At 35.1% G+C, this 56,936-nt stretch overlaps 4 protein-coding genes across 4 annotated transcripts; 1 reads left to right on the top strand and 3 right to left on the bottom strand.

Annotated features, from left to right (window-relative positions):
• Positions 1–9,882: 9,882 nt before the first annotated feature.
• LOC132547144 (vacuolar protein sorting-associated protein 72 homolog) lies at positions 9,883–15,857 on the bottom strand. Its single transcript, XM_060210899.1, has 7 exons — positions 15,629–15,857; positions 14,337–14,447; positions 13,129–13,281; positions 12,510–12,612; positions 11,994–12,188; positions 11,647–11,794; positions 9,883–10,939 (listed from the first exon to the last, which is right to left on the bottom strand). Exons 2-7 carry the CDS (start codon positions 14,445–14,447, stop codon positions 10,663–10,665), a joined length of 987 nt encoding a protein of 328 aa, XP_060066882.1. The 5' UTR covers positions 15,629–15,857; the 3' UTR covers positions 9,883–10,662.
• A 3,689-nt stretch (positions 15,858–19,546) lies between these two features.
• On the bottom strand, positions 19,547–23,584 carry LOC132547150 (small ribosomal subunit protein uS10). The gene is made up of 4 exons (XM_060210905.1): positions 23,502–23,584; positions 21,851–21,944; positions 20,948–21,147; positions 19,547–19,672 (listed from the first exon to the last, which is right to left on the bottom strand). The coding sequence occupies exons 1-4, from the start codon at positions 23,502–23,504 to the stop codon at positions 19,616–19,618; spliced, it is 354 nt and encodes a 117-aa protein (XP_060066888.1). The 5' UTR covers positions 23,505–23,584; the 3' UTR covers positions 19,547–19,615.
• A 3,062-nt stretch (positions 23,585–26,646) lies between these two features.
• LOC132547142 (transmembrane 9 superfamily member 4-like) lies at positions 26,647–44,863 on the top strand. The gene is made up of 20 exons (XM_060210896.1): positions 26,647–26,763; positions 27,167–27,269; positions 27,779–27,822; positions 29,537–29,646; positions 30,396–30,498; positions 30,886–30,938; positions 31,613–31,654; positions 31,871–31,959; positions 32,167–32,319; positions 32,669–32,739; positions 36,013–36,145; positions 36,477–36,558; positions 37,251–37,326; positions 37,635–37,718; positions 38,034–38,129; positions 39,357–39,436; positions 39,760–39,823; positions 40,259–40,378; positions 40,950–41,039; positions 41,681–44,863. Exons 1-20 carry the CDS (start codon positions 26,677–26,679, stop codon positions 41,828–41,830), a joined length of 1,830 nt encoding a protein of 609 aa, XP_060066879.1. The 5' UTR covers positions 26,647–26,676; the 3' UTR covers positions 41,831–44,863.
• Positions 44,864–45,836: 973 nt separating this feature from the next.
• LOC132547158 (uncharacterized) lies at positions 45,837–46,791 on the bottom strand. Its single transcript, XM_060210913.1, has 2 exons — positions 46,533–46,791; positions 45,837–46,411 (listed from the first exon to the last, which is right to left on the bottom strand). Exons 1-2 carry the CDS (start codon positions 46,789–46,791, stop codon positions 45,837–45,839), a joined length of 834 nt encoding a protein of 277 aa, XP_060066896.1.
• Between the last annotated feature and the right edge of the window lie 10,145 nt (positions 46,792–56,936).

Below are 56,936 nucleotides of genomic sequence, written 5' to 3'. Positions count from 1 at the left end.
ATTATTGAATATTCTAATGCAAATATTTGTATCTATACACCCCAGTAACATCTGTCATTTTCGTAAAAGATGTTATCTCAAGCTATGTATGTTTGTATAATGGTTTACACTCACTGCCAATTTTATGCTTTGTTCATTAAAATTCTCATTCCGGCACAAATGTTGGCGAGCTAGCATACATATTGTAAAATATGCAAACGATTTTCAAGGAATCGCTGTAAATAATATCTAATGTGAAAAGAAGCTTGATTCAAAGCAGAACTGGTTCCGACAATGCACTTTTCTCTCATTAGTAAAAGGTTCGTTTATTTGTAGATCTGTACAATAGAATAAAATCGTTGCATTAACGCTAGATAGACATATATATTGTGTTGAGGAATGTCGATGATTCCCAGCTATTGTCATTCTATTTTACCTCCCGTGTGTAGATAAATTTTCTGAAGAGACCATACCTGTATTGAAAATCTTCATGTCCATTGAATATCTATAGCTTCGATGTAATATATACGAGATAATTTCAAGTTAACCATAACGAAATCTACAGCGGGGTAAAAAGGGCATATTCAACACGCGGAATACTTTCCTGTCCCATGATCATGGCGTTATTTGATATACTGAAAAATCGTATATTTTCACGGAGCTCAATTTTCGTGGGATTTCAAAAAAAATACTGTTTTATTGTTACTTGATTTTTTGGATAAACATACAGCTCAATAAAGTTACTTATACCTGTCATAACAGTGCGTGGACATATGAATCCTTGGATGAAGAGTACTCACAAAATCGTTGAAAATAAATCCTCACGTAAAGTAATGATTTTACAGTAAGTGAAGTAGCTTGCAACTGGTCTTGTTGTACATGTATATTTATATGCAAGCTTTGATTTAGGGATTAAACATTTGTAAAATTATAGCAATACCATCATGTATTATCTGAAGTATACTGTATATATAGTTCTGTAATTTTCTGTGATGGTGATACATCTTCAGTCCTTAACTTTTCTGTTTATAGTTAAGCATAGTATACAACTGTTAAATGGACAGTCACAAAGTATGCGACTTAATAATATATGACAAGAGTGACCTAGTACGAACAAAATCAATATGCCGCCAGTGTTTCAGACAATCTACATACACGGTGTCAGAAAAGTGTTGCTCAATGCGACCTTATATCTAACAAATGTCGATGAAACCGTCTAGCTATGTAAGTGCGTAATCAAATCATAATAATCATAATAATACGCAGTTTCACGTCGAACCAACGTTGTATAGGAATATCACAGATGGTTCTTTAGAATAAATCATTGAAATGGAAAATGGTGATAAAAACACACAATTTCTAAACTGATCATGTGCATCAATTTTCCCAACTTATCCCTCAGATCATCTCCACACAAGGTCTACGACCGCCATGACATTGGTAAACGAGGTACTTTCCCGGCAACTAACGATGTCATAGCTTTTACTAAGGTTTAATGAATGTAAACTAATACAAACGGGTTCATGACTAAAGGTGTTATTCCCTTGTGTGTCTATTTACACAAGCCTCAGGAATAACCATGTGGGCATCTACATTGTAGGTCCTAGATATGAAATAATCATCCATGCATGTTTAAGAGTTAAACAAGATTTACCTTGCTGTTTCTAACTGTGACAAACATATAAGATAAACATAAACATTCATGAGATTCCACCCGAAAGTTGTCTTTGTCTCGGAAGGAAATAAGATCACACATCTAAATATAATAAATAAAATCACAAATTGATTACACACTTGCAGGAGCATTACACTGGAGAGAGCATTCAACGATTCCTCCATTTAGTCCGGAGCCACATCTTATACATTCAAAATGTTAGATATCCACATATCTGATTGCGATACAATATGCCTCACTACTAATATTACACAAACAAAATCCAATTAAATTAAAGACAAACAGATAAAAACAACAGAAACAACAACAATGGAAAGTTTAATTTGGAATGGTACATACACTAGTAACTTGATTGCTAGTGTGATAAAAGTTATTGTCAATATCTGACAAAAACATGCTATACTTGCTTAAGTATTTAAAAATGTTGAAATTTCGTTTTTCAGACATATTGTTCTTCTAAACTTGAGGTATTACAAAAGCATGCTGTGCATTGTAGTAGACACGTCAGAATCGGCCAGTTGTCACGTTAACGATATGTGTTCTGACAAGATGTATTTTATGAGATAAGAAAGATATATGTCACTTAGATTATATTTCGCACTTAAACATACTTCTCTTGTTATTAACTTCACGTGCTGTGTAAAAGGTATATTAACCTAATAAGTAAAAACAACGTGAGGGTCAAGCAGGGGGTAATGGAAAATAGGCTAGGTGTCGCGCAGCAGGCCACTTATTCCACTAGCATTTGAGAAGGGAATACAGGAACAATGCCACTTACTGTTGCGGACACTTGTATAACAAGTCATAGATCAGCTGGCAGCACTTTCATTGTGTGGCTGTGAACAACTGAGACAGGTCATGACCTTAAATCTGCAAAGGCTATTATACACTATTAGCCTAATGTACTGCAAAGAGTTCATTAACCACGACGGCTTATTTCGCTTCTCTGTCGTAGCGTGTGAACAAAGAAACTGCAGTACATACACATGCATCCACATGAGAGCTTTGCCTAATCAGGGAGAAGCATCAGTGACTGTATACAAAACAAACTCGTACTAGAGCAAATGCAACGACCGAAGATGTAGTCTTGATGCTTATCGAAAACAAGGATAATTTGTTACACTAATCTCATAGCAGCTTGCAATAACAACAAGAAATGAAGAATTCTTAATGCAAACAGAAATTCTATGAAACGAGGGTAAACTATGAAACGAAATATTTACACGGAGGCCTTTGAAAAAGTACAAGTTCTTCGTAAGAGTAATCGCATTCACATAATTTGACACCATCAGCCATGTAAATCTTGGTAAATCCATGTAAGTAATGACACGATTTCAAATGAGAACAATAGAAAAAAGAACCAGATTCCTAACACCAATACCACCAAGTATGCTAACGACCACCGAACACATCTAACTTTATATCGAACAAGGAAAATGAATATTCACAATGAGACCATTCCAATGACCATAGACCTTCATTAGCCTCTCGAAAACCTACCATGTGTTTATTTTCCAGTTGTCCATTATATCTAAAAATGAATTGACATATTAAAACTGTTGGAAATGACAGGCAGAGGATGATATTATCAAGGATGCTATTAATAGAGATAAAGAGAGGGAAGAAGCAGTGGAAGGATGTAAATAAGGTATAATGAAGAGGTAGTTAAAAAATTATATTAGTAGGTAACGAGTTTTCATTTGTATGACTTGATATTAAGTAGCATGTTGAGAAACGGTGCTGAAAAGTGTGTAACTGAGTCTGAAATTAAATAAAAGAAATGTGAAAATAAGATGTATGAATGGATAAATAACGAGGAAATGAAGTGGAATAAAAAGAAAGTGAAAGACGCCGAGAATGTAAAATACAATAGCAATGTCTAGGCTTTGTATTCAGCGAAAATACAATGAAGAACTTTGAAAATGTGTATCTACGCAGTCCTTTGTACTTGTGCATCCAATCTTGTTGAACGTAATGAAATAACAAGCCGAGCGTTTATGAATGACGGTATTTTATAACTTACGTGCCCTATTGGGTACCTTATAGATGTTCCATCCGTCGAAAAGGGATATCCCATAGGCATGGTTTTACATGTTATTAATGAGTTCTACTCACGTGTCCACTGACAGAAAGGTATGTCAGCTGATTATCTGAGGAGCAGGGTTACCTCGGCTGACCTATGCTCAAGCATCCGTGTTACACAGATCAGATAACCATGAAAACTTACAGCCGGTTGTGTACGTTTGAACATGCAGTTCCAGATACTGTGATTGCTCATTTTAGACATTTCAGGTATAATGATAAAGTAGAAACTATAAAATTTCATTTAAGAGCTGAGTCTCAGTTACATAAACCCATCAACATTAATTTCGTATAGTTGTTAAAAATAGTTTGGTGCAGATCAATTGATAATAATGACGTTTGGTAATATAGGAAGAATCACTAATCACAAGTGAATAATACCTTTTGTTGCAAATTAAGAGTTAGATACAATAGAGTCAAAATAGGAATTAAATTGTATCATATTATTTCGACATAGTAGGTCTCGTAGGGCCTAAATTAAGAAATACAAATAAAAAATACAACACAAGCTCGTAGTTGGGTGCTGTATCTCAAGAGCGATTACTTAAAGTTGAAATTCTGAGTTTCACAGATATTGCAAAATGTATTTCATATATAATGATTTCGTGAGTAGAACCATATCAACCTTTTCCGAGTTTTCTACATATTCTACATATTTTTGCAAATTTATGTACACGGTAAATTTGCCCCAAAGAAAAGATATCAAACAAAGACTGGTGGTCAAAATTGTCTTTGTTATCAGGATATAATTGTATAAAGATCAAGGATTCTATTTCAATTATTTCTTAATCAGTACACATAGAGCTTCATGTCCAAATATTTTTAAATGAGATTAATGAAATACCGTCGTAAACTGTGAACAACACCAAGACAATTAAACAATTGCTCTCTGATTTATTTCTATAGAAAAGACCAATAACTAAGAGTGTTATTGGTATAAAAATAACTAATGACGTCAAGTAGTAAAACCCATTACAGTGCACGTTTCTAATGACGATACGGAATCACTTACAAGCGTTCTGTATTCTGCCAAGCTTTAATAATCTGACTAACCGGCCATATACAACGACCGGTCTGGAGACGGGGGACAACTAATGACACCAGCTATTGCAATAATCCCAGAGACCATAGATCAAAGTCCGCGACAGACCGTTACTAATACTCTAAATTCATTGATAAGATAGATGAATTAAAGAATAACATCATCAGCGCCGGGGTTTTGGAACGTTGGCGGTTTGTGTGTTCACGTACAGCTTTTATTGCATTTCAAAAGAAAGAGAATATTTTGTACGAATGTCTATGAATACACAATTCGATCACATCCGCTTTACAGACGGTCACAACGACCCAAATCCAATTTGAATGCTAATAACAACTTTATTAATGACAACGGCCATCTGATAGGCTATTCGCGTGTCTCTAGGGAGCAAGTGTGTCCGAGTCGATAACGCCGAATCCCGGTCTTAGAAGTTATCTCCCCTTGATATCGATAACCTTACGGAAATGTCATCGGGCCCCCTTGTCATATAGACCTTTTTTCCATGCAGATTCATCACAACACTAATGGCGAGTTGTGAGTCACGTTTAACGAGTTAAAATCGTTTAGCATTTCATTATTTTGAAATTATACAGTAAATTAGACACTAATGTGAAACAGGTTCTGTTCAGTTGTCAAATGATATCGTTATCAGGGGACAAATTTATATAGATAATGAAATGGATTTTAGAAATAAAATCTCATTAATTTGCATTTTATTCCATTGACATGTAATATTTCCTCAGTAAAATTAATGTTTGTTACCGAAACTATGCATAATTACTGAGTGAAACTTGAAGATTTGTTTCCGGGCCAGCTTTCAAGATACAGCAGGCAAATATTTAGATTTAAGTAAGAAAATATGAGCTTGTTACCCTACCCTCGCTTAAGATATTGCCGGTATCCATAGCTGTTTCGGAAGATTAAATAGAAAAGTTTGTGTTTGGCAAAATAAACAATATACCTAGTACATATTATATTGTTTCATTAGCGAGGTGGCAGCTATGAGAATATTAAAAACCAGACGATAAAGGCTAAAGTTTGGTAAGGGTAACCATTTCTTATAAATTAGTTCGTTATATTTGTACACTGAAAGCAAACTTGTCAAATCAATGTAGTTGCGTTTATGTGCAAACACCTTGATTACAGAGAAAGGAAGTTTTATTATGCCAGAAATTGATTTGTCGTTTTGATTAGATATTTGGTAGATTTTGAAATCCATGTCTAGAGTATTGTACTGTTTAAGGTTATGCCAGGTTTGGGCGGTTGAGGAATCTGTAGTTAGCGGAGAAATACCACCGACCTGCAGGTCTCAAACCCGCAACTCTGAAATAGAGGTCTGGTGATAAAGACGGTTAGACGCCTTAACCACTTGGCCATCACTGCTCTTTGTCAGTTGATCGTCCTGGACACAATCAACAGAGAAGTCCATGAGAGCCTATTAAACCTCAGCAGTGTCACGTGTCACACATCTTTCTGCACATTTGTATTCAACGTACTTGTCCTTCCAGTCATTAGATATGAATGGTTTTGTATATAATTTTGATTTCGATGTTGCTGTAGGAAGAGTCAAGGACCTTCCTGCATATCCCTCATCTTGTACCAGACATGTTGAAGTCTAAATAGAAGCACGGGTTAGATGCCGCTAACACATCACTGTTGTACATGTATCATTCATGTGTGGCAGCAATATCACTTGAATGTCATGTCTGGCGTACCATACATAATGTCGCGCTACTTTTACTTTTTAAATATTTTATCTCACTGATTTAATACAGTATTGATTTTCTGTAAGTGGCTATATGTTCATAAGACATAGCTACGTCAAGGGCATGACATAATTGTGTTTTTCTCTCTCATTTTTTATAAGCCCTCACAAGACGGTTAGTTAATGTACATGACGTGATATAGCAATAGTTCAGTGATTATATCAACAGTTTGATTGTGACACCTTAATCATCAAATTAGAGAGATCAATATTGTAGACAACTAAACAAGGTCCCTTCTATAAGACTGTTCCAAATACCAATAAGATTAATTTTTTCAAGCGTTACGTTCACTGTCCCTGTGAGAATATTTCCATCGAAACCGTAATACTTGTAACTCATTTCAAACCAGCGCTAGATAGTTGAATGAAAAGCAGAATAGTCATGATCATGTCAACCCAAACGTATTCCACTGTATTAGCCCTCCGTGCATGTCACCAATTACAAACACATCACGTGACTTCCGTAATTATTGCCAATACTTCAATTGGTACTGGGGGGAGGGGGAGGAAAGGGGGGGAGAGAAAAAAATTTGATTGAAACTATCGATTGCGTTTAGTGACTCATCCAGATGACCTCGTTCTTTAGATGAAAAAATACGATTCAGTTTAACAGAACAATAATTACTAGTTCTATTGTTTATATTGGAGAAAACTGACAATGACTGATTTCGTATCCTTGTTATTTGGTGAAACGATCTGAGGCAGAAATGATTTCAAGTGAAAACTTTTTTTTACGTCAGGGAGAAACGTAAGATTTTCATACCTATCGCTTCCTGAGCTAAAGAGCGAAGCGAGATAACTCTTATGACTCTATGTCAATGTTTCAATGTTTGTTTCTCGTAACTTTGTAGTAGTTATAGAGTCACATAAAAAAAATCTGTAATCTTTAAGACCACAATTAAAATATCCTTCTAGGGTAACATTTAACGTAAGGTCTACTTAGTCTAGTGTACTTCCTGTTTTATGATAATACGCAAAATAAATGCGTTTAGTTTCAATTTGGTGAGAATTAGATCATCAGCATGTAGTCATTTCCCCAGTAACTATCTTCCTGTTCAAATACTAGAATTCTTGGAACTTTCTAATATGGCTGCACAGCCATTACATTCAGAGGAATCATAGCCTGTTTGATTTGTATAAAACCAAACAAACGTACATAACACAAATTCCGTGAATTATACTTCCTTGTTGTAACTTTCCATGAGAATTCATTCGCATCATTGTTGATACAATATAAAAACCGGACATTCTTAACCATCTTAATATCTAACAAGAGATCCCAGAGGGATGTAAATGTTCATGAACTGGTCTTCATTGAATGTACTCAATGATGGCACAAGATATTTTTATTAAGCACCTATTAGCAAATATCATTTGAAAAAGATCCCAAAGTATTATTAGATAGCAGTCAGTTACAGGTGGATAATGGACAATATGCTTGTGCTGTATTACTGTCGACATCCAAGATGGCTGCCTGTGGGCCACCTTGATTTCAAATCAGTCCAAAAAATGTACAATGCACAACTAGGGACCAAGGGAAACCAATATCTATGAAACATCAGAAGGATCCATCCAGTACTTCCTTAGATATAGCAGTAACAAGATTTTACTCTCAAAATCCAAGATGGCTGCCTGTCAGCCATCTTGATTTCGGATCAGTCAAAAAAAGGTATAATGCACAACTTGGAACCAAAGAGAACCTGCATATGAAATTTGAGAAAGATCCATCCAGTACTTTCCAAGAAATAGCAGTAACAAACTTTTACATTCAAAATCCAAGATGGCCACTTATCGGCCATCTTGAATTCGAATCAGTCCAAAAAAGGTACAATGCACAACTAGGGACCAAGGGGAAACTGCATATGAAATTTAAGATAGATCCATTCAGTACTTTCCAAGAAATAGCATCAACAAACTTTTAATTCCAAAATCCAAGATGGCTGCCTGTCGGCCATCTTGAATTCGAATCAGTCCAAAAAAGGTACAATGCACAACTAGGGACCAAGGGGAACCTGTATATAAAATTTGAGAAAGATCCATCCCGTACTTTCCAAGAAATAGCAGTAACAAACTTTTACTTCCAAAATCCAAGATGGCTGCCTGTCGGCCATCTTTAATTCGAATCAGTCCAAAAAAGGTACAATGCACAACTAGGGACAAAGGGGAAACTGCATATGAAATTTGAGAAAGATCCATTCAGTACTTTCTCAGAAATAGCGGTAACAAACTTTTACTTCCAAAATCTAAGATGGCCACCTCTCGGCCATCTTGAATTCGAATCAGTCCAAAAAAGGTACAATGCACAACTAGGGACCAAGGGGAACCTGCATATGAAATTTGAGAAAGATCCATCCCGTACTTTCCAAGAAATAGCAGTAACAAACTTTTACTTCCAAAATCCAAGATGGCTGCCTGTCGGCCATCTTGAATTCGAATCAGTCCAAAAAAGGTACAATGCACAACTAGGGACAAAGGGGAAACTGCATATGAAATTTGAGAAAGATCCATTCAGTACTTTCTCAGAAATAGCGGTAACAAACTTTTACTTCCAAAATCTAAGATGGCCACCTGTCGGCCATCTTGAATGCAAATCAGTTCAAAAAAGGTACAATGCACAACTAGGGACCAAGGGGAACCTGCATATGAAATTTGAGAAAGATCCATCCAGTACTTTTCCAGAAATAGCGGTAACAAGAATTGTTTACGGACGGACGGACGGACGGACCACAGACGGCAGGGCGATTTAAATACCCCACCATCTGATGATGGTGGGCTAAAAATAAGCTCGCTAGATTTGGATGTAGGCGATCCTTGTAGCAGCTGTTGACTAAAACACTGCACAATAACGGGAGGCCATGTCATCCTGAGCACTTAAGAGAATATAGGTTTGGCCTATGTAGCAACCTCAGTGAAGAGTGAGTTGTGTGGTTTGTTGTTAGTGAAGCTGTTTGTTGTTAGTGAAGCTAAGAAACGCCGACGGACTTATAAAGTCCCCCAAACCCCTTACCCCCTTCATTACCTCAATACACAAAATTAACTCGATTAGGCTATATCCATTTATAAGAGAATTCCAGTTTATGTTTTAGCTAATCTCTTTGTACGATCACCTATGGAAAATGTCTTAGACATGAATATAATATATGTTATGGTCAGTTCCATCCTCTATGTAATACACCTCAAGCCCATTCTCGGTCCCCCAGAATACTGTATTAAACACATGAAATAGACGGCAGTCCTGAAAAACAACTAGACACCATACATAGACAATATATTTATGTTACAAGATGGGGCATTTTGATCTAACTTTACACTCATTTTAGAACACGATAAAACTGAATAAAATTGAACAGGAGTAACCATTTTATTTTCAGCAATCAGTATCTCACAGTAGCATTAACAATCCACATCACTTATTCCTCTGTGCTTCCAAATCAAAAATTCACTCTGCCATATTCTCATACCTCACAGGTACTTTCATATTCTTGTTTTCCAAAACGTACATACAAATCTTAATCCAGACAAGCAATACCTCCCAGTAGTCCACTACTGACAAGATTATCATAATATCCATTCAAAAATATCCAGGGATCTAATTTTTGGGGTTTTTTTTGAAAATGGGAGAAACTTGTGAAAAAATATAGGTGATTTGAAAATAAAATAGTAAAGACAAAATCATGATTTCTATGAAAATGACATCCTCATTGATCAAAGTAAGGTCTGAAGAAGACAACAAGGTGGTTGTGGAACATAACCAGTGAGTAGATTTTTGAATGAGAGACGCTTTTTGGCAGTTCTTTAGCAGACATCTTTTATCTATTAAACATTTAGTAAAACTGCAAATATTTGACCTATTAAAAAAACGAAGAAAAGAAGCTGTAATTCTGTAACATAAAACCTAACAATTTCATTTATCTTACTGATGAAAATCAGATCTTATTCTTTTAATCAGAATTTCAGACAAATAAGAAAATAAATCTATGTAATGTTATCACTTTCACTTATAAAAAGGAAAAACAAAATTCAATGTACTCATATTCCTATAATATTTTCATTTCTCATTTTCAACACTAGTCATTCTCTCAAAACACAGACATGTAAACAAAAGATTCCATTCACAAAATGTCACTTCTTCTTATGACTCGATTCCTCTTGCTGGTGTGCGTAGGCCTCTCTGATACAACGAAAAGCTTTGAGGGAAGAATACGGTGTCTGTGTAATTGGGTCGAAGTACTTAGCTGGTTTTTTAGTCACAGGGCAATACTGCTTTACTGGCGGTTTATGTTTCTTCTGTGGAAAGTAGTCTTTGAAAATCCTTTCGTCTGTAAATGTTATAAATGTCCGCGAGCACTTTTCACCATTCACGAGATCATACTCCTCAACTTTCTTCTGGGGTTCAATACTGAAAGAAAATTTCCTTATGAAAAAATCACTCATATTCTCAATAATAATACATGACATGTTTGATGATTACGTACCAAAAGAAAGATGCATCAATAAAAATAGAAAAGAAGTTGGATCATCTACCCTTAATTGGAAGCCTGATTTGCATGGAAACCACAATCAATTCTGAACACATCATTAATTTAGGTATATCATTCACCTAGGTAAAGGATTACTTATCCTACATGTGGAGTTGTTAACTTAGTCCTGGATAGAATTATGTCAAATTCATACTGGATACAGAGTTAACTACCCTGAATATAGACTATTCTGTCATACTATGGCATCAGTTGCTCAAAGCTTGGTTAGAGCTAACCAGTGGTTGGAGAAAATTTACAAATATGAATTTTAAAAAGAATGGGAACATTCTTTATCATTTCACAGTTGTAGATTTGTAGAGACAGGTCAGATTGATATTTTTAGTGTCAGTTGTGCTTTGAAAGTCTTTTTTTTAACAGTGACAACAATTTGACTTTTTCACTAACCATTGTTTAACTCTAAGCTTTGAGGAACTTGGGCCTTTGAGAAGCTAGGGCCTGCAACTTATCAACTTAATCTATTCATGAACATTTTAAATCACAAATTTCAGCATTTAATCCCATATCAACATCACATCATTGATAATTTACAAACAGCAACCAAACAAAGTCCATCATCAATACTTACCTGTCAACATCCACGCTGATCTCCACATCACATGGCAACTCCTCGATCAGTGGCATGGTGAAGGACTGGTAACGGATCAGAGGACCACGATTTATCTGCTTAGAAACACGACTCTTCTTCTTTTCCATCTCCATGCGCTGGTAATTTTCTGTGAATAAATTGTTGTTAGATCACTATGAAAATACCATTCATCAATGTGTTTAACATAAGATCAACTGATTTCCAGCTTTCGTTTTGATATGCAATTAATTTTCAAAAATTGGGGAAGTGGGAGAGGGGAGGTCACTGTGTGTTTTTCATAGCTCATGATGCTCAAGAGAAATTAAATCTTTAACAATTTTCAATACCTAGAGACTTCAAGTTGAGTTCTTCAGTAATTTCTGCCTCAGCAAGTAGTTCCTCCTGGGTTAGCCTTCGCACCTCAGCAACCCTCTTCTGGGCTGCAATATCCTTCAACATTTTCTGCTTCATCTCGCGCACTTTTTCTCGTTCCTCCCGTGCACTTGATTTGATTGCTGTTGATTTTCGTAATGATTTTTTCTCTGACAAAAAAAATGATTTACAGTTCAAAATTAGCTTTCTGAAATTTTTATTTTTTCTCATTTTCACCTAAACTCTATATTCTATCTTTTACATCAATTTAAATGAATAATCTTTCCATATTTGAAAACCTTTTACAATGTACTTTTGAAATCGTCTTGCCTATTCTGCATGTACATTTCAATTTCAATGCAATATATAAAATCCTTTCCAACATTTAATGTATTTCGCAAGATCTATATCACCATTTGCAACAGTTCTATCAACTTTCATCAAATTTTCTCTCTTATAGTGAACAGTTCTAATACAGTCCAAACACCTACCAAGAGGTGTATGATAAATTTGTACTGATGATGTAGTCTTTTTCTTTTTCTCTTTCTTCTCTTTAGGTTTCTTCTCCTCAGGTTTAGGCTTTTTGATAGGTTCCTTAAAGATAAATATACAATGCTAGTTATACAGTTAAGTCAAATTAACAATGCCACAAAGAGAGGTTGAGATGTTAACATTTTGAATACTGCATAAGTGTAAATAATTAAATAACACACTAACCATTTAACTTTGAATGTTCATGAACTATTGAACTATTTCCATAGTCTTAATTTTCCTTTCAATAAGATTCAAATCTCAGTGATATTGAGTTGATGAAATGTTATGGTCATTTTTTGCTTGAGAATGCCAAATGAAAAGCAGAGAAACAGTAAGCATGAGGGTAAACTGTGAAATGTAAACTGCAAGCCATGAAAAGAAGTTATGACTTAATTTTCTTCTGAAACAGGAAGTCAGTGATAAAATAACTGAATCTTGTACACTTGACAAGATATTGAAAAAATCAGAGTTTGGAAATTTATTCAAAGTTACAGACAAAGTTACAGAATTCTGTAACAATTAGCCTGTAACCACGTCTGGCAGAAAGGTATCTTCATAACTTCAACTCTTATTGACCTTGTATGCTTTTGTTGACACTCCTTTACGTTTTTTAGGGGCATCATCATCATCCACATCACTTCGGACCTCATCATTTTCATCAATGCTGAAGTCAGAATCAATTTGATCTGATTCAGAGTCTTCAGAATTATAAACTTGATCACCCTCTTCCTGAAATAAAGAAGTCAATGTTATACATTAAACATAAGACTGCAGTTTGGATATCAAAATGGTATGCACATCCAGATGAAAAGCGTAGAGAAAAAATAAACAAAATCACATGATTACCTAGAAAGTAGTGTTATCCATTCTCAATTTCAACCAAATGCTTTTAAGGGCTATGCCAGACAAAACAGTAAGATCATGGAAAAATTCAGGGAAGGTGGGAAGACAAACTTTATCATAGCAAATAATTTTATATTGTTTCCAAAGGAGAAAAATCTTGAGTTAAACAATGTTTCTTAAAAATTCTTCTGAAAATCGCCTTCCAAAATTTTGGGTAGGCACAAAATTCCTGATAGGGTAGGGTTACCAAAAACATGCAATTTGGTTTATTGTTTGGTCTAATATTAAAGCCATGTCAAATATTTCTACTATCAATAGTAATGACACAGACCAATAAACTTGGTCTAAGTTTAAGATATAATGGCTTAAAACATAATTTAACTTACTATAATCCCAGTTAAAAACATTATACATGTACTTAAACTTGAATGATATTCTAAGTGTTTGTAAGTGCTGAAGACTGAAATAAAATTAGAAATCACAAACAAGTTGAATGAACAAATTCTATTACTTTAACTTGTACTTAGATACCAAATTTTAGATGTCAAATTAAATTTTCACTAAGATAAATTGCAATGATTGAAATAAACGTTACATGTCTGTGTAGTTTAAAGAAGTCAAAACTTCTTTTGCATACTGTTTGCTGGGTTTATCAACCCATGAAAAGCCAGTGCCTTTCTGAGACAGAGTCTCCCAGTAGTGTGTGTAACTGGTGTCTACCTCACTGAACCACTTACGACAAGACTTTAGTTACCATTCGAAGGAGTGTAGTAGTATAACTTCTTACAACTTCTGATTATTTCCAAAACTGTTTAAAAATGGAGGAAGCATACAAGGATGAAAACTGTAATGACAAAACATTACAACTAAGGTAAAGTGATCTTTCAGTGGGCTTATTATAGTTGGATTGTGCAGTTTTAGTAACTTAGTTAATATATCACCTCATCGAAGCCACCATAAGTTGTCTTATAGAAATCATCCTCTTCTTCAGCTTCCAACATGCGTCCCATTTTATTGCCAGCATTGGCACGCCTCTCCCTTGTGGCTGCCATCTAATCAACACCACAAAAGAAACATACTTTATTTGAAACATGAAATTAAAAAAAATTTAAACAATAACACAGCATCAATTGCAAATGACCAGGTTCATAAGACTGTAACATCATGATGTTTAACTGGCTCTGATTTTGGGTGCTGAAATTTTGAACAGATTAATCTTATGAATTATTTGTCATCTGCACATCACATAATAAGAAAAATATCTGCATTCCCTAGACATGTTTTCATAGCCATTGAAAATTGATTGAAAGGATAGCATTCAACCAAATATGGCAATTCAAAAAAGAAAGTCACATGTCACATGCATATGATTAAATACTAATGTGACTTGAAGCAACGAAGACCCTGTTTTAATAACAAAAAATTCTTCAGTCGTTAAAAACCAATGTAAATCTAAAACAGGACATGACATCCTGTGATTGCAGAAGAATCATGCACTCTGAACAACTCGTCCTCTCAACTGAAAGGATTAATAATAATAAATTTATTCAGGATAAATATGTACAGATTTGTATACAAAACATATAAATATAACATGTTATACATAATCAGGAATAAGTTGTTAGCTATAGCTTTAATGTATCAGCTAGTTATAATTATTAATAAAGACAAAAGTATATATATCCTAGGATTTCCCAAAAAAGTGTTAAAACGCTTATTTCCATTGGGGTCCTTAAAATGGATTTACAAATGTATTTCCCTCAATAATATACATAATAACTATCATGATTATCTTGCATTTTGTTTCGAAAGTGACGTTTCACTTGGGTTTTGAACTTAAGCTTGTTTGATATACTTTGATATACTAAGTTTGCAGCCTTTTCATGGAAAACATTAAACATATGATTCAGTCTGATTTGACTATAATTCATGTCTAACATGTTTGTACACAAAAAATCACTTCATCTTATACTGTGCCTATTTTGAACATTCAAAATAAATCTTATTACTTTGTTTTGTGCTACCTGTAATTTATATTTTAGTTTTTTTGACAACCCTTCATACCAACCAGCACAAGCATAGTTGGAATGACAAAGAATCAATACCGAGCAAAGAGTTTTTCTCGTCCTATACGATAGACATTTCTCATTTTCGTAGACACATTCAAGTCGCTGATGTACTTTTTTTTGTATTTGGAAGGAAAATACAGAGATTAGTTTCAGTAAATGCTTACCTTATCTTTATATTTTACCGACGGACAAAACTGATATAAATGACTAAATAATGGCGCGACTTTATCGAATATCTGTCGGTGTTATACGCCCAAGGAGTTTTTCCAGAAGTGCACGCGTACTTTAAACAAATCCTTGGAATACAGTGCTACTAATTAGTGATAAAGCTTTCTTCTTCATTCAGATTTTGAGTCATTTTGTTGTCAACTGTAACATAACAGCACGGGCACAAGGATGGCCATTTCGCTTGATCAAAAATTACCTCCAAACACTAAAGAATTATATTAAGAAAATACGAGTTATCTCGCTTAGGTTATAGTTAGCTTCGTTTTATAGTCGCCCAGCGCTCGAGTTGGCTACTTGTGAAAACGTAATGTTTTAAGTATGCATCTATCATTCTCGCGTAAAGGTGTTCAGTCAGCCCAAAGTGTCATATGAAATCCCTTGTTCACTTTTCAATATCAATGACAGGACTGAAATGCTTTACCACCAGACAATGAAGAGATCAACAACCTTGGAGTCTGCTGTGGTTACATTTCAGTTAGCCTTGAGAAGTTTTATCCGCTTTTAACAAACATTAATCCATAAAGGTGGATCAAAATTTGGCCCCATTCCGATTTCATTTATTTTTTCGACATATTTACATACATTATAATAAACCCATACTGCATAAATTATTAGTCATTAATTGCTACTGACGTTATGGACCTCCTTGCATAACACCAGGTTGTGTGACGGGGTTTAACAAAATGACTGATAATCGCCATAGGTGAGTGTAATTTTTAAAAGAATTATGACAGTGTATAGTGTATAAGATAACTTGACACTAAATTTTTCATTATTATTATACATCAGATGAACGTTTTAACACTTTCAATAAGAACAAAAAACATGCAAAATTCATCAAACCGAAAAAAAAAAAGTTTTTTTTTTTATATTCAACATTATGTGGGCCTAATAGTTGCAATTACAATCTATAGTTTATATTTCTTTATAAACTTTCCACATATAGAAGATATGCTGTCTATAGAATCAATTTAATGTGTCTAAGCCGATAAAATACTTTTTAGCACGCCAAGCATCTCCAGCAATATACAAATTCCAAATATCATGAAGATTTCTTGTTACAATTCACCTACTCCGTACCCGTTGGAAATGAGTTCATATGTCGTAGTTGCAAAACTAGATTGAAAGATTTAACTCAAGGGTCCAGAGCTCAAATACTACATGTATATTTATCCTAGGATTACTAGCTACAGCAGATACTGAGTTCTGAGAATGTCAGTATATCGGAGAATATGGAAAAGCACTACCTCAAACTAAGACTATTGCAATCAATGTTTTGTAAACCCAGTAGTTACCACTCAAGATGATCATGTTGACTACGCTTACAAAGACTACATGTCAACCAACCAGCTACCACAATTCTCTGGTGAGAGTTTATTCCATGGAGGAAATTATCATAAAAATAACAATAAAGATTGTTTTATTCTCATAAACAGCAAAGTTTAGAATATACATAAAAACAAACTGTTGACAATACATGGTTGGCCAGGATGGTATTGTGAATTAATTACATGGAAAAGGGAGTCCTGGGTTATGCAACATGCCTCGGTGTGCCAGAATAAACACAATATTTTCCGTTTCCAGTAGAGTTCACCTGATGCTCTTGTTTACAGTGAACATACAATTGGTTATTTACTGAACCTCTCATTGACAATCGACTTGCAGACGATGGACATACAATTGGTTATTTACTGAACCTCTCATTGACAATCGACCTGAAGACGAAGGACATACCCGGGGGACATACAATTGGTGACTTACTGAACCTCTCATCGACTTGCAGACGAGGGACATACAATTGGTTATTTACTGGACCTCTCATTGACAATCGACCTGAAGACGGACATACAATTGGTGACTTACGGAAGCTCTCATTGACAATCCACCTGCAGACGAGGGACATACAAATGGATAATTACTGGACCTCTCATTGACAATCGACCTGCAGACGAGGGGATCATCTGAGCTTCATCTCAAACAGAGTTGGTTTGGTGATAAACGAATTCATTGAACAGAGTCATTTTCTATCTTCAGGTAACCCTACCAATGGTGGCAATGTGATTGTTGACCGGGTGACCTCATGATATACTTATTGCCAAAGGCGACCGCGATGATGAATCCCGACTTTTCTAGACGTAACAGGGTCAACTGGGTGAAACTCGACTCCTCGCCAATCGAGATCCGTGTACGTGATATTGATTGTCTAGCGACAGTAACATGTGGATTATATCAGCTAAAAGAAGCGTCATGGAACGGTGCAAAGTAAGACACTGGGTGGGGACTTGGAAGTGTGCTGGTCTATCAATATGCCGAGAACCTCATCCGTGGTCAAATTGAAGACAAAAATCACAGACAATACATAATATTTGGACAGCATTTGACAGAAATGACCGAGAAGAGATTACCTTTTGAAACATTTTAACGTGTGTTGGGATGCGTGTACCTGTTGCAAGTCAGCTGCCTACTAGCCAATGCGACACTCACATTCAATTAAGCAATCAAGAAAACATTCGAGTTGTTTTTACTCGAATCAAGCTGTATGTAAAGTTATTTTCGCAATTCAATGTATCAAGTGCTGCAATTGCACAAACACTATTTGACTTCACGGAAATGTCACAATAACTGAATCTACAAAAAGCTAAGCAAGACACTTAAGTCACTTCAATGATTTCATTGATCTTCATTACAAGATTTATATAAATCTGCTAAATCTTTTAAATTCAACCCTAAAACAGATTTTGAAATATTTTAACAAATTTCATGCACGAGACCTTGAACAAAGATCAAGGTTGACCAATGTTAACCAAACTAATATCCATTCACACGAACAGCCTACTTGACAAATATCAAGACCAAGGATTAAAGGAAAAATGGGAAGGAAACTGTGCTTTTCATTTGTTTGAAGCAATGATATAAAATAATTTACAAGGTGTTATTTTTTCATAAATTTCATGTTAGTTATTCAACTTTTATTTTATGCAGGTATGGAAACAAACTGGTTTTAGAACTATGTAAATAAGATGGCAGAAATTAAAATTTTCTCATTAGTAATGGAGTTTTTACATGCTTTTCTTCTTAAATCCTCAGCGAAAAGAAAAAAATCTTTCTTGAAATGGAGAAACATTTGGTTTCAGAATAATAGTTGGAATACAGTGCACGCAATAATGATACATTTCTAAGCAACTCATTTACTGCTCAAAGAAGGACTTGTATTACAGCATCTTTAAAACCCACACAGGTGTTAGTTAATGAGGCCCCATTTTCAGAGTGAATTATGAAATTCAGTCTTCCTGATTGAAGCATCTTGGTATCAACCATTGTGTGAAATTTATCTTTAAGCTAGACTTTGGCCTCCTTTCCTCTCAACTGTATGAAATTTGAGAATACCTCAAGATACAAGTTAAAATCAAAATGGCCACATGTCTGCTATTTAGTTTTCTTATCAGTCCGAAAATCAAAGAGGTAGAACTTGGGATCAAAAGTACCTTCATATGAAATTTAAGAAAGACACTTCCCTACTTCTCCAGAAACAGCTAAAACTCCTATAACATCATAATTCGATATGGCCACCTTGCAGCATTACCAGCACTTCTCCAGAAATAAAAACAAAATGCAGTCAAAATCCAAAAGAGTCTTCTACCTGACATCTTGTGTTTTGATCAATTCCAAAAGCAAAAGATCACAACTAAACAAGAGACCAGAAAGACCTGCTAATTGTTTAAGGTGGACTAAAGACAGACTGGAGGTTCAAATAGCCCTCCATCTGATGATGGTGGGCTAATAAGGGCAGGTAATCTCAAATATCAAAATATTATACCTTCATCTACAGTAAGGTAACAAATAACAAAACTGTCTTTTTATGTTTTTGACCATTTTATTGAGTATGTTTAAATGGTCATTGCTGTCTGTATATATTATCCCATCTATGCATCAGCAATGGTCACTTCCACCTCAACACCTGGCTCGATACTGATGGAGGTCTGAAATTGGTGGTTAAGGATAATAAAGACCTAAAGTAAACACTGGCTATTTCGTCAGAAACATGATTACACGATATAATTAGATGTCTTTTCAGCAGATAATCTTCATAATATGAGGTAAGAGAAATCAAAGTACAGTGGACCTTCTTTAAACCAACCATGCATGGTGCATGAACATTTAGCTATAGTAAGGTGGGGCTCAGTTTGTAAAAGTGAACCAAATTTCCAGAAGTGAACCAATTTTACCGGTCCAGACTTGCATAAAATTGAACCACTTCTGTTCTGTACATTACATTAATAAACACTTTTTATTCAGCATTTTTACTGCAAATGATCACATAAAGACAGAACAACTTTAAACAGTACCAAAGATTTCTGTAAAGTGAAAAAATTGATACTTGTATAAAATATGTGGTATTCGAAAAGAAATCTATGCACATTGCCCTGTGATCTCAAAATACGGCCTGACCTAGCCCCATTTGGATGATCTGCTAATCTGAAAATCTGAGAGCGTTTTCAATCAATACATTTGATGAATAGATGTTTTTGTTGATCAGTAAAGAAAGTATCTTATAAAACAACACTTCACTGATGTTTCTATTTTGTGTGTGTTAAAATGACATTCCATTACAATTTAAAATGCTAAACTACAGCTTTCTTATTGCATTAGTATTGATTGTACTCTGTCTGTAGGCATTCATAGCTTCGCTGAAACAATCAATGGATTTGTTCAATATATTTAAATTTTGCCATTGGAGATAACTCTATATTTCATTTGTTATAATCCTCCTGTTCAGGCAAGTATTGTGTATAAAGCCTACAAATGCAGGTAAATGCCAGGGTGTAAAACTTAAGCTGTCAACAGAGGTATTTGTTTTACAGTTCGCTGGTAGAACTCTGTAATTGCTTGCATAAGGCCTGTTCTTAAAAGTAATTTTCAGTATGCTTCAATTTCAGACACAAAATTGTTACAGTATTCAGAATTCAGACAGATCTGTATTCGGAGGTTTATTACTATAATAAAGATGATATTATATACATCACCATTCTGTCCACTTTCAAGAGGTGATTAGTTTTGAGAAGGATTGGTTTGGGGAAGTTGCATTGTATGAGAAATACTGACAACATTTGCAGCAAAAAACAAATCAAAGGGAGTGCAAAGTTTCAGAAAGAAAACTGATCATTATCTTAAATTTTTAAAAAAAGTCATTAAAATTCTAATTGTTGTTTTGTAAAAAAAAAAGACCAAGTGTTAATATTCTGAATTAAGGATACAATCTGCTTGACGATCTCAGATGGACTGTGGAGATCAATCAGACGTTTGTGGATACGCATCTGGTAACGATCCCAGGTTTTGGAACCCTCACCACATGGGGTTTTCCTGGTGGTGATTCGCAAGACCTTGGTGGGCATACGGACTGGCCCCTTGACCTTCAATTGTTTGTCCTTAGCTCCCTTGATAAGGTCAGCACAGACTGCAAACAAAAAACACATAATGCATCAAATGTTCTACTGACATGTCTGCCGTCTCCGGGAAAGTGGCACATTTGTCTGTCATCATCCTGCATTCTCGTATTTTAAGTAATTGTTTACAAGACTTAAAACGGTTCAGAACCTGCCACATATCAAACTAGTGAACAATTTTAATGCACTCACATTCTGTTTTATGAATTAAAATTCAACATAACAACTTGCAAAAATGGAGATAATGTTCTCCCATAATCGATTATTAGACTATCACTGATCGGCTGTAATTATATGATGATCAATTATAAAATTACAACTGATAACCAACACTATTTAACAATAGTTTATTCTGTTTCCAAGGCCGAGGTTTTTTTTTTAAGATCATAGAGAGTGTATCAACAGTTTGATAGATACATTTCTTTTTGTATATTGCATGAAATCAGCTAGTAGTACGAGAATTAGGCTTCAAATTTCTGCAAAACCAACAATCCCTTATTTTTTTCCATGCTTTTAAATTTAGCGTCTTTTGCACTGAAATATACACACACACACACTGTGTTTTGTCTGTCCACTTAAAATGTGTACATAAAGTCTAAATATAAATCCCCCGATAAATAAATATACCAGAATTGCTTTTAGTTGTTACAATTGTGAAAGGATTAAACAAAAGTAACACATGAAAACTGCTAATACCGAGTGCAACAATGTTACCTTTTTCCAGACTTTGGACATTCCTGCTGGTCAGTGTAATTCTGATCCTGTGAATTGGGGCTTCTTCAGCGGGAGCTTTAGAATCTTTAAGAGACTGGAAAAATTAAACCGAAAACATTTTAGCAACCTTAGAATAAAAAATTTTGCAATTCATACTGATGAATGTTTCCTGTTGGTCTTCATCATGTAGTGAAAAATCATATACTCTACTTATCACAGTTGTTCACATCTTTGTTACAATGCATATATTTTCTTCTCATCAAGAAAATCTAAGTGTTCAATTTAGTTCAATATTTGCCTTTTACCAAATGTTAAAGCAATCATTTTATTCTATGTGTTCCATCTAAAAATACTCTGGTTTTGATGGACAAAACAAGACTTCACGTCACACTAATGAGGTATATGGGACAACTTATTTAGTTTTGCATAATATGAAAAGCAACCAAATCTATATAGCTGCTATAGAACCAACTGATGTACAACTTCAATAGTCTGAGTGAGTGTGAAAATGTATACCAATGGCTACTAAGATGTTATATTGCGAGTCAAGTTTTGTCGTTCAAATGGAATGGATACTAGGAATGTGTCATCCTTGATACTCTTGGGGTTATCACTTTTGCTCTCTACACCCCTGGAACATGTCATGACAAAAAGTAATTTGATTGATCTAGAGCACTGACCAATCACAAGCTTACATGCTTCAACTTTGCCATGAAATGTTCCTAGAGTGCAGAGAGCAAAAGTGAGTTTAACAACTGAGTATTGAGGAAGAGAAGTTGTGAGGTTCCAAATCAACAACCTCTAGTTATCAAGTTTAAGTTAATGCGATAGACTTGTGTGCATTTTCTTCTATCAACTGAAAGGTTCTAGATGGCATGCCGATTTTTTTTTTTTTACAAACACCTGTAACCAGTTGCTTTTCTTCTGCAATATTACCAAAGCTTACAAGGAGATTTCAGATGATTATAATGTCATTCAGTATTTTCGAAAAAATACTGAAACCGCTATATTTTAGAACTGGTTTTGGGAGTTTAATATTTAGTCTATGTGACAGAGGTCATCTTTTTCATTTCAAAGCTACCAAAATGGAATGATCCTGGAACCCCTGACTTGACAGCCAATTGAGTTCTCCCGTGGCTACATATGCTCCATATTAATGGGAGACTCTTGCCAGTGTGAAACACTTCCCCTTCCAGAAACAAAATGTAATTCCCCTATCCTAATAGATCACTTTCCTGCCAGGGCTAGAACCTGGGACACCATACATGCTAATTGATCTGAGTTAGGGAGCTTTATCTAGTACTTTGTCATAATTACCAGTGTTAACAATATCACGCATCAGTGCGCTGCGTTTGAACTAAAAACTGTAGACCTTGCAGAGCGAATATTCTCTTTGCTAGAGTCGTTTTATGCCAAGTGCAAACTCGCGAGCATGCTTCTCATTTGTAATAATCCAAAGGGTGGCGACTATCACTAATTTAAGTTTTGTCTTGTTCATAACCTAAGACCTGAAGTCAGAACCGTACTTCCAGTGACCACGTGTTTATTTTTGAGTAAAGAATTTCTCAGATTCTGTAAAAGTTCCGAGCCTGATTTTAAATCAAACTGAACAACTGACAGACAATGTTTAGAAATTACTAAATTTATATACCATTTTGCCGACGTAATCAGAGGATTGACGATTTTAAAACTCTGAACAGCGGTGAGCAATATGTCTTATGATGGTTCCGGTATGAAAGAGACCGGAAACGGTGTGGAACATAGTTTCTAACTTTCTGGAGGGGTAGCAGGCTTTTCTTTTAATATAAACTTATTCGTATGTCATTATCTTATTATCCAAAATTTTATTGTACGGACTCCAAATAAGATACTAAAATAAAAATTATGATTTGACATCATGGGAAGAGAAATCGTGTAGAAAGGTACAAATTTCGTTACTTTGTTATTATCTCAATACACCTTCAATGGACTGCTCTAAAATAAATCACTTCCTCAACTTCAGCACCAAAAGTATTAAATAAAGTTTTTGGTTCATATCAATGATTATTTGTAAAGAAAAATGTCTAATATTTATTGAAAGCTATATGCCTTGCTAATTAATATTTTAGTAGCGTTTGATTTTATTTCAATGTCGCCGGTAGAACTTCCACGTTTGTATCAAGATGGCGACTATGGTGAGTGTCCACAGCAAAACTATCAGACCGAAATTATTTAATAGCTGAATCAATTTGTGCGCCAGCATCTGCAAATACATTGATTCAGATTACTTTACAGTCTTTTCAATTCCAAACATTTTTGTTTTTCTGGCAATTTATGAATTAGTTTACTGATATCATGTTTATAACGACTGAATTTGTACAGAATCGGACATGTCAGTCCGCCTTTGACAGCTTATGACAGAAGTTAACACAAATAAGATATCTTAGCCTATCGCTATCGATATCTCTGATTTCTCATTTTTGTTTTGGGGTAGTGGTTTACACTTTTCAGAAGATGAGCCCTTCCATTAAATTTTCAATATTTGAAATTGGTTTACACATTTATTATGTCTCCTTTTCTTGATTGTATCTGTGAAACATTATTGCAAACATATCGATATATATGGAGAATACATGGTCAGTGTCTTAAAATATAAGCTGTATTTTGGCGAGGGCGAAGAAAGACAGAAGTGGCAAGCCACGATACAGATTATATTTTAAGTCACTGACCATGTATTCTATCTATCCGGCAACATTGATTGAAAAATCAGGCTATTGAAACTTAACCTGTTTTGTTGTTCAGTTTGTGTTTACCTGACATTAACGTTACACTGAATTTTGCCTGATGACGGGCGCCAAAGTAATTGCTCTGCAAGGAAATAAAGTTTCAAACTTCACTGGATATAATAGCAATTTTATAAATTTTCATATATCAACAAGACAACATGTTCTTTACAACATGTAATATCACTTGTTCAAAAAAATAATTATATTTGTAAATGTAATGTTTAAATAAATTCAGAAAGTAATTCTGTCAAATTACCACATGTGATAAAATACAGCTGTTTTCTGTCACTGCCAAATACAGAAAAATATAGGTGGCGAGTGTATTCCGATAATGGCAGTGCCAGTTGGAAGATAAAATTACATAAGGGGTCATTGGCTCATGTTGAAGGGGAGAGGTTGTATTCATAAATATGGGGTAATGTTTTTTTACTTCGATAAAGCATATCACACTGATCACATCTTAAATATTCAATCAATATTAGCACATATTAAATCAGTGTGTATTATAAGGAGAAAAAATCTGAGCAGTACAATATAGATAAGACAAAATTTTGAGATTTCCAGTTCAATGTAATAACTGAAGTGAAGTACTAAACAACAATCTTAATCACAAGCATGTTATTAGTTTCAACTGACACTTGATTTTTTTAATAGACTATAGTTGGTAAATCTGGTTCTGCTTAATTTATGGAACATGTGATGAGATTAACCTAGACAAACTTTACTACCAGAAAAGGATAATGTTCCCCATCAAGAAAACATGGGGAAATTTTTACCAAATAAAAAAGATTTCCCCAGAAACAGAGATAATTAATGCAACATATTCTAGATTAGCCCATGATGTGTAGTGTGTTTGAAATACTGTAAGGGTAAATTACCAGACATAGAAAGAAATATATCATTTCTTGCTTTATCATATCAAAAGCTTTGGATATTATTCCCAGAAGAAATATATTTTTACAAGACATGTACATCAGGTCAGGTGATCATATAGTTTGGAATAAACTGAAGGTGTAACTAACCTTATAGTGGGAAGTTGGCAATCATCATTATATAGCAAATGAAATAAATAATATGTAGACAAAATCGGTACGTTTGCTTGAAAATGACAATTCAACAAGATATACCAGTAAGCAAAAATGTCATCTGTCAGGGATTTATGCCAGGTTTTTGTATGATGCAGTAATTATATAATGGGCTTATTTTCTGACCCCAAAAAATTGTTATTTCCCAAATTCAATCTTGATTATCAAAGTCTGTATCAACATGAAAAGATTGCAAGATTCTTTTAAAGATTTTAAAAGAGTGCAGTTGATATGTAATAATCTGGTTGTCCAAACTTTTGTGGAATGTTTAATTCAATTAGCACAAAACCACATAACATTGGAGACAATTACAGTATTTTGTAATTTTGTCAATTTAAAAAACGAGAAATGTCACATATGCAATTTTCCGTAATTGTAGTAAGTAAAACAATGTTTTTTTTCCAGTTTTAGTGCAGGGTCCTATTCCCAAAATATCTAGCAAATTTCATAATGCTGAAATTCCTGGCTGCAGTTGGTGTACTGACATCTTCAATTGATAAATAAAGTGTCATTCTCATGTTTTTGTTAAAGGTTAATTTAAAGTACACCCATTGTATCAATATATGGAAAGGGATGTTAAGATGTTCATGAAATGGACAATGATGTCAAACTAATAGGTGCACTTTTAATATGATAAAATCACACCATAGTTTCTTTTCAAATATGTTACATTTTTGAGAAAAAAAATCTTTAAAGTGCGAAATCACCTTGTCAAAAAAAAAGAAAAGAAATTGTGATATCGATGGAACTCTTAAGAGTTTCTGGAAATACTTAAATTTTTCATTGTGGAACCCATTGTTTTTCGCAATAAAATTGAAAAGGACTCATCAAAATAAATTGTGGATTGATCACTGGACTCTGTGGCTGAGGACCAACCAACATGATATGAAATTTTTTCTCCATTTAAAGAAATAAAGCACTTTTTTTGTTTCCATTTCAGAAAATGAAGCACTTGAGTAATTTTGCTCTACTATTGATGTTAGCTGTAGGAATTTGCAATGGTTTCTATGTCCCTGGTGTGGCTCCAGTGGAATTTGACTATTCTGAATTGGTTGAAGTCAAGGTAATGTATCTTTTACACTTAATACATTATCAAAGCATTAATTGATCCAAGCACATACTTGAAACATGAATTGATCATTATACAGAGAGATAGAAATTTAATGACCAATTTAAAAGTTTATAAAACAGATTGCTGGTGTGAAGATGTGTTTTCTGTAACAGAAGGCCAAAAAAGATGAATATAGAAGTAGATATTAAGATCCTCTGCATTACAAAGAAAAAAATAGCCATAAAATGATGGAAATTTGATAATTATTTTTTGAAAGTTTTGATTTCTCTTACTAGTAATCAAATAATTGACAATTCTCTGGTGTTCCAAAAAACACAAGAATTTTTAAAATTAAGTAATTCATTATAAGAATTGTGTCGAGATATATGTTGGTAATTCTTTGTATCTATAACAGGCTGTCAAAATGACCAGTGTGAAGACACAGCTGCCATATGAATACTACTCTCTACCATTTTGTGAGCCTAAAGAGGGTATAAAGTACAAGATAGAAAATCTAGGTAATTAAAGTAGGGCATTTCTTGTTTAAATTTTTTTTTCAGAAAAAATATGTCATAGAAGATATCTCAAATGGACAAATTGGATCATAAGTAATAGATTTTTAGTAAATTATTGAATATAAGATATATGAAGATAGAAGTTTTAAGATGTTAAGATAGAAATTGTAAGACGTGAAGAACTTTCTTAGATTTAACTTGAGAACCTTTGTACTGTCCGGGGCAGGGATCTGAACTTATATTATTTTAGTGTTTATGACGAATAGAACCTTAAATTTATTATTTCATTTGAGACACTGGACAAATTTCAACTGGAACTTTGTAAATGTCATTTGCAAATTTTCTTCTTAATGAAGACATATCATTAAGATTAAAGAAAGTATGAATTCTTAATTCTGGTTGTATAATAGAGTAAAACAGTATTCAACAGAAATAAACATTGTGCTCATGAAGGATGCATAATGGAATAACCTGTATAGAGCACTGTCTTAATTACTGAGTTTCATTTCCAGGTGAAGTGCTGAGAGGAGACAGGATTGTCAACACTCCATATGTGGTAAGGCTAGCATCAGGATAACACAAATTCATCAACATATAAACATTTGATGTAGAGGAGATGCAAATTCAACATCCTTGCAAGGATCTGTTTAAAAATTCACATATAAACTGGAAATGAATTTAAAATCCTTGTAATGACAATATCTATCATCTAACATATATGACGGAAAAGTTTCTTATCTGTATTAAACTTTAAGTTATCACTTTCTTTTATCTATTGTCTACATTTTGATGTCACAATGTAATCTGCATATGTATGATGTCCTAACCTCATCTAATCCTGTCATCAAAATGAACAGGTCATGCCACCTGATTTCATTAGCAAAATTGTTTACATGACTATATTCTCTGTATAAAAATAGTTAGGTAATCAAATGAAAATATTTATCTTCTGTTTATTTTTTATGCTTCCGCCATTTATGGCCGGGGGCATATAGCGTTGCCCATGTCCGTCCCGTCGCGTCCCGTCGCGTCCTGTCCCGTCCTGTCCCGTCCCAAATCAGTATATACCACCTAACAACTTCATTCGGAAGGCAATTTTCATGAAACTTCATATAAATATCAAGTATGGAAAGATCTCATGTGGTGTTGAATTTCTCGGCATTCTAAAAAGAAGATGGCCACCAGGGGGAGATAACTCAAAAAAGAGGAACATCATCTTATTTCTACATAATTTGGTACTTGTGGGTTTTAAGGCATAAGGAACTAATATACTCCCTCATTTTTTCCAGAGAACAAAATTCCAAATTCATTTATGTTAAATCAACTTGTTAATTTAAGTATGAAACTTAAGTTGCACATAGTTGCATACAAATTAACAAAATCATCTCTTTCGGACCTTTCACTATTATTTCACATGGGGGGGCGGGGGCATTCGTGTCTTACAGACATTTTCTAGTTTATGTATTTCATGAACTGTTTAAAGAACTTAATGAGTAGTCACTTCATTTAAGGCAACATGGATTGTTTAGGAAATCAGTTGATATATTAATAGGTAGTTATAGGCATAGATAAAAAAAAATCCTTTAGGTCAACAATGGTCAATGAAAAATGTTACTTTCTTGTCCGTCGAAAGGCTGCAATAATAGATGTAAACCCATTAGATAAATAATAATAAATGAATAGGAAATGTTACCCTGCATCATACATATCTTTTAGATATGAGTCATTCCTTCTGATTAATGATCATGATATTACTGTTAGATTTTCAGATTTATTGATATTAACTAACATACAGTGCTCCAGATAACTTTTTGACATGTGGGGTTTTCACTCCTACCTTTATAAATTGAGGGGTTTTTTCACCCCTGCCTTCATCAAGTGTATGGGTTTTTCCATATTAGGGTAACACTGAATTTGTAAACATTTTTGACAGCGCCATATTTGCTATGCGACTGGTTTATAATCACGGTCAAGAAAGCGCTTGTTACGAGTTTCGTTTACTTGATAAGTGTCTGTTTGACTTAGATTATTGAGTTTTCTAACTACGTAATATTGGAGCCGGACATTGACGCAGAGTTCGGATTTCGCACGGGTTAATGACGCAAATCTTATTTTTTTCCTAGCGTGAAATTAGAAATATTGTGCGTGAAAACGCATTCACGCAGGCTATCTGGAGCGCTGAACATACTGTCTCTCATTAAAGATCAGTACTGCATTGGATATGTTAGAAATTTGTTATGGTAATTGATACTATTTTCTATCATTGTTAGGTAAATATGGCAAACAATAAGGATTGTACTCAGCTATGCTCTGTCAAACTGAAAAAGGAACAGTCCAAGAAGCTTGTGGAGAGGATCAGGCACTCCTACTACGTTCACTTGTGAGTTGCATATATAATTGTATTTGTTTGGTAATTTGGGAGATTGAGTATTTGCTGGGATTATCTCTGCAACCAAGGTCCTTTTGGGGGCAGGGTATCCCATCCTCCATACTCATGGTGTTACGCTCACTATCATTCTCTGCACCCACGGGACATTTCCTGGCAAAATTTAAGGCACCAAAATAAAAGAAATTGGACTGATCTAGAATGGGTTTCAGGGGAAAAAAAACTGACCAAACACAGACTGATGCTCCTTTGAAGACTACAACCCAACTTCAATGCAACTCAAGATTCGTTTGATGTACATCAAAGGATCAAACTAGGTCGTCTCGTCTTATCCAGAAAGTGTTGCTTATGGAACCTTCAACTTTTTCATGAAATGTTCTGGGTTGCAAAGAGTGAAAGTGATCGTAATCCTTGGAATGTCAAGGACGAGGGTCTCCTTGTACTAGCTGGTGGTTACATCACAAAACAACAGGTCAAAGGCCTGCCTGATACCCCCAGAGCATCTAGTCAGATCAATTCAAACTCCTTGAATGAGCACCGGAGGTTACGAAGTCTGATGTTTTTCTAACTGAGCTATCACATTCCTGATGATTTGAAAGGGATAGAAAATTGTGGTGCCATATTTGATGATTATCAAAATATTCAAACAGTCATGGATATCACTAGTCTTTCATGTTCTTATTTTAGATAGGATTAAGCATGTTGTGCCTTGAACACTTATCAACAAAGATAATTGCTTTCAGAATTGTGGACAACTTGCCATGCGCTACCAAATTTGAGATGCTGGAAACTGGTGAACCTCAATACGAACATGGTTACAAGCTTGGATTTCTCAAAGACAATGTGGTAAGTATACGTAAATAACTCTGAAGTGGCTGGGATTATCATGATGTACATGTATGGATCCTTCAGTAAGCCCAGGGAATAGACAGATGATCTCTTAGTTCAACTTAATAGATGCATAAGCGTATTGCAAGATTGATAAAAGGGCTTGATTGTAGATTTACTAAAAGAGCAATAGATGTGGTAGGTATATTTTAGGGCATTGGCATACTGCCATCTTATACTTTGGAGATTATGCAACTTAATAGATGCATAAGCATATGAAGTGAGACATTAGATGAATACTGATATTAAACTGCATGAAAACAGTGAAATTAGCACAAACCTCTTGAGAGTCATGTGATTTTGAGTGAATTCATTTGTTTTTTCTTTCTTTTTTTTAATTTTCAGGCCTACCTCAATAACCACTTAAAGCTAATTTTGAAATATCACAAAGAAGAGGGGTAAGTTTTTCCACAAGTGGTTGGTTATAAAGTTACAGCTTGATTTAAAAGTAATAAATTCAGTTTCAAAATGTATGTTGAGGTTTAAGTCGTATTTTTAACAGGGAATGTTAAGCAGAAGATTTCTGGCTTTCTTTTCTTATATTTTTGCATAAAATGAAAATAAAGATAATCATAAAGTTTAATGTAACTAAATGCTAAGCATGGCTATAGTTCTGTATTGATATTAAAAGGTATGGGCAATCAGATTGTAATTTCACAAATCTTAAAATTGAAAAAAAAACTTGTTATTAATTGATATTTTGAAGTAAGATACATTAGTTGTATGTGTTTTTGTTGCATGGGTAGATGTATATAATCAGAGCTAAGTTGTATATATTCGTTGTTTCAATTTTTATGCACAAAACAATATATTTTGTTGCTGTGGTGACAAAGCAGTTAAAGCGTCTGACTATTTTTATCAAAAGCCTCCAACTCTGGGTTGTGGGTTTGAGGCCTACAAAGGGCAGTCACCTGGTACTTGATGTGAGTGGATGGTTTTTTTACCGGGAACTCCAGCTTTCCTCCACCTCCTAAACCTGGCATGCCCTTAACTGACGCTGGCTGTTCATAGGACATAAAACAAGAATGAACTAAACAATATCTATTGACTTTGCAATTTTCATTTTTTATAGGGAAAAGTACCGTGTGGTAGGATTTGAAGTTGAAGCAAAAAGGTAGACACACATTTTGAAAAAGAAAGAAAATTATACAAAGTAAACATTTGTACAATTTACTCAAGTTAATGTGACATTTGAAAACAATTTTTTTTTAATACTTGAAAGCTTTTATATACTGTACTGGTAAAGATATATAGTCAAGCTTGTTTCATTAGCTTTATACATTGCTTCTTTCCACTCGATGATTGATTGAAAATTATGTTGTGACTTCAGTGTGAAGTTTGATGCCATGGAGCTGAAAAGTGATTCCTGTAAGGTCAAAGGTCAGGGAGCTGCTGATCCTCAGAGGATTAATGAAAATGGTAAGGATGGTAGCAGCCGTATAGTGGCTAGCTCAATGATATTGTGTTCTTTTTGACCAAAAGTATCACAAGGTGTCCAAATATTTCAGCTGTTTTGAGACCCACTCTATCAAATATATGTATTGTGCATTTGTGAAATAATCAAAATATTTCATTGTAATTTTATTTTTGTTGAATCTAAACCCTGTTGGCTAATTGGTTTTCCAGATGAGGTCGAGATCTTATTTTCCTACCAAGTGGATTGGGAATCAAGTGAACTACGCTGGGCTTCCCGCTGGGACACCTACCTGACCATGAGTGATGTACAAATCCATTGGTTCTCCATCATAAACAGTGTCGTTGTTGTCATCTTCTTATCAGGTATCTTATTTCTCTTTGTTTAAAGCTGTGTTTTTACATAAATACAGATTTTTAGCAGAGAGGAAGTTGAATTGGTAGGAGGGGGAAACAATTCTTCACCTGAAAAACTATATAAAAAATCATAGTTTTATTGATAATAAAACAATATTATCCTTCTCAGCTGCCAATCAATATAGTATTAAATATTGCTGAATTCAAAGGTAGGAGCATTAGTTAGACTGCATAATAAGTCAGAGTGTATGTCACAGAAACAGAAAGTAAGGATACTACTCTAAAGAATTGATGGATGGATAGAAATGTCAAGTTTTGAATTTCTCTTGTTCTTTAACTGCTGTCTCTAATATTTCAGGTATTCTGACTATGATTATGGTGAGAACACTGAGGAAGGATATTGCTCGATACAACAGAGATGATGATATTGTAAGTATATTATGTATTGTTCTCACATCTATCACGCTCAAAATTATTTGAATGTGCTCATGGGAGTAATGATATTTTGTCATGTATAATAACATTGTACGCCATGGGTCAAAGGAGCTGGAATAGTCCAAATTATTCTAACGTTCTATCAACAATTTTTTTTTTACTTTTGAATTCCGTTTCAACTTCGTGCAGCTCTTTCCCCCACCTTTTTATTGGGCCAAAGTTCTGATATTCAAGAACTCCAGACAATGAAAAAAAGTCAATTAACATCAGGAGAATTCTCATAAGGGCTGCTTATGCCAAATAGAAAAAAAGGATTGTTGACAGTTAAAAGGTAAATGTTCATCATTTGTTTACTTCACAGCAGACACTTAGCAAAACAAATGAGTTTGTTTTCAATGTGAATTTCAATATGTAAATATTTTGTGTGTGTGTGTAAATATTAAGATTGCTGTGCCTGTCCACTAGTCTTTATAAATCTGTACAGTCAACATATAAATATATGCTTGATTAGTTGGACCAAACTTGTTATCCCCCCCACGAAACTCATTTGCAGGGGATATTGATTTGGGCTCCGTCCATCCGTCTGTCTGTCCGAGGGCTTTTACAGGCTATAACTTCAAAACCTTTCAGTTAAACTTCACAAAAGTTGCTGTATATATTAAGTCAGTGCCCTAGTTGTGCCATTTGCTATTGATGACATTTCATCTTTTATATTTTTTGTGTTACCATGGAAACTTAGTCAAAAAACACAAAATTAGCAGAGCTTCAGATGATTTTGCATTTACATGGGTCATAGGGCCCATCTAGCCCAAAAAGTAAGGGTCATTTTTCAAAACCATGGGCCAGCAATTCTGAATGATAAATAGACATAATTTTAACCTTTGTGTATATATTTTTTTATTTATTCATTTTACAAACAGAGAAGATAGTTCTTCGTTTTTTAATCCTCCACAGCTGGACTGCCCTTCCAATGTCAAACTTCCCCAGCTCTGACCCACTCACACAAACACGCATCGATTTGTCACATGTCTCTGGGGAGATGCTTGCCCTTTTAGCTGTGGTGATGTAGTTCTGAACACTAAAAGATCTTTCACCATCAGCTGTATGTGTGGGACTGGTGAGTGCAAGGGCAGCTTGGAATTTTTTCTTTGTGGTATTGATGGATGAGGCCCAGAGATCCACCATCATGTCTCACAGAAACACTACTTGCTTACATACCTGCCATTCCTGTTTCATTGCCTCTCCGTCTATATAGGGTCCTACTACCTTTCTCTCATTCATACCATTCACTGTCCACTCATACACCTTCTCTGTTCCAAACTGGTCAATCAGCACTTGCAATTTTTTATTTCCACTCACAAACTGTTTCCCTTGGCCTAAACTTGAAATTGGGTGAATGCTCAACAAACCATACACAGCTAGAATGTCTGTTTGTGGAAATACGCAGCTAGAATGTCTGTTTGTGGAAATCTATGTGACAGATTTTCATTTAGTTTTTCAATAAATTTTGCCACAAGTGTTGAAGGCAAGTTGTTCATGGAAATCTTACAGTTTTTGTAAGTTGTGTCATTTTTGTCGATATCGCTGTCCAACAGTTTTACAAAAGAATTGCCCTGCTTACCCTCAGGGATTTTCTTGAGTGTAGCTTTACATGTTTCCAGGTAAACACCTACCTTTGCAGGATCAAGATTCTTTTTCTGGAATGATTGTGATAATATCATAATTGGTGCTAGAACATTTAACATCAGATGGGTGAGGTACACAAATTTGGAAGTACAAATTTTCCTAGCCATGCCCTCACCTTTCGGATCTTTGCTTTTATCAATTCCCTCGAAGTATGTGAGGAGGGCAGGGAGACTTCTTTGAATAGAGGAAAGTGCTTCAAGAAATGATAACCATCGAACCTGATGAACCTCCCTGACTTAAAGTGTTGGAAGTTCTAGCACTTTTTGGATTTTTTCAAGAGTTTGAACTTTTGCAAATGCATGTTTGAAATAATAAAACAAGTCAGTAAGTGTCTGTTGAAACTCTTTCAAAGTTGGAAAGATTTCTGTACATTGGCTGCTCACCAAGGCAAGCATGTGCGCAAGACAACGTACATTTACAGTCATGGGATTCTGTTTTGATTACAGACTGTTTTCATTCAACACTCATTGTAATTAACTGTTTAACACTTCAATTTTTACACCAAACCCGCTGACCCATTTCTCTATTGTTGTGAACGGGTCGACTCGTCACTAGCCAAAAAAATATAATAATGTAAATCTCATTCTATTTTACAATTACGTTACTGACAGTAACACTACCTTTTTCATATTTGAAGTATTTACTTACCGATTCTTCTTTTTTTCATAATGAATTTGTCCATGACAACTCAAAATTCCGTCTGACATATTCCCAGCAAAATGTGTTGTTCGATTGTATGATCTTACAGATTCGCGGAAAACTTGCGTAAGGCAAACTACTTTTGTTTTAGCATATATTTGCCATGCGCCAGCGGGCCCTTGTGGAAAGGAAGTTGTGCATCATTTTCAAAATTTATGCAGGATTGACGTGGGCGCACCGTCAATCTGAAGCTCTGAATTAGTGTTAACTTTCCTTTCGGGACTACAACTAAAACCATTCCATGCAACTTTACAAAACTTTCTGTATATATTCTGTTATTGCCCCAGTTGTGCCTTTTCTTATTGATGACATTTCATTACATCTGTTTTTATCTTTTTTTTGTTACCTTCATTTGTCAAAAATTTTTGTGACTTGTATTACTCCAGAGCTTATAGTGTATTGTATATATATGATATAACATATTTTCCGGATTATAAGCCACAGCTTTTTTCCTTTGCGGTCGGGCATGTGGCTGAAGTACCAGTGAGAAAAAAAAGCCATGAAAAAAAGTTTTAATCTATGAATAAAAAACATAAGAGGAAGAATATAAGCATCGACCACACATTTATTAAACATCAGCATAATTGGGCTAAGGGGCTGTAACAGCTATGGTACTTGACATAATTTTGCTTTGTTTCTCCTTCTTCATTCATGAAATAAGTATGTACCTTCTGATCTCACTTTCTATGTAACGAGTCTTATAAAGTTTTTCAGGGCCTATATGAATATTTGAAGGTCTTTTATTATTGATGGTAAAAAAGTGAAATTTTAAATGCATACACTCTGGTTTGTCTGCATGAATAAACAGTCACCAGGTCTTACATATCTTCATAAGGGACACATGATCTTTTTGAAAAGTGCAGCTTTATTTTTTTGTTTCAGGAGGAGACCATGGAGGAAACTGGCTGGAAGCTTGTCCATGGTGATGTGTTTAGGCCACCAAAGCATACCAAGTTGTTGTCCTCACTAGTTGGGTCAGGACTTCAAATTTTCTGCATGTCTCTCATCACTATTGGTATGTATTGTGTTGTCATAGGTACTAAAATAACAGTCATTTTATTTATCTTGGACGAGGAGGAGCAATGTTCTATTAACTACATTAGGATACCGGGTTCTAAGAAAATGAAATATGGCACTCACGACAGATGCCCTTTTAATATAAGAAAACATATATATCTCAAAGCATATCGAATTATATGTTTGGATTTTTTACAGATAAAAAAATAATTACAGATTCGGTCATAGCAATTTAATGTCAAATGTATGTTGGTCCAATTTCAAAATGTCTTGTTTGTAAACACATGTTGTTCGTAAGTTTTTTGTTTGACCTTTGACTTCTGTTTCAGTGTTTGCTATGTTGGGGATGTTGTCTCCAGCCTCCAGAGGAGCACTGCTGACTGCCTCCACTTTCTTATTTGTCTTCATGGGGTTAGTATACTGTGGTTTACCAGTTGTTCCTCCACATATCAGGGTATCAAATACCATGTCTTAATATCAAAATATTAAATATCTTTTTTATTCTTTGAGAACGGCCCAGCATAAAAGGAGAAGAAATGTACCTGTTGCATCCATTGCATGATTATATGATGCAATGAAAGTTGGAGTCTTTATGTTTTCTCTTTACAACTTATTATTTTTCCTTAATGTCTCCCTTGACGCTGCCTCACTTTTGTCGTTTGACTGAGAATTTGCCCCTGTGAGGAGTGTTGGGTTATCTCCCCTGGCTCAGTCATACTTAAGTCATTCGAAGTTGTAGTTACAATTGCCTGCTGAATGCTCAGCATAGTGGTAATGTAACAACTTGCGCAGCTGTTGACAGTATAATATGTTACTGGCCACTTCCTGCAGTATGCTTCAGTTTGATAGCACTAGAAACTTGACTTCAGTTCCACACTATCACCATGAAGCTCATATGAATATATTGCAGCCTCCAAAATAAGTCATTTGCATATTGTGCCTTTTGAAGACATAGTCTTGATAATTTGAAAATGGATTAATTTTTTTTGACCGTCCTGTCTGTATTTTCATTTTCCTTATAACTGTAAATAGTGATGCTATGATTGAAACTTAACAATGCTTTATCTGATTGTGCAGTAATTTTTGTTTGGTTTTCTTTTCAGTGTATTTGCTGGTTATTTCTCTGCACGATTGTACAAAACAATGAAGGGAAATACATGGAAGAAAGCTGCTTTACAGGTTTGTGTAGATTTTGATGAAAAAGGAAGTTAAATCAGTTTAAAATCTGAAAAAGTGTCCTCATTCTTCTATAAGAGAACAAAATGTTCTTTAAATAAATGTTATGGGGGTAGTGAGGGGCAAGGGTGGGGGGTGGCTTTTAAGAGTTCTTGTTTGAATCTTAACTTTGATAGAAAGGATGAACAGTTAGTACTTATTGTCTTACCTTTAGGTCCCAAGGGGACAAATTGAAATCAAAGTACATTTAATATAAGTCTTATTTATTCATTTGAATAGATATGTAGTTTCATTTTTTTTTTTTTTTTCAGACATCGCTTTTCTATCCAGGTATTCTGTTCGGAACCACATTCTTCCTTAATTTTTTCATATGGGGGAAACATTCCTCAGGAGCAGTAAGTATGTTACTTTTTAGTACAGAACTATAAAGGCAATTCATACAGAACCACTTTTCCCCCCAAAAAATTGAAAAAAACAAAGAATTTTTTGTTCAATGAAGATGGATAAAAAAAGGTATGATTTTCTTTTAAAGAAGTATTCAAATCATTTATTGTAAAATGAAAAACATCATTGTATGAAAGAATCTTTTAAAAAAAGATAGCAGTGAATGTCTGTGAATTAGAGTTTGTCCAAGATTTAATGTTTTTCAAATATAAAATAGATTGAAAAATACTTCTGCTTGGATTAATTGGTAAATTTGTCTCTTCCAGCTACCGTTTACCACTATGCTGGCTTTACTGTGTATGTGGTTTGGAATCTCAACTCCATTGGTCTTCATCGGGGCCTACTTTGGCTTCAGGAAACAGGTATATGTCTGCAACATTGTACAGAGAGGTTTGGGCATTTTGGTACAGTTTCCATTAAGGAACATTTGGTGTAGGTCAATCATTAGTAGGGAACTAGGTTTATCAGTTGTTAAGTCCTTTATTTAGAGTTTAGGTTGAAGGCCAAGTCCTCAATAAGATTTAGTGAAATACACTATATTTTTGCTGAGAGTTATTCTACTAAAACATTTGCTTGATCACAGGAATCCAAAATACTTCTATCCATTGTTCAGTTTCCTGCCTACTATTCTTAAGCAAATCATCAATTCAATTCTATGGATGGTATCTCAAAGCAAATGCTAAAGTGCTGCTTTTGAGAAACTGGAATAGCCCTGAAAATCTTTCTTGAATGTTTTCCTCTTCCTAAGGATACCGCGGCATCGTCTGTCCATCCGTCATCCGTTGTCTGTCAACTTTTTTGACAAACCCTACTAGTCATGAGAGACTGAATGGATTTTGATCAAGTTTGGTCAATAGTATCCTTAGGGGAAGAGAAACATAGTTTATATAAATAATATGTCCTGCCCCCCAGAGCTTGAAGGGTGGTACCCAATAGGTGGTTTTTTTCATGTTTTTTAAAATCCTACTCTTCCTGCAGAATGATTGGATTTTGCCTAAATTTGGACTGAAATATCTTTGAGTGAAGGGGAATCAATTTGTATAAATGGTGGGTCTCGCCCCTCCCTTGGGCATCAAGAAATAAACACATTTGTTAAGCAAGAATTGACCCTTAGGTGTGGTACACCTCTAGGGACATTATTTCTGGGTCATATATTTGATATAGCTGAGATACCAATCTTATAACCATATAAACACTTGCTTGGCATCAAAAGAAAAAGAAAATAATGATATAAGAATTTAGCGATTGGTCTTTCCCCATCCAAGGGGTTAAATGACTGAGCTTTAATTGGATGTATTTGAAATACCCAACCTATAGGCATGCGTATCATTGCTGGGCTTTAAGATCCAGGTGAGTGATACAGGCTCTATGGGCTTCTTGTTTAGAGTTTACTGTATGGGAAAAGCATTATCCATTTTATTCTTAAATTCTCCAATAAAGTTTATGACGAAGTAAACTTCCATCTGGAGTTGATAAAGTCACAGTAACTTATTGGGAATAGGAAGGATTAATTATTAGGATCTGATATTATAATACAAAAAATGTGTTTTTGTTCAACAATTGTTGACTTATGATGCTATATATTACAGCCATACCAACACCCAGTAAGGACTAACCAGATACCTCGCCAAGTGCCTGAACAAATGTGGTATATGAATCCATCCCTCGGGTAAGTTCTCATCATATTACACTGTATTTAATTGAAGTTTTAAAGAGGAATCAATTTCTGTGCCATATTAAAATGGTAGAGTATCTCTTATTTGTAACTTCGGAAAGAAATCTTTGATGTATTTATCTTTATTACAGTTTGACTTTCCAAATTCGTTTACTTTTTTATTTTTAATGTTTAATAAAAATGAAGTTGAATAAATTTGAGTATGGTCTAGATTTTCATTAACTTCTGTTACTGATAGAACTGGAAAAAATATATATGTACATTTATGATATAATTTGTGAATCCTCAGGTATATGAGAATTATGTTTATCTTACAGTGTGATGATGGCAGGTATTCTACCCTTTGGAGCCATGTTTATTGAACTCTTCTTCATTTTCACAGTAAGCACCTGTTTGATGTTTATTTGATGTGAAATTTTATTTCATGAAACATTTACATTTCTTTGTAGCAAATGGGTTTTCTCTACATTCAAGTCTCTTGCTGAAAAAATCATTACTTTTGGTTATATAGTTCCATTTTAGAATATATTAGTACTTGTCAAATACAGAATTTCTTGTGATTTTACTGTAAAAGAATTGATTTTCATAGGGAATTTTTTTATTTTATATTGTTGGTACTCATAACAAAATTGTATTTCCTATCCACAAATTCCAGTGTCCACAAATTCCAGTGTCCACGAAATAGTAATTTTAATGCAAAAAAAAAAACATGAAGGCCCATGAAAATACATGATATTACAACATAAATAAATAGTGTCATGGAACTAAACCTTTATTTAGTGATTATGTTAACTTCCAGGATATCTTCTGTTTCAGGCTATATGGGAGAACCAGTTTTACTATCTTTTCGGGTTCCTGTTTCTGGTGTTTGTGATCCTGGTGATATCTGTGTCTCAGATCTCCATAGTGATGGTCTACTTTCAACTGTGCGGAGAGGTCAGTACATATATAACACTGATTTTAATGCTCAACCTCCTGTGAAGTGTTCAGCTATTGTCAAAATATTAGTTGATCAACAGCAATATGCTTTGTTAAACTGGGCACACATTTTAATGACATTGTTAAGATTCTGGATTCTCATTCTCAAATTGTAATGCACATAAAGTATCTCTAATGCAAAAAATGAATTGAATTAACTTAGACAAGTGTAGTGTACTTTAAAAAACTGATTTCAAGCATTTGGTAAAATCATGAAAATTTGTCCAAAACGCTTTTAATTTAAATGAGGAAAGTTTGTGCAATTTTGTCATGGATTGTAGGTAACACTTTGATGTGATACTCAGAAATAAGATAAAATATAACATGGGTGTTGTATTTGAATGTGCATTGTATTTCACCATCTCTGAAATATCTTTCATCATATCCGCACCATGCTTCTTATTTCCCTTGTCTGTGAAATACTTTGATAGCATATAAAGAATATATATACTATGTGGGATGTGTGTGGTATTTACCAGTCTCAGAAATATTTTCCCTTTTAACTAGACCATGTGTTGTATTTCCCCAGGACTACCACTGGTGGTGGAGATCATTCATTGTGTCTGGAGGATCAGCAGTCTATGTTCTAGCTTACTCACTCTTTTACTTTGTAACTAAGGTAAGTGTGTTTCCTTTTTACCATTTAGATTTTCAATTTTTAGAATCATAAATAAAACAAGGTTTCTGTGCCATATGATATTACAACACTGTGTCTTGGGTCATATTCTTGACTTTTCATAAAACACTATATTGTGATGTTTACATGTTTATGTGATTTCAAACAACAGATATTTTTAGGAATCAAATCAACTAACTTGAGTTAAAACATATCTTGCGATTTAGTATATCTATATCCCTGATTGTGGAGAATATGGATTTATTATTGAAATTGTTGTTTTAAGTCCATTTTGTCCTATCAACGCCTTTTTTGACATTAGAAACATGTCTTTTCCCTACTATTATTTGAATAAATTGACTAGCTACTCTGTCAGAAAAATGTTTCTTGACAAACAAGAGTTAAAACTCCTCATTTTCGGAAACAAATACCAGAACTCTTCATATTTCTTAATCAGTTAAGACTGATGTTTGCTGTGTGAAAGTATATATACCATGTGAGTATCAACTGTGTTGAAGTCATAACTTTTTTTTAATCTCAAATATATACTATCTGTATAAATATATGATAGTTCAAAGGATTTTCCTGATGGATCAGTATAAAAGATGTATGATTTATTACACTTAAAACTATCTTCTTTACAGCTTGAGATTACCGAATTCATTCCCACTCTTCTGTACTTTGGCTACACCTTTCTAATGGTGCTGACCTTCTGGCTGCTGACCGGCACCATCGGCTTCTATGCTGCTTACCTTTTCATTAGAAAAATTTATGGAGCCATCAAGATTGACTGACAGATATGCGCTTTTAGGCTTTCCTTATCAAATTTATTTCTTGGAATCTTATCTTATGACAAACAGTTGGGAGACAAATGGTTAATTAGCATTTATATGTAGTGTATTCTGTAAGATACAGTCTACTGTGTTGGACAAGAGAGGAGTATGTATGTGTTTTGTGTCTTGGCCTTTGATGTACAGTTGTTAATAAAAGAGGTATGAAGTCTTTGTTAAATATTGAAGTGATGCTTTGTTACTTGAAAACAAATTTTGGTTATGTTGTTCTCAAAGATTTTAAAATTCAATTTCATAGTTGTATCTTGATGCCATACATCCTTATTGTAACTATTTTGAATTGGGACTAATCTTTTATTAAGTGAATATTGAAATATTACTTTCAAACAAGAAAATGGTGCCAGTGATATTTGGAACATGAAAATTTGAGTTCTGAACTTTTTCTGTTTGGTTCAATAGAACCTAGAATTAATGCTGTGTTTATTATGTGTATTTTGCTATAGATATTTAGGAATGCTAGGAAAAAATGGTCATAATATCATGTCATACTTGATGTAAATCTTTAATCCTAATATTTTCATATTGTACCTGTGTGAAGGAGAATCGAATATAAATGCATTTTATTGTATTTTTTTAATCTGTTTTAATGCAATATGATAACTAGCAGACTTCAAAACAGGTCAATGACTACTTCCAATCTTGGTGCATTTCTAAATATCTCATTCTATTAAAATCAGACAAAGATGATATCTATATCCTATCCTTCATTGTGGCTATAGTTTGATTTTAATATCGTATTGAGGGGATACCAGTATTCCATATCATTACTGTAAACTTTAAACTAAAATTGATTTTTTTCTGTCTACATGTGTGTACCTTGTACTATTCCCCTTAAAAGTACATTTTCTCCCCAAAGTCGCAAAGTCTATGCAGCGTAGGTGAGTGTGGTCGTATAATTATCAAGTGAAGTATGTACAGGAATTTGTGCTTGTAAATTTTCGATGTCAAGTGCAGATAGTTTTTGTGTTTATTTTATAGAGCTACCAGATTGCAGAAATTTGTATAGTAGTGTTGAGTGATTTATTTAGTATAGAAACCACTTTACAATGTCATGATGTATCTGCTTAGTTTTATGTCTAAGAGATTGAAGAAGAAACCATTGACATGCAGGCTGTGTTGTATATAAGCTCACAGATCAAAATGTGAAAATAAAATAGAAAAGGTCTGTCAAAAACAAACTACTCACAAACCACAAAACTGGTAAAAAAAGCATGTATTACATTTTATAAGAGTGCTTGTAACAGTGGTTGATAATATATTTTTTTTCATTTTTCAATTTATACAAAAACACTGTAGATTTAATGTTCAGTGCACTATATAACTCATCCTTTCAATCTTAGTTCTTCTTACCCTAGGTTGTTGGCTACCCCTATAGCTTAGTTTACATCACCTGGGGCCTTGTAGTTTCAAATATAACAATCAAATGTATATCTTACAGATATTACCAAGAATTGATAAATCACCGGGTGTTTCTGTGAGCAATTAGTACTGGTCCAACTCTTCAGAAAATAATAATATAAACCTTGATCATATTCACAGATAAATGTACAGTGCAACACAGAAAATACAGACAGTACGAAAAGTGTTTTGGGTTAGATAGGTTGAAAGATAAACATCAATTCCATACAGATGTCAAGAGTAAATAAGTGTTTACTTTCCAATTCGGAGAGAATAATGTACTGTATTACATCATCACCAGGATGGAATTTTTTAAAGATTCCTTTGTACGTTGTCATTTTTTCAGTTATTTTTTTAACATATTTTGTTATTCAAATTAAATACACAAGGGAGATAATTAATCCTGTCATCAAGACATAATATCAAACTTTCATGAAAGCGGTGTTTTAAGTAAATCCAGAATATGTAGAAATTTTTTTTGAAATTTGATTTACTGATTCACATTGTGAGTTCATATTGTGGAATAATGTGATATTTGAAAAAGGCTTTATTGTGTCCAAGTTGAAAATGGTGATGTTTATAACATGTAGATGGGATGACAGATGGTTTTGTTCACACTTATGAATGATAACTTTTTTTATTTGGAGAGAAAGGGATTTTTTTTAATGTACATAATTTGTTTAACACCTTCATGAGTGATACTTTCATATGTACATAGCATATATATACAATACAATATTGCTTTATTTATACAAACAGATAATTCACAAAAAACATTTGTTTACATCTGTCATTCTCTGCGTCAGGTTGTTTAGATGTACACATTTATTTTTTCTAAGCAACATTTGAGTGCACCATGATAAAGTCTATATTATTAACATTCTTGCTGAGGTATTTTCATCACTTGCTCTAATCTTCCAGTAATATTTCTTTATATTTGCTTAATATATATACTGAGGTGTTATACTACCCTTCTGATTACTTACAATCTTGTTTGTCAGGTAAAGCATTCCTGGAAGGAAAACTGCTTTATCTGGTTAACATAGAATGCACACAGGTCATAGGATTTGCTTTCTTTCACAATTGATTTGATGAACAGATAATTTTCATTTCTTTAAGATGAAAATATTGAAATCCATTGTAGATATAACATAATATGTAGAAAATGTGTAAGTGTATGCTCAAATACCTCTACTGTTGTATTGAATTAATAGTGCTATTGAAGCTAATTAAGTTCATATTAACTGTCAGAAGGAAAGTGACCAAGCTGGAGTACTAATGATATGGCATTGCATTTTAGTAGTTTCAAATGTAGAACAAATGTAGTGGGTGAGATATTTGATATTTTGTAGTTTTAATCATTTAATATAACATACCTGGATTACTGAATTGTAATCACTTTTCTGTAATACAGTGGGGAGGTACTCAAATGTTGGAGCATTTTGGAAAATGTTAATTTTTGGCATTTCATCATGGGGATAGATTTATACAGGTACAGTAATTTAAACATGGCTATTTTATTTATGATCCATTATAATCATTGGTATCTTGTTTGATAATAAATGAATTTAAACCTTATTTGTCTTTTCTTTCTCTCAATACACCAGGACAACATACACCTACAACAGTGACAACAACAGGACAACATACACCTACAACAGTGACAACAGCAGGACAACTTACACATGTATCACAGTGTCTACTCACGAGGACAACAAAGAGTGTACACCTATACCCAGTTCTTGTTGAATATCATCAGTAAAACAAGAAAATGTTTTTGAAACAAAAATTTTAATCATAAAAAATTGAAAAATATGAATACATGGAAATGAATAATCAATACTTCCATTGTGTTGCCCTGTTTAATTAAGTCTTTTTCACGGGGTGGTTGCCGTTATTCACCATATTCACCATCTTGTCACATCGGTAACACCATGGAGTCAACTCCTTTAGCTCGATGCGGAAGTTCGTTCCATCAATGCTTTGATCTTATCAATCGCATAGAGTTTAATTCAAAGAATGTATCACAATATCATTGGAAAGGTCGCTCACACTAGCTACTCCAAAATCTCTACTCAATTCAACAAACGCCTTCGTGACGCCCCAGATGATATTTTCTGCACAGCCTCACGAGAATATCCTTAACTCCGTTCGAAAGTCCACTCCATAACTATCAAAAAGTTTGATGTTTTGGAAAGTACGGTCTTGGAGAGAAAGCGACATTGATAAATATAAATAAAATGTTGGGAAAGTTTGAGACGTTGGTATAATTTCCTTATCGGAGATTCAGCTCCCTTAACTCCATTCGGGACTTGAACCTGATTGCTATCTCAAGTGTCTAGTGGATTCATTGACGCATGGCGGGAATTTGGATACTGTCTTCGTCTATCCCCCGATTTAATATCTTGGAACATTGCAAACCTGTTCAAGTATGTTCGTCGAAATTTTGATATGCATTTCGAAATGCTCAGTTAAAATTTTCTTTAATATACGCTACAATAAGCTTGTACTGCACTGTGAAACCTGCCTCAGTTTTAATGGAACCTGTCATTTACCATTGGTAATTTTTTGTGACCTTGTGATGCTCTTGTACTTTTCTGTTCGCCACTGACAATGAACTGACTTTTAGGGGAGGGAGCTGACCATCTTCTTTATGAATATTGATGTACTGGGCAGTTGGCTGCAGAGCATGCGAAGATTCCGAGGGCCTTGTAGCTCCAGGGATAGCAGGAAGACGGGCAACGTTTGAGGAAGCCGTTCCAACAGAAGACGAACCTTGTACTCTATTTGTCGATTCGATGAGTTTACCAAGCGATCCATATTTCAAGTTTGAATACTCTGGTGTAAACGCGTATTTTGGCATTGATTTTGTTTGGCTGGGTTTGAAGTTTGGCTGTGGAATCCATGTATCTTTAGACATGAAGGCATTTCCATTCCCTACAAATTCCTTGTCGCTTGACGGTATGAAATGACACGGTTCTCTCCCATTTGACATACGGCAGTTGTAGACACTAGCGGGAACAGCTTTCAATGGGGGCAAATCATATTTTGGAGATGTATCCTTTTGAATCTCCTGTTTACTTTTATTTCTTTGTGAAGTAGGTTTCTTTTCTTTCTTTGGCGTCACTGCAAAATAACACAAAGTGTAAGTTAAATTCGTAATATTCCATTGAAAAAAAGTAAAATAAATATCGGTATTTTTCTACCGTTTAACTCTTAGCAATTAAAAAAGAAAAAACCCACTTACATTGTTGGTCAGGCTGGAGAGGAAATACTGACTCCTCTGAACTGTCTAGGTGAATGTTGTGGATATTCTCAGCTTCATTTTCCAAATTTGGTGATCCGGGAATCGGGGTCATTACTTGGACGGATCCGAAGTTTCCGTAGTACATGGTTGTTTCACCGATTACCAAACACTTATCCTTGAAAGATTTCTTAAGACTTTTGGATTTAAAAGATCCAGTTAAAGATGACATTTTCAGCTTGTTCAACTTTGCTTCATCCATTGTATATCTCGTTTCTTTTTCTAAGCAGTATAGGAAAAGCAGCCGACTTGAAAGTCTATATAACGTAGCTATGGAAAGAATTATGGGAACTCCAATTATGCCGTATTTTAGATATTGTGACGTCATGTTCATTGTGACGCCATTAAAATGGCTTCGCAGCCAGGATCATCACATGCAACGGATGGCATGTCGCAAGCAGTCTTTGCTATAAACTTAACGGGGATCGGTCTATTATTACACAAAAAGAAATTACTATCCAAGATTGAAGTGCGAAACAAAATATAACCTTGTTTATTGATAAATATATATCAATTACCCCTGTTTCTTTATTTTCTTTTCTTTTTCTTTTTCTTTTTTTTTCTCGCTGATATACTTTTTCAACCTTTCTTTTATTCTGATTACAGAAACGCAGTTTTATAATGTCACAATACAGCATCATCTGCTTAATGATTATTTCCGTATATGAGTTTTTTTATACGTCTTTACAACTTTATTGTCATCCTATTGTCAGAAAATATACTGAAGAGCTTGCCGGGAAAATATGAATAACGTATGGCCTATTTGGAAGGAAATCAAATTGTTATGTTATCTTTGCCAGATTAAGTTTTTGCAATGATTGGGTTTGAGAGATATAATGTCTGTTTTTCCGTTATAAACAAATTAATCAAGATATTATTTTTGCGTTAAAAATCGTTTTGATTTTTACATCTCCGCGGGGCGGGGGAGGGGATAGAGGAAACTTTGCCTGATTGCATTAATGGTCTATATTATAATTCGTACGTACATTTTTCACGGGAGTATTATCGAATAGCGCCCCGGTCCGTATTTTTTTCCACTGGAAATCTGTTTCAGTCTGTGAAATTTGAAGGCTTTAATATCATAACATATCATTGTGCTTTCTAGAACAATATTCTAATTTGATGATATCAACTTAGAGAGTCTTTTTGCCCTTATTTTTTTCGCATTTCAATCCCAAGTTGTTCATGAACCTTCTCATCCAGTTTGAGTCGGTCTTTTCGGCCCGTCTTCATTCATTGCTCTCTTTTTACCTATAGCTATGAAATATATATATATGAAATAGCAACACTAATTTCTGTTTCTATTTGCGAACACCTAGGTGACCATTACTAATTCTATAATTAGTGACGAGTGCATATCAGCCAGTAAACAGTATTTGGAAGTATAATTCGGTGAAGCAGTTTCATGTAAATCATGCATATACACTTCCATTGTTTAGGTATTTCCTGGCAAAAATGCTTGTTCATCGGTTTGGTAACTCGTTGGAGAAGCGGGCAAGAGAGAGGCAGTAGTACACAGTTTCTCGGTGTGAGTATTTGTTCATTAGATTACCCCATTATGAAGGTTTTAATTAAATTTGAAAAAAATAAATCCTTGCTAAAATCGGTCTTGTCATATTAAAGTGGACAATGTGGGGTTTCATTTTTCTTCCAGAATAATATTTCAGCTTTGTGTTGGAGATTACTATTTGGGCAGTCTCGAATCTGTGTCTACGCACCAGAAACTAGCTTTACAGGAAGTGAAATTTTCATAGTGTTTACATGTGGTCATGTTATGAAGGATTTCCGAGTTGGAATTGGCTGAAATGTAAGTACTTTGTTACCACGACAGTGTTGTTGATTTTGAAATAGGTGTTTAGAATTAAATTTCTTCTAGAAAGTTGTAGTGTTAAGTTGAAATTAACAGTATTTTTGCATTTTTAGCATTTTTTTTCAGTAGGTAACCATGACAATCAAATGTCAGAAATCAGGGGATTTTTTTTATTTACACAAATTTCATCTCTCTACTGTTAATGTAATTGTTATGTAGCTTATAAAAATATATACATGTAATAATGTATTTTTCATAACCAATCTGCTATACCTGTATATCTCAAACATAACCAATAATTTCAGGAAAAATGCAAATTAATTCTTCACTGCTACCAGAGTAAACAAAAAAGATGTTGCAGCTCTGCCATGATTTTTCCCGACCCTGCCTTCCTGATATAACCGCCCATTCCTTATCGATACCCTCTACCTTTCCTATATTACTGCTCCGCCTTATATCTATCCCCCTACCTTCCCTATATTACTGCTCCGCCTTATCTATATCCCCCTACCTTCACTACATTACCGACCCATCCTTGTCTATATCCCCTACCTTCCCTATATTACTGCTCCACCTTATCTATATCCCCCTACCTTCCCTACATTAATGCTCCACCTTAACCATATCCCCCTACCTTCCCTATATTACTGCCCCGCCTTATCTATATCCCCCTACCTTCACTACATTACCGACCCATCCTTGTCTATATTCATCTACCTTCCCTACATTACTGCTCCGCCTCGTCTATATCCCCTACCTTCACTACATTATTGCTTCACCTAATCTATATCCTTCCCTACATTACTGATCCGCCTAATCTATATTCCCCTACCTTCCTTGTATTACTGCTCCGCATTATCTCTATCCCTGCCTTTCCTACATTACTGCCCTGTCTTATCAATATCCCCGCCCCTGCCTTCCCTACATTACTGCCCTGTCTTATCAATATCCCCGCCCCTGCCTTCCCTACATTACTGCTCCGCTTTATGTATATCCCAGCCCCTGCTTTCCCTATATTACTGCCTTTCTTTGTATCCCTGTCCATATGTTACGTCTTTCGCCTCAACGTTATCCCTGCCCTCTCTTATTTATATCCACGCCCCTGCTTTATTATATCCCAGTCCTGGCATTCCATATTTGACTGCCCCTTCCTTCTTTGTATCTCTGTCAATGTCTTCCATATAATACTTCTCTCGTCTTATTTTATCACCGCCCCCGCCTTCCCTACATCACTTATCACTTATATTTCCACCCTTGCGTTCGCTACATCACGGCCCCGCCGTACTTATATATCCACTCCTGCATTCCCTACATCACTTGCCCTGTCTTCCCTGCACCACGGCCCTGCCATACTTATCATCCCCGCCCTTGCCTTCCCTTCATCACTACCCCCGCCATACTCGTATTCCCACCCCTGATTGCCCTACATTACAGCTCCTACCTTTCCTAAACTGCATTGAAATGTACAGCGTATGACATTTCCCTTGGATTTTGCATTTTTGTAAGATGAATTTTCCATTTAAAAAATCCAAATAAAGATTGATTTATTGTGACGTCATCAAATGAAAGTTATCACTCTGGAAACAGAGCCGAGATTGCTTAACGACGCGGGAGGAAAATGTTTCGTCTCTGTTTCATATGGTATTTCTGAAACTCTCCTTTTGGCTAGCATAAGTCTCCATAAAATGATTTTTTAAGACTGGTTCTGAAGTAAATACTTATTAAACATCGTATACATTATTTGCTTATCCAATGAATGTTGACATTTTTCATTCTCATCTGAGTCGTCTCTGTAGACGTCGTATGTTATCTCAGAAGAAATCTGCGACATACTGTTTATATACAGAATTTTACAAACGCTTATCCCTGTATCTATCACACAAACTTGTTATTCTGTCATTCACTCCTGGATGGTACATCCGGGATCCCATGAGATGCGTGCGCATCGTTAGCATTCATAGCGTGTTTTGTTAGCAAATAGTACAGAGGGAACTGCGTTCCTCTGACTTTATATCGCCTTTTATACTTTCATTATTTGTTTCACACCCCCAGAGGCTCTCTAGGGTTTACTTGTTGGTTTTCACTGTTCGTGTAAATACTTTTTACATTTCTGAACACTACCGTCTCGGCATATTTTCACGTTTTCTTGTGAGGAGGGGCTCCCTCTCGGGCGCGCTTAATGGCCGCCATCTTGGAAAAACGTAAAATCGTGAGTGAATTTGATTTTGTTGGGGACATTCTGAACAATATGGAGCCCCGTTACACGGAAAAACCCAACAAAAAAGGCAACAAAGGCAAAAAATCCAATGTTACACATAACACTGGCGGGAAGCCCTCTTCCTCCCAGGGTACTGCCGACAAACATTCGGCACAAGATGTCGGCTCGACCAACCAAGCCTCGGACACCAGGCCACCAGTACTTATGGACACGGAACAGCCATCGCTGCCGGGGCCGTCTGGTTTACAACCCTCTACGGGTTTTCAAGATACTCTAACGTCAGTTCTTGTTAACATGCAGAACATGATGACACATCAAATGCAAATGTTTGCGGAAATGCGAACATTCGATCAAAGATCGTTATTCACAGGGGAAGGTTCCGACGACAACATGAACAATGACAGTGAATCTGTCGATCTGTGCGATCGGATAGATGCTTTACTCGGGGACACGCAATCTGACCACGAAGAGAAAAGTGATAATAGACCGGCCGCGGATAATAATGACCAAGGTGCTAATCATGGCGATACCTGAGTACATGAAAAGCCTAGCACAAGACCTCTCAAACGTGGACGCCACTGGCCCCGAGCTTTCAAATGAAAAATTATCAAGGCTCCTCGGGGATCTGCTAGTTAAACGAATGGCAGACGAGAAAATTAAGGTAAAAATGGACGAATATCCCCGACCTGCAAATGTTGAACTACTCCAGGCACCTAGAACCAACCCGGAGATATGGCGGAAGATTAGCCATAATACAAAGAGCACAGACCTACGCATGCAAAAAGCACAGGAAAAATATTGAAAGGGTTAGTTCCCCTTGCTAGAAATCTCCAGAATATCACTTCCGTAAGAAAAAAATATTACGGATAATAATGTGAACGCGGTACTGGACGAGTTGATGAAAAATACACTCGACAGCTTTACGCTTATCAGTGCGGGTTCGCAAGAGATAAGTCAGAGAAGACGGGAACTGATCAAGCCTGATTTGAACAACCAGTTCTCGTCATTATGCTCTACAAACAACCCTGTAACAACACAGCTGTTTGGTGATGACCTACATAGGGTCATGAAAGAAATCATCGAAACAAATCGTGTGGCTTCCAAGGTTTCGTACTGGAACTATTATAGAAAATACAAGGGACAATCAAAATTCTCAAGCAGGGGAAAGTTTGGTGGCTACAGGGGTCGTTTCCAGCCATACGAAAACCGTCCATTTAGAAGTTTTCAAGGAAAACTACAAAACGGTTACAACCAACAAAGGCCAAAAAACTTGAAAAAGGGGCAGGACAGGAAGTAAGAAGCCAGTCTAACATTGCCCCAGCTGACACTTTTCCTATCTCTACGGTAAGTGAACATGATGGTAAGTTTTTTCTGAGTAATATCAGATCAGTATTGTCTGACAAAGTTAAAACCTTTACTGCTGGTAATGTCAGTAAATTTCTTGAGTATTGGAAACGGCTTACATCAGAATTTGTTATTCTGTAAAATATTCAAGGTGTAAAAATATAATTTATTGATGAACCCTGTCATGACCAGGTTTATGGGCAATCGCAAATTAAACAGTACAAATTTAGTGCGATAGAAAAAGAAACAATTCGAACTGAAATTAGCAAGTTACTAAACAAACAAGTTTTGATTGAAGTAGAGTCATCTGCTGAACATATTATGTCAAATATTTTTATTCGCCCCAAAAAATGATGGAACTGTGCGGCTCATTTTAAATTTGAAAAATGTAAACGAATCTGTGGTTTATCGGCATTTTAAGATGGACACTCTACAGAATGCTCTGAACCTTATTACACCTGGTTGTTACATGGCTTCAATTGATTGGAAGGATGCCTACTATTCTATCCCAGTACACAAACAATTTAAAAACGTTTTGTGTTTTCAATTTGAGGGTCATACTTACTGTTACACAGCTTTACCTAATGGGCTGTCTTCTGCAACCAGAATTTTTACTAAAGTTACAAAACCATTTTTCTCCACATTGCGTAAACTAGGATATCGCAATACATCATACATTGATGATTCCCTACTCATTGGGGATAGTATTCAAGAATGTAGAGAGAATGTTATGAATACAGTGTTGCTGTCCAATCTTACAGGTTTTCAGTCCACCCAGAAAAATCTGTGTTTGTACCTACTCGAGAAATTGAATACTTAGGTTTCATGTTAAATTCAGAAGACATGACAACCAGATTAACTGACAAAAAGAAAGGTAAGGTACATAATGTCTGTTCAACCTTGCGTGTGGGTACTAAACACAGTATCCAATCAATAGCTCAATGTATTGGGGTATTAGTGTCAAGTTTTCCAGGGGTGCAGTATGGTCCTTTACATTATAGGTCTCTGGAGGAAGATAAAATTCTTGCACTTAAAGTTGCACATGGTAGTTATATGGCTCATATGTCACTTTCACCACAGAGTAAAGTAGACCTAGAATGGTGGGTGAATAATGTACATACCGCCCTAAACCCTATTTCCCATGGTACACCCACTGTCATCCTTACCTCGGATGCATCTAAAAAAAGGATGGGGTGGCGCATTATTTGATAATGATGGGAAGGTCAAACTTAAAGCAGGTGGACGATGGTCTCCTGAGGAAAGCTTTGATCACATTAATTATCTGGAGTTGAAAGCAGCGTAGTTTACATGTCAGGCATTGTGTAGAGACCTACATCATGTACATATTCGATTGAACATTGACAATACAACGGCTACATTTCTAACATGGGGGAAAGCCAAAAGCCTGTAATGGGTTGGCTGTAAAACTCATGAAAACACAGAATGGAGGTTACCAACAAGTATTTTCCAAATCTTGGTAAAAATTTGGGGCAGACCACAAATTGATTTGTTTGCTTCCAGACTGAATGCACAGCTTCCTAAGTATGTATCTTGGAAGCCTGATCCCTTTGCATGTGCAGTTGATGCTTTTACATTAACATGGAACTCTTACAGTTTCTTTTTTCCGCCATTATCTTTATTGGGTAAAATTTATTAATAGCACCAATGTGGTCTACACAAAATATGTTGTGTTTTTATTTTATAAAACACAAGCTTTATTAATAGCACCAATGTGGTCTACTCAGCCATGGTATTCACATCTTCTGATATCAGAGACATTTTGAGGTTTTTAACGTCACTTTACCACAAAGGACTTGGTTATAGTGCCATTAACAGCGCTAGGTCAATGTTGTCCACATTTGTTGTTATTAATGGCCAAGGATGTGGCACTCATCCCTTGATCAAGAGATTTATGAAAGGAGTTTTCAATTTACGACCGGCTTTGCCCAGGAACAATGTTTCATGGGACCCTGAGCAAGTGTTAACATTCTTAAAGATTATGGACTGTGGGACACTATAATCTTTAACACTAAAGCTGGTTACTTTGTTGGCACTATTAACAGGCCAACGACTACAATCCCTTCACTTGTTGGATATAAAGAACATTTCTCTAACAGATTCCAGTCTGAAACTTCGATTTGGAGATGCATTAAACAGACTCGTCCAGGTTTCCATCAAAGGGAGATAACCCTTCCTCAGTTTGAGGACAAACAGCTATGTGTTGTGTCAATATGTAAAGACTACCTAACAAGAACTGAACCTCTTAGAGGACAACACTCAAAACTGTTTTTGGGGTTTCAAAATCCTTAAAAACCAGTGTCTAAAACAACATTAGCAAGATGGATTAAGACAACGTTGGCTAGTGCTGGTATAGATATGAATATCTTTACACCACATAGCACAAGAGCAGCATCAGTTTCTGCAGCATCTAGACTGCAGGTACCAATAACCTCATTATTAAGTACAGCTTGATGGAGCAATTCCAGCACCTTTGCAAAATGTTAAAAAAAACCTTTTGTGGACTCTAGCACAGTATTCAAGATTCATTGACATTTATACATGTGATGTTAGAACTTTGTGATCTTTCTGTATTGACATGAATGGAGTACTCGTGAGATGGTACAGCAGAGACAAATACTTTTAGTGAATGACATTTAATGGAATTATCTCAACTGAGTTGTTTGTGCAGTTTTACGGTTAAGAATAAGATTGTGTGTCCATCATCATTCTAGAGGAAGCTGCGTACTATGGAACTATGTTCATTACATTTGGTATATATTATTAACTTTGTGGTTTTCGTACATGTGCCAAAGGAAGTAGGACTCAAGGAACTGATCTCTAGTCAACGATATTGATGATTTTACGTTTCATTAGCTTAGACAAGTGCGAGTAGTTTGTAGACTCTTTCCTTGTGTGCAAAAGATTTATGACTTTATTATCTTGAGTGACACAGCTGTTTTCTTCTGATCTTAACTTCATGTTTCCAGTTATATGCACACATATATATGTTCTTGTATGTACATATGTTTGAGTTGTTCAATATAACATTTAATTTATACCTTGCATTACTTATTTGTTCGTGAACACTCTCTTTGAACATCTCCTGGGATCCCGGATGTACCATTCAGGAGTGAATGACAGAATTTAAGAATTAAATGAGACTTACCTGTAAGCTGAAATTTGATTGTAATTCTGTCTTCACTCCTGGAGGTGCATCGGGATCACATGCCCTCCCTTTTTACCCGTCCCTTTCTTGGGATATCTTGAAACTTAGTGTTTTATAGTTGGTTTCTATACCTAATCAAGTTAGTACTTGGTAGTGTTCACTCACATCTTTGAAGAATGACTGCTAACGATGCGCACGCATCTCATGTGATCCCGATGCACCTCCAGGAGTGAAGACAGAATTACAATCAAATTTCAACTTACAGGTAAGTCTCATTAAATTCTTAAATTAATCATGGTCTTCAATCCTTTTTTCAGTCTAAATATTAAGTTTATTTCTGCATCTTTGCCATATAAAATTGGTATATCCGTGTAATGAAAACACTTTTTCCTGCACCTTTATTGCATGAAAGTGTATTATATAGATTTTTCCTTGTATCTATCTCAAATAAAAAAAAATATAGAAAGGACTTTTCCAATGTTATCTTTTAAACACTTTTTTGTTCATCTGCACCATTTAAATGCATGACACCCGGGTCTTTCAATCACTTAATAATGCATCTATGTCATTTTAAAGCTTATAAATCTGGGGCCTTAAGACGTGTTTTTCTTCATCTTTACGCCATTAAAGCTTGCAATACACGGTTATTTCGAACGCCGTTTTCCGGCATCTGTTTGAGGATCTTTTAAGCGTTTTTTTTGGAAGAATCACACCGACATAAACTTGAAGTAAGTATTTCTTCTGGCGCTTCTTTATTCTCCTTGGTCAAAGAAAAACTGTTAATTCTATGTGTAAAATTACGCTTCTTCATCCGTAGCAGGTTATAGCTTGTAAATCGGGATGCTTCAAACGCCCTCTTTTCAACTATCTCGCATAACAGCTTGTAGTCGAGGTCTTTAAAAAATGTTTTCTTCCTCTGGCTCACAACAAGGCATGGGGATGTGGATCTTTCAAACGCTTTTACTGTTTAAACACTTTTTCCTGCGTCTGTATCACGTAAACCTGTTTAAATCGTGATCTTGTAAACCCTCATGTATCAGCAGTTAAACTTTCTTTGTTTTCCCATGATATGGGTCAGGAAATTGCCTGGAAAGAGCAAAGTCGTCACGGCACAATGATATTCTCGCTCGAAAGCATCAAGAAACGGTGCAAGAAATGAAGATAATTTGATCCACTGCACCGAGTGATCGATAGCGCAGTTGTTGTGACGTTGACGTTTAATGCACTTGTATATAGGCTGTGACGTTATGATATTGGTTGATGTATTTGAAGGAATAAAGAAATTGCAATAAATCCCATTTTCATGTTTACAGTGGGCGTAGCTCGAGTGAAAGATAACACGCGCGAAGAAAAGTGAAAACATGTAACATGTGCAAAGTCACATCTCGTTCACATCCAGGACGAGATCCTAGGACTTGATCCATCCGTGAAAAACTCTCCATGAAGTGAAAGACATGAGCAAAGCAATCTCCAATCTCTATCAGAGATATCGTTCCTTAACAGTCACAATACTATACAATTATTGACTTTTTAGGTGAATTCGATGACGTATCTGTGACAGGTAGTTCAACTACTATTAACTTAGTAAAGTGTCTTATCATTGTCTGTGTCAGTACGTGTTGGTCAACTATGTTGGGAAGTTCCTGTTACACGTGTCGTGTCAGGATGGTGGTGTCATCGTCCATATTTGGTGTTGTTTTCGTCTTGTATGTAAATTAGGGTGTAAGGAGTTGTGAAAAAGCATGCAAGGGTGAGTGGAGTATGGAAGTGAAATAATAAAAAAAAACCCGTTTACACAGCGTGCCCGGC

Source organism: Ylistrum balloti, unplaced genomic scaffold (genome assembly GCF_031769215.1).
Source record: "Ylistrum balloti isolate Yb309-2 unplaced genomic scaffold, AGI_CSIRO_Ybal_v1 Utg369936, whole genome shotgun sequence".
In the NCBI taxonomy this organism is placed as follows: Eukaryota; Metazoa; Mollusca; class Bivalvia; order Pectinida; family Pectinidae; genus Ylistrum; species Ylistrum balloti.
This window is presented reverse-complemented; position numbering and strand designations above follow the sequence as displayed.

Coding starts and splice junctions, on each gene's coding strand:
- LOC132547144 (XM_060210899.1), bottom strand. CDS start 14,447: ATGGCAGCCACAAGGGAGAGGCGTGCCAATGCTGGCAATAAAATGGGA. Junction 13,282..14,336: donor CTTATGGTGGCTTCGATGAG/GTGATATATTAA, acceptor TCTTTATTTCAG/GAAGAGGGTGATCAAGTTTA. Junction 11,795..11,993: donor ACTCAACTTGAAGTCTCTAG/GTATTGAAAATT, acceptor ATTTATTCACAG/AAAATTACCAGCGCATGGAG.
- LOC132547150 (XM_060210905.1), bottom strand. Junction 21,148..21,850: donor TGTCCAAAGTCTGGAAAAAG/GTAACATTGTTG, acceptor TTTTGTTTGCAG/TCTGTGCTGACCTTATCAAG. Junction 19,673..20,947: donor CTGAGATCGTCAAGCAGATT/GTATCCTTAATT, acceptor CACCAATTTCAG/ACCTCCATCAGTATCGAGCC.
- LOC132547142 (XM_060210896.1), top strand. CDS start 26,677: ATGTTAGCTGTAGGAATTTGCAATGGTTTCTATGTCCCTGGTGTGGCT. Junction 26,764..27,166: donor CTGAATTGGTTGAAGTCAAG/GTAATGTATCTT, acceptor TATCTATAACAG/GCTGTCAAAATGACCAGTGT. Junction 41,040..41,680: donor TCTTTTACTTTGTAACTAAG/GTAAGTGTGTTT, acceptor TCTTCTTTACAG/CTTGAGATTACCGAATTCAT.
- LOC132547158 (XM_060210913.1), bottom strand. CDS start 46,791: ATGGATGAAGCAAAGTTGAACAAGCTGAAAATGTCATCTTTAACTGGA. Junction 46,412..46,532: donor TCTCCAGCCTGACCAACAAT/GTAAGTGGGTTT, acceptor GTTATTTTGCAG/TGACGCCAAAGAAAGAAAAG.